Below are 72,089 nucleotides of genomic sequence, written 5' to 3' on the forward strand. Positions count from 1 at the left end.
AGACACGGAGATGACCCAATGACAGAGAAATGGATGAGATCTACATGAACAGCCTGGACATGAGTGGGAGCAATGAATGGCGAGGGCCGAAGGAAAGAGAGCGGGAGATCCAACCTGGATCAAGAAAAGAGAGGGAGAACAAGGAATAGGAGACCATGGTAAATGAAGACCACATGAGAAAAGGAAGAAACAAAGAGCTAAAGAGGCCCACAGAAATCCACAAAGATACCCCCACAAAAGACTGCTGGCAATGGCCGAGAGACAGCCGGGACTGACCTACTCTGGTGATGGGATGGCCAAACACCCTAATAGTTGTGCCAGAAACCCTGTCCTTTATTTCTTTTCTTACCTCTATCCAGATGTATTCCTTCTGTCTCTCTTGTTGTCTTCCTTCTAACTAACTTCATTTTGTCCCTTATAGCTTATCTAACCCAGCGAAACCTTTCAAGCAGTATACAAATTACAATGTGGTTACATTCTACTTTTTAAGTGAATGATGACAATGAATTACACGTATAAAACAACATGTTTTCCACATCCCTTGTATGATTAAGCATTTTATATATTACAGGTAAAAAACAAATTATCCCAAGAACCCACATCCATTCATATCCGAGCAACTTGTTATAGATTAACAAATTGTAAGCAAGCAGGATATTTTTCTCAGGTGGTTCTTTTACTGACAGACTGCACTTAGTGGTTACAAAGAAAGGAACAATAACTTTATGACTTAACTTGAAAGGTAATCTTATAAGGAATCTTAAACAATCACAAATCTAAACTTTGATATATGAAGAAGAATCGGTCATTTCTACTTTAAATCCTCAAGGTGCATACCCATTCCTCATCAGTTTTTATATCAGAAAGCTGAGGGCAGAAAGGGACACAAGGAACCATCATCTTTGATCACTAACCCATCCTAACAAGAAAGGCACATCAGCTGCTTTGTTCTTGTTCCTTGACCTTAAGGAGTCCCTCAGTCTGCCATGTGCCTTTGTAAACTTTAGATGGTTTCTTCAGGTTTTTTGCCTCAAAACTATTAACAAATACATCTTAATTTAACTTTAAGTCATTTTTAAAACTTTGTGTTAGCTATAACACACACCAAAACCTGTGAACACATCTCTCAACATTAAGATTAAAAGAACTTGAGCCAGCTAGGCTTCTGGGACTCAATTGTCTTTCATAATCATTAACCTAAGCCACAATCTATATGGATCCTCAAGAGAAACTAGCTGTATGACATTTCCTTGTTATTTTCTTTCTTCTGCAGCCTCTGCTTTATCAGGAGCAGGGGGCAACATCATATCTTGCTTTTACCTGTATTAGTTTTCTCACTAAACTAACCTCTATCATAATCCCTTATTATATTTATTAAAGACCCTCAATCATCAAAATTCTATTTAAACAAACACTATTACTGTATAAAATCCTTGCTTTGGTTAAGCAGCTTAGAAGAAAATCATCTTCATTACAATTTACAGGTAAAAATGCCCAGTAGAACAGGATTATTTCCAAGAGACACTACATTAAAGGCAGTGGCAATCTCCCCACACCCATTCAGACCATGCCAGATGAAAAAACTGACAGTGACAAACATGTAGAGAAACAACAGTAGCAAGAGACCTTCTGGGGCTGAAGCTCTCAGGGTCTTGCCTATCCAAAATTCACCCATCAGTGCCTTGCGTGCTGGTGGGCCAATCCCCTGAAGTCAATTGCCACCTGCTGCTCCTCTGACATGGCCACCAGCAAAATAGCTTGCCTCAAGTCCATGAACAAGAAGGGGCAGGAAAATATTCTGATCTAGATGGTCTAAGCTCTGGTTTCATGTTCATCCATGACATCACAGCTGCCTGGGGCTTTGAGTACATGCTCTGCTACACCTGGAAATGCAGAACAGCTTCCAGATCCATCTGGCTAGCTTGTTGCACAACACTCATGTTTTGACATCAAGATGAACCCCCTCTGCCAGTATCACACTGCATCTGTCTTGAGCATTCATTAATCAGCATTAGCGTTGTATGACATGATTTCCCTTCCCTAAAAGCTCCCTGAAGAGTGATGGGAACCACCTTGACCAGCTTTTTTTTTTTTCTCTAGAGAATAAACCCAGCTCTGTTATAAAAATAAATTAGCACGTGGGACTGTCTCTTTGAATTGATCTCATGATGTGATTCTGAAAAGAACAAAACCCTATATTCAATCTGGTCACATTTAACATACAGAACATCCCACAGCGGTCATCTAGTATTCCTGGATAAGTGTTATGGATCATTTTTGGAGGCTACTGGCATGCACTATCCATGAATTCCCCTTGTAAAAAGGAACAGAGGTTACAGATAACTTCACTTGCATTATGAGACCATTCTTGCCTTCAGTCACTTTAGAGATAGCCTCAACTGCACTTCCTTCAAGGATACCCACATACAGAGCATCTATACAGGGGCAGGATTTGTGAGATCCTGGCTAGCTCAGCACAGCTCTGGACAAGGCTAAAGAACCATTCTAGCTCCAGGGCTACCAATAGCAGTGACTGACACTATAACTATAACAGTGGGAAGCTTGGCTCCTCACTCTGCCCAGGCCTGCTTTCTCTCCTCTCTTTCCCAGATATTCACCTCCCTAATAAGCTTCCTGCTCAGCACCCTGCGCATAAACTCTGTCTCAGAGACAACATCCTGTTCATGAATTCTATCTCAGAGTCAGCATCCTATTCATGAGCTCTATCTCAGAGGTTACTCTCTGAGGAACATCTGAAACATATTCTAACATTTTTCTGGTTTTGAAACTAATTTGTTCTAATTTACTTTTTGTGCTTTGATTTACTTTTCTGTGCTAAGATAGGAAGTGAAGTAGAGACCACAGAGGAATGCTGCTTAGGGGCTCACTCTTTCTGGATCACTCAATTTGCTTTCTTATACAGTCCAGGAAAACCTACCCAGCATGACACTACTAATGTGGTATGGCCTACAGTGGGTTGGGCCCTCCTGTGACAATTAGTAATTAAGAAAATGTCCCACAGACATTCCCACAGACCAATCTGATGGAATCAATTCCTTAATTGACATTCTCTCTCTCCAGATGTGCCAGATGGACAATTGATGTTTGCTATGACACAATATTAAAAGAGTTGTGAAGGTTGTTCTTCATTCACTTATCTTGTAGAATTAGCAGTCTAGGCATTGTTCCCTTGTTCATTTTAGTACAGTAAAAATAACTTTTCTTTGATTACATAAATAATACATGATTAATGCAAGGTACTCTACCAAAGCAGAAATAAACAAGACTAATATGAACACTATCATTTCAATTGCATTTATTTAGATCCTGGATGGTAATTCTTGTATGCATCCCTTTGTATACACATACACAAAAATATAATACATGAGATAAATGTATGGCTTCTTTATAATAATAAGCCCCATATATATTACGTATACTCTGATATATACTGTGTGGCCTGTTTATTTTGTTTAAGTTTCCCTGACAAGTGGTTTTTATTTTGCAACTCCTGGATATATTGTAGTTAAATAACAGCTTCCCAGTGGGTCCCACTGTCTACTACATTGTACATTGTGTTCATATATAGGTAAGGTATTTCCTGTCCAAAGTGCTTTATATATATCAGAAGGGTTTCAGGCATTTTTCAGGGGTTGGAATATTTGTGCAAACATAATGGAGTAATTTGAGGATGATACTTAAGTTTAAATATAAAACTGGTGCTTAATATACACAGTGTATATATGTGTTCAACGTTATTTCTATGTAGGATTTTTAGTGTATCTACATTTTGGGGCTGCAACTCAATATAAGTATGGGATGTTTTCACTTGTGGAATTATTTCAGCAATGAAAAATTTCAGGTTTTAGAGGTTTGGGAATTTGGATTTTTGGACAAAGGATGCCAGGCCAGTATCTACTTACATATACATATGTAGACACCATTTTTTTCCTCTTTTAGTTTTTCCAAAAGTAGAATTGTTTCTTCTGTGTTGTGGGATATTTGTACACTGTGTGATGATGTATTGCTGTGATTGGTTTAATAAAGTCAATAGCTAGGCAGGAGGTATAGAGGGAACTTCCAGGCAGAGAGAGGAAGTAGGAGGAGGTAATTGAGGCCAGAGAAACACAAAAAGACACAGTGGAAGCAGGATGGGAAGTACATGACAGAACATAGATTAATACAAATAGGTTATTTTAAGTTATAAGAGCTAGTTAAAAACAAGCTTAAGCTATTGGCTAATCTTTTATAATTAATAAGAAGTCTCCATGTCATTGTTTGGGAGCAGGCTGCGGGACAGAAAAAGACTCCTGACACTTCTGTATAGTGTTGTTTTCAATTCCTATACTATGGAACTAGTTCCATGTGAAATAGTACAGATTGAACTTTCTGTATTATATTCCACCAAATACATGCATTGTTGGTTAGCCAAATGTTTGGGTATGTGGAGTTTTCTTCTGGTTTAGTTTGATTGTTCTGGTTTTGATACTTTTGTTTGTTGTTATGTTCCATGCTGGTAATTGAACTGAGTGCCTCACACATGCTAGGGAAGCATCCTACCACTGAGCTACATACCTACTTTGCATTGTTTCTTGATTTTGTTTTTGTTTTTGTTTTAAAATATCCTTGGACTGCTGTTCCTATCTGTGAGGTGAACTTCAAGCATGGCACACAGAACTACTGTGAATTAAGATTCCCCCCAACACTGTGTGTGTGTGTGTGTGTGTGTGTGTGTGTGTGTGTGTGTGTGTGTGTGTATGTGTGTGTGTGAAGAAAGAACTAGAGCTACAGTGAGAGAGATTTCTGACAATTACAATTTTCTAAAGGAATATTTGAATATAACCATTTTCTTATAATGTCTTGAATCCTTTGGCTATACATGATCACTTCTCAGATTGTCAATTTGATGATTATAAACTGTTATCCTATATTAAATTGGATTCCCCTGACACTAGAAAAAATAGTGTTCATTAAAAATACAGACTTGTTGAGCTTGCAGGTTATAATCTCTTCCACACTTTCTACTTTTGACCAAGATATTGCTCATTACTAGTCTTATAATTATTTTAAAATTTAAGTAGGAGGGTTTGTGAGTTGGACAGGAATAGAACTGAGAGGTAGGAGTTGAGGTGGCTGTCCTGTGGGAGTGCTAGTTAAAGGGCTGATCAAGGCAAACAGAAAACATCACTGCTGTGCTACTGCTTGGTCTGATACTTTGCCTGCACTCACTTTATTTTTTTTTCTTTTGACATTTATTTTACTATATTTAGTTTTGAGAATCTCACATACAGTACTGTATCTACATCAGCTCCACACCACATTCTGTCCCGTCCAACTCTTCCTGTGTACTCCCACTTCCTCTCAAATTTCATGACCTTTTTAATTTTTTATTGTTACACACACACACAGAGAGAGAGAGAGAGAGAGAGAGAGAGAGAGAGAGAGAGAGAGAGAGAGAGAGAGAGAGAGAGAGAGAGATAGCCTGCTGTGTACATTTAATGTTGCTCATATGGATATGTGTTTAAGGCTAATCACTTGGAGTTTGGTAACTATTAGGGGCCTTATTCCTGAAGAAGACCGATTCTCCCTTCCATTTCTTAGTAATCATTAATTACCCTGTAGTTGTTCATTTAAGGATGGAATCTTGTGAGATTTCCCACATCTACTTTGGCATATCAACTCATGTTGTCATTGTGCAGGTCTTGTTTAGACAACCATATTTTTACCATGCCATGGATACAGTTCCCTGCCTTGTACAGAAGATGTTATTCTGGTCTTCTGGCTCTTACACTCTTTCCACCCCCATGCCTCCAAGATGTTCCTTGAACCTTAGATGTAGGGCTTGTGCTGTAGAGGTGTGTATCAGTTGGGACTGGGAACCCCACTGTCAGTTTTTCTCTGCATTTTGACTAGTTGTAGACTTCTATAATAGTGTCTGTCTGCTGCAGAATTAAGCTTCTTTGATGAGGGGTAAGAGGTATATAAGTGACTATAAGGCTAGGCATTTAGAATGCAGTTGGGAATTATACTAGATAATGAAAGTGGCAGTGGTAAGATCTCCTTTAGGGTCCATGAACTCACCAGCCATGGGTAGTTGGCTGTATTTACAGTACCAGGCATGAATTTTCTCCTAGTGAGTGGAACTTAAGTTCAATTAGATGGCTGTTGCTTACTTCCAGGATGTGTTTCTATTGCATCATTATGGATATCTTGACATGCTGGTCATTGTTGAAGTTTTGGGCTTTACAGTTTGGTAAGACTATTGATTTCTTTCCTCCCTTGGCAGCTTGCATAGCATCTTCCCATAGTATGAAAGCTAGTCCTCAGGTAAAAGCCTTCCAGGTTAGTTCCTGTGCAATTTTGCCAAGTCCTATATACAAAGTATATGGTATTTTCAGCAATAAGATCATATTTTCAACTTCTGGGAGGAAACAAAGGACAATGCCAATAGCTTATATTGTTTGGGGAGTCTCTCAGACACCTCTGGACAACAACTTGAAGGGAGGTGTCCCATGCCTAAATAGTCTGTTATTCTTGTGGTAAGCATTATCACCCCAAGTGGTATAACTTTTTAAAAATTATTTATATAATTTATATTCTATACATTTTTATGATTATGTATGTATACTCATATTCATGTATATATAATATGCAATATAAACAACAATACAATTGCAAATTTCCCTACGGTTGTTTTAGTTCTGCTTAGTGCTCTTTATCCCTCCTCACTGTCTGTCCCTTAGCATTGCCTTCCCCAATCTCCCTCTCCAGATAAACTCTACACCTTTCTTCCCATTTCTCCCTCTGTAGCACCTGTGTTCTACTAGCCCCCATGCTAGAACACCCCCACCATCATCCTTTTACTCTTTCCTGATTTCTTCAGTAAATCCAGGTTATACACTCACAGCTAAGGATGCTGATTTCAGATACTCAAATAAGACAGTATGTGTGGTGTTTGTCTTTCTGAGTCTGGGTTATCTCAGTAAAGTTCCATCTATTTGCTTGCAAATATCATGACTGTATAGTCTTTACATGTGAATAGAATTCCATTCTGTATATGTAGCACATTTTCATTATCCATTCAGCAGTTGAAGGATATTTAGGTTGTTTCCATTTCCTAGCTATTGTGAATAGAGTGCTGAACAAACATCTGTGGACGGGACTGTTGAGTCGTTTGCCGGTGCCAGGGAATGGTAGAGTTGGGGAGTATGCATGGGTCATACTTTTACCGTTTTGAGAAATTATCTACCTAAAGATATCTTAACATCATAATGGAATTGGTAAATCATCATCCCTATCTTTACTGAGGTTCAGAACATTCAGCTTTTGATCTGTAGCTGGAATTTTGTCAGCTGGATCTTCTTTGCTGCCCTGGCACCTGCCTTGCCAGAACACAATAATTTCTCAAGCATGCATTAACACACACTCCACATAGGCTTCCTGATGCTCATACTCTCTCTACAGGCTTTAGAAGAGTGGATACTGAGGACAGAAAGGGTATAAGGCCCATAGAAGTGGTCTAGCATATCATAGCTGGAGATATGGCAAAGACTCATTTAGTAAAGACATCCTATCGGGATGTCATGATTATAGATCCCCACCATTGCAGGAACTTTTCTTGGGAAGATGTTGAATTGCTGGAGATCTTTAAAGAACAAATGGACATATGTTGATATTTTAAGAATTGTTCTTTGTTTTGTCTTTTTGGCTTTGGAAATGTCATCCTTATGTCTCATGATACCTTGTGATTTCTTATCCAACAAATAACAATAATCATGTAAACTGTAAAAATAATAACAATGTATGTATAATGCCAAAGTCAACCCATTTCTCCCCGTACCAGATTTCACTAATACTAACTATTAACAGAGAAGGTCTTCTATGTGTGGTACACTTTCAAATAATGTGGTTTAATAAGTGTTGTCTCATTTAATTAGGTGTGTCTACAGTGTTCCATGCATTAGTCATAGGAAACAAAAGTTTAAAAGGACATATCTGGCATGTTTGAATAATCCTCTCATTGCCTGCCTGAGATTTTAACCACCATCACCCCTGCACACAGCTTTCTGTATTCTACTGCAGGTCACTATTGGATGATTTTACTAATGGCTGGTTTGAACTTGCCAAATACAGGGAGATGGCAAAGCTTGAGAAAAACTTGCTGTAAGTAAGTAAGTAGGTTGCCTGCAGACGTTATCTTGGGAAACCTCATGTTCTGTTCATCAGTCTCTGCACCATAGGGAAGCTAAGACTGAAACGTGCTTGGCTCTGGCTCCCAGCACTTGCATTAGGAAATGACTTCTGGCTGCTTAGTACAGCTGCTCTTGCTGGGTGCTGCTACATCTAGAGGTCTAAGCTGAGCAAGTCATACCCATCCAGTGGACCTAGTTTCAAAGGTGATTAGGTTTCCACACAGGAAACAGGCTGTAGGGAGAGGTAACTTTTTGTGCATTCCAGTGATCACATTAAAAAGAGAGGGTGCACCACAATTTGCCAAGAACTGCTTTTTCACAGCTCATATATTTCTACACTGCAGTGCAGTTGTCGGCCTTAGTTCTCAGACATTAAGAAGGGAAACTGGGGCTTTTAGTGGAAGTGTGAATAGTATGACTCCTTCATTAGTATGCCTCCCTTCACCGAGGAAGACACAGCACAGCATTTGCTGCTTCTCTTTCCAGGCTGGGCAGACCGATGCCTGTGCATTATTGGACCCACGGACAATGGGGAAACCAGAGAACTCTTAGCTGTGGATTCTTCTGCTTCCTCCAGTGATTTTTGCTTTGATGTTCACTAAGTGGCTTAATTTTTTTTTGAAAGCTGCAAGTCATAAACACACTGTAAAATTCTGATAGCCATCAGAACAAACTGTGTAGCTTCTCTCTTAGTGTGGTAGTTCCATTTAGCTTGTCCCTGCTCCCTTTATATATGATATAAAATATAGAGTGAAAAAACCTCAGGGGGTGTCACTAAAAACCAAAAGCAGTTCATATCTGACTGCAGAGAAGCTGTATTCCTAAGCAAGTTATCAGAAGAGTCATGGGTGGTGCAGATCCTCTAATTCAGGCGTGGTCTGACTGTCTACCCCACCTCACTACAGGTGTCTATCTCCCCATTCACTAAAGGAGCATCTACAAGGACTGACCTGTTCTGGAACACTCAAACAATAATTTTCCTGGGTGTCAACCAATGTATAGGCTAAGTTCCAGTATGTTTCTTAAACTCTGATTCTCTGTAAAAATTTCCATAGTTATATATATATATATATAAAACTTCGTTAATGAAACCTGAAATTTACAAGGAAGATCCTCTGTTATCCAGTACCTCACACTTTCCAAACACTTCCCAAATACAAGGAGATGCTTGTAGACCTTCTTTGATACGAATGAGTAACTACTCCTCTCCACCATTAATGCTACTAAGTAGCATTTCAGCTCTGGCAAATGACCCACACTTCCTTGAATGTTGGAATATAAGACCTATCAGATTGTGGGGAGGAATGAAGGAGATGATGGCAGGCTTTCAGGAAGACAGAAATCGTTTATAATGTCTTTATACATGTTTACAATGTGGTACCAATATAAAGTGTCATTTTAGCTATTATCAGTCCTGATGTATTTAAGAGTGCAAGTACAGATGAGTTTCCCAATGACATTTTTTTTCAGAGCTACGGCTGAGTGGTTTTCAGCACTTGTGGAGATATCTGAACATACAGCTAGAATTCTCTGCCAATTCACGTTAAGAGTTTTTAATTAAGAGAAACCATGATACAAATGCACATGTGTGCCTCAAACTGTAAGTGTATGTGCAGCATATAGACATTAAATTCCTAGCCAGTCACAATTGAAAAATCCCATTTGCCTTGTACCAAATGCTTGTTTCAATTATTCCCTCCTCAAAAGTCCATGCAAGTTTTTAAGAATGCTTTTGGCTTCCACTGCCAACTTGTGAGCATTTTCAGCAACACTATAAAGCAGGCTGAATCGTGGAAGCAGACAGAAGTTAATTATCTTTTAGCGCTGGGGCTCCAAAAAAAGATTACTTCTCCTCCTGAGCCCATTTCAACCTGATAAGCACACCTGTGCCTCCATTCAGTCGGCAGTCACTTCACTTCCCACCTCCCTTGGAAATGTTGACAGCTATTGCTCAAATAGTTTGCTCTTTCCCCAAGATTTGCTTTCAATTTTCCAGAGAGGGAAAAATTGCTCCATTCTTTGAATTTTTGTGATTATTTTCCAACCTTTTGCATTGCATATTCTGCCTCAATGGAGAATCACTTTCTGTCCCCAGTCAGTCTTAAGTGGAATTCCCACTTCTCTTTGTTGTAGTCATCTTGCAGAATGTGCATTATCAACATACCAAGTTGGACCCAGAGCTGGGAGAATTTGTTTCAGCTTTCTAAAATACCTGGGTTACTCCCTAAAAGATTTTGAAGTATCTGAATCATGAGGTGTGTGATCTATACAACCAGAAATGCTTCCTAAGAGAAATTACCATACCATAATTTTATTTTTCCCAGAGACACAAAGCTGAGAAATAATGTAATTTTGTACAGTATAATGCAAAGAATAGAGCATTACTCACATAAAACATCACATTGCTTAGTGGCTGACAAGAATTACTAGGGAACTTCCTGAAGCAGCAATCTACATGAGCAATAACTACAGGATCTCTTGCTCTCTCTTTCTCTATCTCACCAGATGGCCAATATATACTATTTCTGCTACAGAGGCAAATACAGAAACATAGAAGAAACTCATTTAATACAACACTTCACAGGCTCTCAGACTCAGTATGCATATGAACCACAGAAAGAGCTTGTTAAAAATTCAGATCACCACACCCTAGTCCCAGAGATGCTGAGTGGGAGCAAGTTTAATGAGCACCCCATGGAATCTGAAGCAGTTTGCTAATAGGCTATGCCTTAACCAACATTATTTCTGCATTTCATGTAAAAAATAGAAATCCAGAAGTGCATAAATTGGTGTGCCTGATGTAAATTATTTGCTTATCAAATTTGGATCCAAGATTGGGAATAATAATAATTGGTAATGATCTATCAGATATAACACGAACATTAAAAAAACAGAGCCAGATATTGGGGTGAAAGCTGAAAGATTAGAGAAGCAGAGCCTGACCTCTATGTCTAAACTAGTTGGTGGCTCTGTCCTCCAATCCCCAGGCAGGTTTATTAGGGTACACAATATATCACTACAATCAGGTGTTTAAAGAACAACTAGAAATAAAATCCTGCCTTCCATAAAAAGAAAAGTACTACTGCTCACCATGTTGCAGCTTTCCTCATTATGTATCTTTAAAATATTTATTTATTGAATATAAGTTAGACATCTTTATAATGCTTACTGCGCAGCTAATATGATTGAGACACCAAGTGAAGACACTAATGAAACATTCAGTAGGTGTGGGGGGCATTTCTCTCTTATAGCTTAAAGTTCTATCCCACTCATCATTTATAGAAATGAGGAATAATCTACGATAACAAGAGTAAAGACAGTATCTGGTTAAAGAAAGAATGTCTCCTGCAACAAGAATTAGAAGAGACATTTCAAATAATCATTTTCTTTCTTTGTTTTCTCCATGAATGTATATAATGTGCCAAACTCCATCTAGGCATTGAGGACAGAGTAAATGCCATAAAATATAAGGTGTCTGGCTTCTTGGAGAGTAATTTCTAGTGAGGGAAGAAACAGCAAGTGCAGAGGCTGGAGACAGATCAGAGTCTCACACTGTGTAGCGTGTTTGGCTCTAAGAATGGAGAAGTAGATTTAGTTTTTATTCTTCAAGTTCACTGAAAGAGGATGATGGGTACAATGAGGAAAACAAGTTGAGAGACTACTGCCACAGTTAAAGATGTTTCATCCTCAAGGAATAAGGGAAGCCATTATTCTGGAACGTGTGTGTTTAGAATGTAGACATGGGTGTACATAGACATCATCTGTTGCCATTTTAAGTAGATTGGACTCTGTGTTCAAATTTTTGGATCCAGAAGTCAGAACAACTTCTCAGTCTAGCACTCAATGCCATACCCGTCATGTTACATACTCCATGCTACATTTATGTGGCCTTTTTGTACCAGACAAACAGGACTTCCTGTTCTTCTTAAATTACCTTTTGTACCTCTATGATCCTCTAACACTAATTTTCTACCCTTCCATCTCAGCATGTTCCTTATTATACTCTATTTAAATTAGAAATCTTTTACATATGTTTCTTCCTTCAGGGTTCAATCAAATGCAATGTTCTCCTGTTTGGAACTATATATATAGTTATGCCCAACATCACTGATGCTTATTGTTGTTTCCATCTATAGAAAAACAGATTCTTGCTCCTTTTGATAAGCATGGTGCCTTGCACAGATCCTCAGAACACAGTGAGAAAAGTTCTGTGATCTGAGCTGATGAACTCAAATCCTTTCCTTGTGTTCACCCATTAGCCATGCACAGGATGTACAACTTGCAGCACTACATGGAAGCCTGCAGTCTCATTGCCCACAACCTCATTCTTGTTCTGCCTTATTCTTTGAAAGCTTTCCAGTCTCTCATCTCCTGAGAAAATCCTTCTACATCTTTTACAACTCAGTTAAGGATCAATGTCTTTATCAACGATGTTCATGGTACTCATCCCAGGTGCTTCTCTTCATGCAGAACTCAGAGATCCCTCTAAGATGGCCTTTTCCACATTGTATAAACTTCAAGTATTACACTCTGTATACATTATTACAAAATTTACACCTGCCAGCACATAACTAGTATGCTGAAATAAGCAAGTATAAAGGTTGCATATTGCCAATGACAAAGAGGGCATAGAGTAGATGCAACTGATAAGAAATGACAAATTATTAAAGGGCAGAAATATTTTAGTTATTGAACAGAGATAGTTAGGTCACAACATGGCTAGATTAATACTTCCATAGTGGTGATGCTTACCAGTTTCAAATGCCTGCCGATGTGCAGCAGTAAACATCATATCTGCTCACCATGTGAATGTGCCTCAATCTTAAATATGCCCATATGCACAGACTTAATATATTTGAAAGGGCTTTTAACAAAGAGAAAGGGAATTCAAAAGCTGTAAAAGCAGATAGAACTGGGAAATAGCTCCAGGACTATAATTAATTTCTCCAAAGGGAAACAAAGATGCTATATAAAGTAACAGTCATAGAATTTCAAAAAAGAGCTCTTCAAAACTAAAACCATGTGAGAACAGGAACACATGCACACAGTGGGAGATACAGTTAAGAGGATCTTGGAAAATGGAACAAAATGACAGAAGTGGTGCATCAGTTTTTGTTTTTTTTTTAACAACAAGAAAATTAAAGCCAGAGATTGTGGCACCTGTCTACTATCCCAGTTCTTGAGAGGTAGAGACAAAAGGATCATATATTCAAGGCCAATAAGTTCATGGCTAGCCTGGACTGGCTCCATAAAAGAATGTTGGAGAAAGAGGAGAGAGAGAGAGAGAGAGAGAGAGAGAGAGAGAGAGAGAGAGAGAGAGAGAGAGAGAGAGAAAGGGAAAGGAAAAGACAGAGACAGAGACAGATTGTGGGGTTAGAGGCAAGGCTCAAATTAATTAAATAATTAAATACTCAGGGCAAGAAATGAAAAACTGTAAGGTTTTTTTTACTATCAAATAAATACTCTCACAACCTGTATTTTTAGAAGAAAGGTACCTATTAAAGGTCAAATTCACAGACTGAAAAACCCCTACTATGGTACATAATTGTCAAACTTCTGAATTTAAAGATAAGAACATTTTATAAAACAAATCCCAGAAAATAAAAATATATGGATTATTTTAAAAGTTAAAACAACAAGTACACGATCAGATCCCTCAGAAATAGCACCGAACACTGAAAAACACTTCAGAATCCTTGAGAATATGGATTTTAGCCTGAGATTCCATATCCATGGAAACTAGGTGGGTGCTTAAAGATAAGGAAGTGTTCAGGTATGACAAGTCAAAAGGCCAATAAAGAATATGACAGCCCCACACCAGACCTTCAAATACTTGAAGATCCAGCTCCAGAGAAGGAGAGACTGGGAAATGAAAATGGAGGAAGAGACACAGAGTCTGAGTGGGGTGAGGAAATTCCTGTAGAATGGTGGTAAAAGGAAACCTAGAACGAAACTATGCCAGATTTGGAAGAAAAAAAAAATGAACGACTTAAGTGGGGTAAGTAGAAGAACTAGTAAATTACGGGTTATGTTTGGTCATTATAATAATAAATTTCCAACTCTGTCAGAGATTATGGGGGAAACGGGAATAAGTTCATAAAAATAATCACCAAAATGATTATTATTTTAAGAAGCAGGTTAAAACAGAGCTTCTCCTCTCTTTCTGTTCCCCAGACCCAGAACCTCAGCCTAGTCCCTGGCGCCTGGTATATGCAGCAGATATACCAGCTGCAGCTTCCCCCCAACCCCCGCCCACATCTCCTGTGGATCCCACAGACCATCCCCTCTTAAACTTCTATTAGTTATTGTATCCCAGCCCCAAACTCCAGCAGACACCCCCTGCTCAACCCACAGGCTACACGTGCCAGAATACCAGGTAGGCTGCCCACAGACCTTCTCCTCCTCTTTCTTCCCCCAGACCAAGCCACCACTGTTATCCCTGCAAGGGAACACCAGCTGCAGCCTTCCCTTACCCCTGCCCACATCCCCTGTGGAGTCCGCAAACCATCCCCTCCTAAGCTTGCTCCTTCCACTCATTGTTTTGTCCCAGACCCCACCTCTAGCAGGCATCCACTGCTAACCCAAGGGCTGGCTGCTCCTCCCAGGGCAACAAGTAGGCTGAAGGCAGACCCACACCTCTCCTACTGCTCCTGAGATACAGTCTCTCCAGTCTCATCCCCAGCTCTATAACAGAAAACCTGCTGTGGTCTCCCTTTCCTCTCTGGCTCTGATTTCCAATAGATTACAAAGACCTTTGCCTCCAACCTTCCGTCCCCAACTCATCCCAGTATCCCGGCATCCAACACCAGCAGGCATTCCTTCTCTGTGAACATACCAAATAAACAAGACTGGAAAACAGGCAACACACAGATACCACACTCTCTGAAAATCCAGAAAGGAAACTGAAACCAAGAAATTAATCACCCACCCAACAAAGACAAATCCAGAAATCAGCTCCTAGACCTATAATCATTCCAAACCCAGATGCTGAGACACCAGTGTAAAAGCACATTCAAGCAGCCAGGACAATATGTCTCCACTAGAGCCCAGGTAGCCCAACACAGCATGCCCTGAATATTCCAACATAGCTGAAGCACAGAAAAAGAACAGCCTTAAAACAGCCTTTATGAATATGATAGGGGCCCTTAAAGATTAAATTAATAAATTCCTTAAAGAAATCCAGAAAAACACAAATAAGAAGTGTGAGGTAATAAATAAATTTTTTTGGGACCTGACATTGGAAATAGAATCAATAATGAAAATCCAAATGGAGGGAATTCTGGAAATGAAAAATTTAGGGATTTGAACAGGATTACAGAGTCAGGCTTCACGAAGAGAATAGAAGAGATGAAAAAGAGACTCTCAGGTTTGAATACAATAGAAGAAATGATTGCATCAGTCAAAGAAAATGTTAAATCTAAAAAACTCCTGACACAAAACATCCAGGAAATATGGGACACTATGAAAAGACCAAACCTAAGGATAATAGGCATAAAGGAAGGAAAAGAAACCCAGCTCAAAGGTCTAGAAGATTTTTTCAAGAAAATCACAGAAGAAAAATGCCTTAAACTAAGGAAGGCAAGAGTACAAGAAGCATATAGAACACCAAAGAGATTAGACTGGCAAAGAAAGTTTCCTCATCACATAATAAACAAAATATTGAACATAGAGAACAAAGAAAAATTAAAAGCTGCAAGGAAAAAAGACCAAGTAACATATAAAAGCATACCTATTAAAATTACACCTGACTTCTTAGTAGAGACTCTAAAAGCCAGAAGGGCCTAGACAGATGTGTTGCAGACTCTGAGAGACCATAGATGCCAGCTCAGACTACTATACCCAACCAAACTTTAATTACCATAGATGGAGAAAATAACATATTCCATGATAAAGTGAAAATTAAACAATATCTATGTACAGATCCAGTTCTACAGAAGGTGCTAGAAGAAAAACTCCAACCTAAGGAGGTTAACTACACCCGTGAAAACACAGGAAATAAATAATCACACACAAGAAAATCCAAAGAAGGGACACACACACACACACACACACACACACACACACACACACACACTACCACCACAAACAACAAAATAACGTGAGTCAGCAATTATTGGTCATTGATATCTCTCAATATCAATGGTCTCAATACACCAATAAAAAGACACAGACTAACAGAATGGTTATGAAAACAGCATCCATCCTTCTGCTGCACCCAAGAAACACACCTCAACATCAAGGATAGACATTACCTCAGGACAACTGAGTGGAATAAGATATTTCAAGAAACTAAACCTAAGAAATAAGCTAGTGTGGCCATTTTAATATCTAACAAAATAGACTTGAAACTAAAACTAATAAAAAGAAATAGGGAAGGACACTATATACTCATCAAAGGAATAATCCACTAGGATCACATTTCCTAACATCTATGCACCAAAGATAAGGGCATCCAAGCTTAAAAATAAAAAAGAAAAGAAAAGAAAACACTACTACATCTTAAATCACATATTGATCCTCACACATAGTGGGAGGCTTAAATAATCAACTCTCACTGATGGACAGGTCAACCAGACAAAAACCAAACTGAGATGCTTCAAAAACAGACATTATAAACCAAATGAACCTAACAGATTATTAATGTAACATTTCACCCAAACACAAAAGAATACACCTTCTACTCTGTATCTTATGAAATTTTCTCCAAAACAGACCACATACTCAGACAAAGCAAGTCTCAACATACAGGAAAATTAAATTAACTCCTTGTATCCTAAATAGCTCCCTGTATCTTATCAGACCACCACAGACTAAAGCTAGATAGCAACAACAACAAAAACAATAAAAAGCCTACAAAGTCTGAACAACTCTCTACTGAATGAAAAAGAGAGAAATATGAAGGAAATTAAATACTTTCTAGAATTCAGTGAAAATGAAAACACAACATACCCAAACTTGTGGAACATAATGAAAGTGGTGCTAGGAGGCAAGTTCATAGAACTGAGTCCCTACATAAAAGAAAACAGCAAAACCTTATACTAGCAATTTAACAACACACCAAAAAGCTCTAGAAGAAGAAGAAGGAGGAGGAGGAGGAGGAGGAGGAGGAGGAGGAGGAGGAGGAGGAGAAGGAGAAGAAGGAGGAGGAGGAGGAGGAGGAGGAGGAGGAGGAGGAGGAGGAGAAGAAGAAGAAGAAGAAGAAGAAGAAGAAGAAGAAGAAGAAGAAGAAGAAGAAGAAGAAGAAGAAGAAGAAGAAGGACTCACACCCAAGAGGAGTAGGCTGCAAGAAATAATCAAACTCAGGGCTGAAATCAATAAAACAGCAACAAAGAGAACAATAAAAAGAATCAATAAAAACAAAGAGTTGGTTCTTGAGAAAAGCAAGAAGATAGATAAACACTTAGCCAAATTAACTAAAAAGCAGAGAGTGAATATCCAAATTAACAAAATCAGAAATGAAAAGGAGGATGTAACAACATACACTGAGGAAATCCAGAGGATCATTAGGTCAAACTTCAAAATCCTGTACTCCACAAAATTGGAAAATTTAAAAAAAATGAACAATTTTTGATAGGTATCACATTCCAAAATTAAATCAAGACCAGATAAACAACTTAAAAAAACCTATAACCCCTAAGGAAATAGAAGCAGTCATTAAAAGTCTCTCAACAGCAACAACAACAACACCTATGGCCAGATGGTTTCAGTGCACTATTCTACCAAACTTTCAGAGAAGAGCTAATACCAATACTTCTCGAATTGTTCCACACAATGGAAACAGAAAGAACATTGCCAAGTTCATTTTATGAAGCCACAGTTACGCTGATACTGAAATGACATAAAGACTCAACAAAGAAAGAGAATTATAGACCTATTTCTCTTAAGAACATAGATGCAAAAATACTCAATAAAATACAGGGAAACAGAATCAAAGAATACATCAGAAAGATCATCCACCATGATCAAGTAGATCAGAGATGCAGAGATGTTTCATCATATGAAAATCTAGCAATGTAATTCACCATATAAACAAACTGAAGGACAAAAACACTACAATATCATCTCATTAGATGTAGAAAAGGAGTGTAACAAAATCAAACACCCAATCATGATAAAAGTCTTGGAAAGATCAGGGATACAAGGAATATATCTAAACATAATAAAAGCAATTTAGAGCAACCTGATAGCCAACATTGAATTATGTAGAGAGAAACTCAAAGCAGTAATTCCTCTAAAATTGGGACAAAGACAATACTGCCCACTCTCTCCATATCTATTCAATATAGTACTTGTAATTATAGCTAGAGCAATAAGATAACTAAAGGAGATCAAGGAGATACAAATTGATGTCACTGCCTGGAGGGCCAGCCTCCAGCAGCACCCAAGGTATGCAAAAAAAATCCATGAATGTGCAAGGACTAGACTTTATCTATCTGAGGAGTAAGGAAGAAAAGAAACACACTTTCTTATGGTAACTTTCTCTTTGAAAAATCTTGACCAAAAAAAAAAATTGATGCCAGGTGGTGGCGGCACATGCCTTTAATCCCAGCACTCTGGAGGCAGAGCCAGACAGATCTCTGTGAGTTCGAGGTCAGCCTGATCTACAGAACAAGATCCAGGACAGGTGCCAAAACTATACAGAGAAACTCTGTCTCGAAAAAAAGAAAGAAAGAAAGAAAGAAAGAAAGAGAGAGAGAGAGAAAAGAAAGAGAGAAAGTGAGAGAGAAAGAAAGAAAGAAGAAAAGAAAGAAAGAAAGAAAGAAAGAAAGAAAGAAAGAAAGAAAGAAAGAAAGAAAGAAAGAAAGAAAGAAAGAAAGAAAGAAAAAATCTCTGTTTCCACACAACTACATCTCTCCCCTTCACAGCCCTCTTACACAACTCTCTCTACACAGCTCTCTCACAGAAAAAACTCTGGACAAATACATGAGTTACATTTTGAGGGTCACATAACATTTCTTGAGTAAACAATTATAAACTGAACCATTCTGATAACATATGAGAAATCACACGGTTTCTCTCAGACTTGGGATGTCACATTAACTGGCCAGTGAGTGACCATGGCAATGATTGGCTGTCAGCTAAGTTCCCTGATGTGCAGTCTGTAAAGCAAAGTCAGGATGCATGTAGACTAAGCACCCAGTATTTCTTGAGGGAGAGTGACACTGGAATTCAGGACCTAAACAATAAACAGTTAGTTGGCTGAACGTTGAGTCCTGCATCATAGGCGCTGAGAGTCCATTGCTGAGAGGATCTGTACAAGGAGTTATGTCTACTAAAGTTGCTTTTTGCCTGAATTTAATTCAACAAACAGACACTTGGGAACTTGTTCTTGTGCATTTCATTTGCAAGACAATAGTTTACTTTGAATTTGCTGAGGTCTTAAATCAGCTAAATGTGTAAAAGGCTGTCTTTGTATCTGTGAATACTGTTATTTTCCTATGTCAGTCTGAGCTATGAAAAATATCCTAGTGTTTTTTTTATTTATCAAAACTATTCACCTTAAGAAGAGATCATCTTTCTGACCATCCACAGATATATGTGACCAAAAAGTACAAAATATACCACCAATGGGCTGTGGAAAGAACCCCATAGCTGTTCTTTTTAGGAAGGAATTGTGGCAGCACAGAGAACATTACAGACAGAAACAAATGGTATGCACAGCCAGTAACCCCACAATTTTTGATTAGTGGGGCTCCCCATGAAAGAATTATTCATCTGGTGGGTCAACATGTTAAATATTAGTTGTCATCTGCTGTATATTCTTAGTGGCCTCTGACAAATTGAAAAGGAAAAAGTCAGAGTTTAGCTATTTTGAGATATTATGATAGTATACAAAAGTGACCCCAAATTCTGCTAGAGAACTCCTACAGCTGATAAATACCTTTAGTGAAGTGATGGATGCAAAATTAACTTAAAAGAAATCAGTAGCCCTTCTTACACAGAGAAAGAAATCAGAGAAACAACAGCATTCACAACAGCCACAAATAATATAAAATATCTTGATGTAACTCTGATCAAGCAAGTCAAAGACCTGTATGACAAGAACTTCAAGTCTTTGAAGAAAGAAATTGAAGAAGATATCAGAAGATAGTAAGATTTCCCATGCTCATTGATTGGTAAGATTAACATAGTCAAATGGCCATCCTACCAAAAGCAATCTACAGCTTCAATGTAATCCTCATCAAAATTCCAACACAATTCTTACAGACTTTGAAAGGACAATTAACTTCATATGGAAAAACAAAAAACAAACAAACAAACAAACAAAAACAAGATAGCTAAAACAATCCTGAACAAGAAAATAACTGCTGGATTGTTGTAGGGTCCTGTGAGGTTCCCTTGGGGGAGGAGGTGAGTAGGCACAGAGGCACAGAGTCAAAGAAACAGACCCTGGGCATCAGGCTGAAAACAGCAAGCTCGTTTTATTTTATTCAAGAAGAAGCAAGCCTTAAATACCCTCCACCTGCCCCGAGGGAAGATCTTATGAATATGCATGTGCTGATGTGGCATGATTGCCTCTCATTGACCCAAGCCATCTCAGATCATGCCTCAGCTGCTGTTGCCAAGACCCCTAGGCAGACCCAGGTTGGCTCTCAGGAAGTATCTTATGTGCATGCTCTCATTACTGGTTTGGGCCAGCTGGCCATCAGGCCTGTTAGAGCTGAGTCATCCCACACTGGATGTCCAACCATTCCAGACTGCAAGTTGTACTAGAGCTATAGAAATAAAAACCACATTACATTGGCATAAAAACCGATGTTGATCAATGGAATTGTACCGAAGACCCAGTCATAAAACCACGCATATATGGACACCTGATTTTTGATAAAGAAGTCATTAATACACACTATAAAAAAGACATCTTTAATAAATGGTAGTAGGCAAATGATATCTGCATGAAGAAGAATGCAAATAAATCCATATTTATCACCCTGCACAAAACTCAAGTCCCAATGGATCAAAGACCTCAATGTAAAACCAGATACACTAAACCTGATGGAAGAGAAAGTAAGGAATAGCCTTGAACACATTCGCACAGAAGATAAATTTCTGAACAAAACACTTATACTGAAGCAGAACAATTGATAAATGGGACCTCATGAAACTTAAAATTCTCTGTAAGACAAAGGACACTATCAATCAGACAAAGTAGCAGACTTAGAATGGGAAAAGATTTTTACCAACTAAACACCTGACAGAGGACTAATACCCAAAATACATAAAAACTTAAGAAACTAGAAAAATATATAAAGAACTCAGTAAACTAGATATCAAAAAACCAAATGATCAATTAAAAAACAGGGTACGGATCTAAACAGAGAATCCTACATAGAGGAATTTCCAATGGCTTAGAAACATTTAAAGAAATGTTCAACACCCTTAACCATCAGGGAAATGCAAATCAAAACTACTTTGAGATTCTATCTTACACTTGTTAGAATTGCTAAGATCAATAACACAGGTTATAGCTCATGCTGGCAAATATGTGGAGCAAGAGGAATACTCTGCCATTGCTGGTGGGAGTGCAAACTTTGGCAGCCACTATGGAAATCAATATGGTGGGCATATACCAAAAGGATGATCTATTTTACCAAAAGGACACTTGCTCAAACATGTTCATTGCAGTTTTATTCATAATAGCCAGAAACTGGAAACAACCTAGATATTCTTCAACAAAAGAATGGATAAAGAAAATGTGGTACATTTACACAATGGAGTATTGATCAGCTGTTAAAAAAAATGACATCATGAAATTTGCAGGCAAATTGGATGGAACTAGAAAAAAATCATCCTGAGTGAGGTAACCCAGATCTACAAAAATAAATGTGGTATGTATTCCCTTACAAGGGGATGTTAGCCATTAGTAAATGATAACCAAGCTACAATCTGTCGACCCAAAGAGGTTAGGTAAACAGCAGGGGTCTATCAGGGACACATGAATCTCTCTGGGAGGTGGAGATAGAATAGCTTTTACAGGCAGACTGGGGGCAGGTAGGAACAGGAATAGGTAGATCAGGTTGCATGGATAGAGGAAGAGAGAGGGAGGAGGGATGGCTAAAATTGGGGAGACATTTATGGTGATATGGAAACTTAGTGCAGTTTCCTGAAATCTGTGAAGGTGATTCTAATGAGGATTCCTAGTAATGGGGGATATGGAGTCTCAACTGGCCATCTCTTGTAGCCAAGCAAGGATTCCAGTGGTGGCACTTGGTTACATTCAATTGAGTTTTTAGCCAGTGAGGTCCCATGGAAATTCCTAAACAACTCTAGTTGTTGTTAAAACAAAAGTTTGCTCTCTGCAAGCTGACAGCTGGGGTGCCCATTACTGAGGACAACATTCACACAACTCATTGAATATGAAGAATCTGAACTGAGGCTATGTGGATCCTTCACCCCTATGTTCTGGTGTCTTTGGTGTAGGAAGGCATCCTGCAGACTACCCAGAGAGAAATGTACACACCAACCCAGCCACAAAACTTTTGCCCTACAATTTGTCCTGCCTGTAAAATACGCTAGGGCAATGGTGGCATAGACCTTGTGGAAGTAGCTAACCAACAAATTATTTGACTTAAGGCCCACTAACAAGAATGAACATATGCCTGACACTGCTTGTGTAAGCAAGAAACAGAGACTAGATAGAACAGAGACCTAGGGAAAACCAAACACTGTTGGTCTAAAAAAAATCAATAAAATGACTTCTAATGATATTCTGCTATACTAATAGATCAGTGACTCATCCAGGCACCATCAGAGAGACTTCCTCATACAGCAGACGGATACAAAAGCAGTGATCCACAGCCAGACATTATGCAGAGACAGTCTAAATCAGAGGTCTCCATAAAATTATTCCTCTTACAGATTATAGAACCCCATGGAAGAGGAGGCAGAAATATTGTAAGAGCCAGAGGGGAGGGAGACACCAGGAGAACCCTGAACTGCAAGGCACATATGAGCTCACAGAAACTGAAGCAGCAAAGCACAGGGCCTATGAGGGTCTGTACCAGGTCCTCCACATATATATTATAGCTATTAGATTAGTAATAATATGGGACTTCTGACTGTCCCTGACTCTTGTGCTTGCTCTTAGGACTCTTCCTTCTGTTGGCCTGTTCTGTCCAACTTCAATATGATAGTGTTTGCTTCATCTTATTATATTTTATTTTGAAAAAAAAAGAAAAGAAGAGGAAGGAAGAGGAGGCTAAAACAGTGACGGGGTCCCAATGCATTAAGGTAGTTCAGTTGAAAACTGTCTTTTCATAATTTATTGATACATCAATTAGTATGGATTTCACTAAGAATTCTAGTGTAATCACAATGTACAAATGGGAAGAGGAGAGATGTATAGCAGGTCTTCATAGATGGAGGATAAACATGAGATCTATATACATCAAGACAGAAGCCATAAATTTTCATAAAAGATAGGGAATTGCAACAGGTCTTTCTTGTCAGACTTTCTTTTGTGACCATCAGCTCCCCAATAATGACACTGGGATTCATTATTAATTACAATAGCTTGGCCTTTAGCTGAGGCTTGTTCCCAACTAGATCTTATAACTTAATCAGTTTCTACCTCTCTTTCTTTCTGTACATCTGAATTCCTCAGTGGTTCCCTAGGGTATCCTATGAGTCTAACCCCGAGTTCCTCTTTGCCCAGAAGTCCCAATTAACCCCTCCTGCCTACCTATTGGTTGGTCAGCTTTTTATTAAACCAATGACAAGGACACATCATTCATTCATTCATTCATTCATTCATTCATTCATTCAATAGCCACCATTTTTCAGATCTATAACATTGCTCCTAAGAACAAGAGGAAAGGGGTAAGGGAGAGTCAGCAAAGTCTGGTACATTCAGTTGAGGTAGGAACAAGCCCCTCCCTTGCTGCATCAAGGCTGAGGAAGGTGTTCCACCATAGGGAATGGGCTCCAGAAAGCCAGCTCATGCACCTGGCATAGATCCTGATTCCACTGCTAGGAGTCCCTCAAACAGACCAACCTACACAACTGTCTCCTGTATGCAGAGGGCCTAGTCCAGTCCCATGTAGGCTCCACAGCTATCCGTCTAAATTTTGTGCATCTCTACAAGCTTGGTTCAGTTGTCTCTGTAGATTTCCCCATCATGATCTTGACCCCCACCCTACCTTGTTCATATAATCCCACTTCCCTCTCTTCGACAGGACTCCCTGAACTCAGCCTGGTGCTTGGGTGTGGATCTCTGCATCTGCTTCCATCAGTTACTAGATGACAGGGTATTCACTAATCTGATTACCGGGGTAGGACAGTTCAGGCACCCTCTCCATGATTACCCTTTCAAAGGAGGGGATGGGGGGAAGAAGGGGTTGAGCAGGAGGTGGGATGAGAGAGGGATCTGTGTTTGGTATGTAAAATGAATTTAAAAATTTCCTAAAATAAAATAAGAAAAAAAACACATATTTTAAATGTTAAAAAAAATAAAAGGAAAACAAGGATTTTAACTGGAGTAATGCTAACTATATGGTCCTAAAAGAGCAAAGAACCAAATATCTCTGTCATGTTATTTGTGAAATTACTTGAGTTCATCATAAGACAGTGGGGTACTTGGGTCTTGTTCAATTCTAGTAACTCTTGTGAAAAAAAAAAATTAATTCAATGGTGAAACTTGATTCCAACCATCAAGTAATACTCTGCTTGAAAGAAACGGCTGACAAAGTGTTTTCAAAGGAGGCAGATTTGGGACTTTGGGAATGCTCAGCAGTTGAGATCACTTGCTTTCTTGCAGAAGACCTGGATTCAATTCTAAGCACATGCACCTTGTGGCTCACAAACACCTGTAACTCCAGCTCCAGGGAGTCTGATATTCTCTTCAGGCCTCTAGGGGTTTTTGCATGTACATGTGGAATATAGATACATGAGAGAGAGAGAGAGAGAGAGAGAGAGAGAGAGAGAGAGAGAGAGAGAGAGAGAGAGAGAGAGAGAGAGAGGATCTGTGTGTATGTGTCCCAGTGGACATTTATGTCAAAGAACTCTCTAGAATCTGCCAAAGGGGTCGTGAGAGAATGGAGCAAGAAACTTTTCCCTCATACAGAAGAGATTCTTATGGGAATAAATTGGAATAAAATAACAAAACAAAATAAAGGACTGTTCCATCATGGAGAAAAATATCTCAAGTAGGAGTCCTGTGAAAGTCATGTCTGGCATAGATAAGATGCATAATCCAGTCGTCAGGTAAGAAGGCAGAACAAAGCATTACTGAAATCTCAAAATTCTTACACGTTTCCCCAATTAAAACAAACCAAACAAAAATTTAAAAATTTAATAAAAATGAGATTGTGCAAGGTCTTGTTGTATCAAGGTCTTCAGAACTGTCACTCACTCAATAGTCTTTGTGTATAATCTAAACTACCTATGATACAGACTAGAGGTCTTGAATGGGTTCATTTTCTCTGTCAGTGAAAGAATTAAAAGAGGAAAAATCTTGGGCACTCCAGGTAACAGTGAAGAGATCTCAAACACCACAAACAGGAGCCAGTAGGGTCTGTGATTCAAGAGAGGCTTTTGTTGGTGCTGAGGAAATACACACCTGCAGCAGACACACAGGAAAAGACCCTGAAGCAAACAGGACAGTTGAAAGTCCAGTCTCAGGGGCCAACCAGAAGGAGAAAAAAAATAGTCTAAAAGGCTTTTGTTTTAAGCCCCCAGGCTTTTTTCTCAGGTCAGGAGGGTGAGGAAGAAGCTGGCCATCTTGAAAGTTCAGTACCCTTATCATGGTCCCTTCCCCTATCTGTCTGCCTACCAGTGATATCTAGATCCTAGTCCCTCACCTGGGTTAAAACACACACACACACACACACACACACACACACACACACACACACACACACACACACACACACACACCTTACTGTCTAGAATGTCCACAAAAACAAATACCTTGTTAGAATATTTGTAATTCTAGTATGGTCTTCATGTTAGACATTAAAACTAGGATAAGCTATAATTACAAAAATATGGTCTTAGCACCATTTATTCTTCATCTATGTAAGTCTAGCCTCCAGGCATCTACTTAGATATTCATTCTTACTTTAAGTCTTAAGAAATAAGAGAAAAAAATTACACTTTCAAAAATTATTGCATTTACTCATTAAAAGGCACAGACTCTCTGGCCAATGAATTATCTCTCTGGCCAATGAATTATCTACAAAATAAGTCTTTTTGGCAAAAGTCGATTTCAAGGTCTATTTTGTGATTTTTCTCATTTGTTTGATTACAAGCTAGTGTTTATTACCGATTTGGGATTGTTTGTGATAGGGAGCATGTTCTCCTCAAGTGTCCCAGGACCTTTGTTGAGCAGCACGGATTTGTAGGACTGTGGGGAATACGTAGGCACCAGTATGTCAGCATGACTCTGAGTCAGTCCTAAAATCACATAAGACTCCTGCTGGTTCCCTGGTTCAATCCCTGTGTTCTCACGAATTCTTTGTACATAAGAAGTTAGCACTCAGAGTGTCATTTCCTTTCTCTCCACTGTCTTTCATTGTCTATATTAATGTCCTAAGGCTTACTTCACAAAACATAGATAACTTTGGGCTAGCTCAGGCTGTACAAAGTCTTTCCTCAGATCCCATCTCTACTCTCCACAGTCATATAATTAGCATTTCTCAAGAGCTAGTCCAAATCAGGACCCACCAAAATCAATCTGATCAATTAATATGAGTCATGATATTAATGACTAACAATGGAGTCAGTCTAACACCAAGTACTTCCAAGAGCCCCCAAATAAGCCTATTCTGCCACCTACCATTCTCTTCATCACAGTGAAATCCACTATAGCATGAATAGAGGTTCATACAAATGTTTCCTTCCATCTTATGCCCTTCATAGACACCTATAACTGACAGACTATACTTTCTTAAAATGATAAAACCTCAGTCCATTGTAGAACAAAACTAAAGTATTCTAAATCTATTTGCATTAATTATTTATTGCTATGTTACATACTGCTCTAAAATGTATCATCTTACAACTGTGGACTAAAAATAAAGGCATGGCTTGACTCTGTGTCTCTAGTTGAAGCTCAACTGGGAAGAGTCTACTCAAGCTCATTTATGTGATAGTTAGCCAGCCAGGTTTTCATTTGATATTGGTCAAAGACATGAGGTCCCTGTCTTATGAATCCTTTTATAGGGGAACTTTCAATACTGTTCTTAACATCTTCTAGAACTAATAAAAGGAAACAGGAAATTTTAAATGAATCTCACAATTGATATTCCATTATTTTTCCATTTTTTATTCCCTAACAGTATGTCACTAAGTTTAATTTTCATTGTGTGTGTATGGGGCATTATACAATAATAAGTACTGTAAGAGGTTCAGACTGACAGTTTACCATTTACTATCCACCAGACAGAACACACAACATGGAACTCCCTCTTCCCACTAGGGAAATTATTTGGCAGGCTAAATAATTCCAACTGAAGGTCAGAAAGCTAGATTTAGTAAATAATTAAACATCTAACATAATAGCCTGTCTTGAATCGATTGTTTTTAAGGGACTCATATGTTTAGCTTCTCTTAAAAATGGACTACATAACTCTGAAAAATGTCAGCTCTTTTAAGAGTACCAGCAAATCACTAGGTCAATAATTACATTTTCTCTTATAAATTATATTTTTTAACCAAAACAAAACTGATAGTAACTATATAGAAAGTCAGTAGAACCTAGGAAAGCATAACAAAAATAAAATGTACTTACAATTCTACAGCTCACAGATAATTACTGCTAACAGGTTAGTCATTTATTTTTAAAATTAGTTTATATGTGTATTTATAGTCTAGATGACTTATTTTACATTTAGTTATGAAAACTTAAAAATTTATACAGGCAAATTAAGACTGGGAAAGCCATTTATAAAGCCAACATGGAGATTGTATATTTACTTGAAATATATATGTGTGTGTGTGTGTGTGTGTGTGTGTGTGTGTGTGTGTGTGTGTTGTGTAAATATACATATATAAGTAAATATATATAAGTAAATAGACTATATAGTAGACTAAAAAGAAAGTACTGTAAATCTATAAAAAACATTTAGGACTTGATAGTGTAATGTTGGCCCATAATAGCATTGTATTCCTTGTCAAAACTCTGCAACTGCTATAACAATAGTTTAGCAGAAACTTAATGCCCAAGAGAGGAAAATGGTATATTTTCTTTACCTAACTTGTTTGAATAATTATGACAGTAGTTATGAGCTTTAAAACAAATAAAAGATATCAACCACCTTTCTTCAGTTTGCTCTCTTTATATCTATGTTTAGAATTTTAGCTAATTTCTTTCAGGTGCATACATACAATTTGAACATGCCTTCAACTAGTGCCAGTTACCAACTATTGCCAGAGAAACTACTTACCTATTCACCCATCGAAAAATACAGCTTCCCTAGACAACAACACCAAGAAGGAATGAGGATATCCTGTCCTTATAGTAATACTCCTTGTTATTTCTGAATCCTTGAATTTCATCGTCTTGTACATAAATCCAATTAAAGAACTAAAAAAAGAAAGACAGACCACCTCTCTAGAGGGTTTTGAGAAGGCAGCATTTCATTGATGTGAGGTTTCAAACAATTGTGGCATCAACTAATATAACCCATATTTGGATCGCTAAGCAGAGGAGACAAAAGCAGAAATGGGAAGTTCAAATTAACAATTAAAACCCAGAAGCTTTTGTTGTGTATTCTAAAGAACCTGGAGTCATGTAAGCCTATTCATAGGCAGAGACAAGCATTTGCTGATTTTCTGGGGTATAACTGGGCCCCCAAATAACGATTTCCTTGCACAGCTAATGAAAGCTGATAGGTTCAAGCATTTCCTGGACAGAGGGTGATTGTGATTTGTTCTCTGTCTATGCAATATTGATTGACTTTCATGCGGTTTCAATATCTGGCAGCTCACCACAGGACCACGGAGACACAGCTCCTTCAGAATATATTCACAGCTGTGCTGCCAAATTTGATAGAGTAGGAACCAATAAAACTTGACCTGAATCTTTCTCCTAGTCACACAAAACATGGTCTATGTGTCACTAAGTTAGGCTTCTGTAACAAAAGTCTTCCAAAAATGAGTCACCCCAATGAGGTAGATGATATTTAGTTGTGTACAGATGACTCCCTTAAAAAGCAAAAACTTTAGGAAAATTGACTTGTCTGTATTTTAACTTTACTTAATATTTTTACAGAGTTAAACAATAAACCAGTAAGATTTTAATTTTGTATGGGTTTGGAGAAATGATAAATAACTTTCTACTGTTATTTCTTGTAACAAGTGTTAATCATAGAATTTAAGACATGTTCATCCTAGCTAGATGGGCTGTACATCTTACTGTACTTCTTAAAGTGCTTTTATGACTTCTAAGGCCCAGGTCACCAAAGCATAGCTAAATCATTAGACACTATTTTTTTTTTATTCTTTACTCTTTGGGGGCAGGCCACCCAGCTCCCAAATAAATACACAGAAATTTATTCTTACTTAAGAATGCCCAGCCTTAGCTTGGCTTATTTTTAGCCAGCTTTTCTTAAATTATCCCATCTACCTTTTGCCTCTGGACTTTTACCTTTCTTTATTCTATATCCCTTTCTTTCCTTCTTACTCCATAGCTGGCTGTGTGCCTGGGTGGCTGGCCCCTGGCATCCTCTCTCCTTCTCCTTTTCTCACTTTTCCCTCTTGCTCCCTCTTCCTTCTCTTATTTATTCTCTGTGCCTGCCAACCCTGCTATTTCTCTCTCCTGCCTAGCTACTGCCTGCTCAGCTCTTTATTAGACCAATCAGTTGTTTTAGACAGGCAAAGTAACACAGCTTCACAGAATTAGACAAATGTAACATAAAAGAACACAATATATCTTTGCATCATTAAACAAATATTCCTCCTGCAGAGGCAAGCAGATCTCTGCGAGTTCAAGGCCAGCCTGGACTACAGAGTGAGTTCCAGGAAAGGCACAAAGCTATACAGAGAAACCCTGTCTCAAAAAAACCAAAAAACAAAACAAAAACAAAAACAAAAAATGAAAAAAAAAACAAAAGACAAAAACAAAACAAACAAACAGAAAAACAAATATTCCTCAGCATAAAAGACTGTGACACATCTTTACTAATATGCCACAACACTAGCGAATCACTATGGAAGCACTAATTTTGCATTGGAACTTCAATAAGGAACTTCAGTCAGAATTGACCTAGTGTCAATTAAACATATCCTCCATCACCCTTCCCCTCTCTGGAATGGATCATGATAGATGAGATCTTTATGAAGAAAGAAAGTAGTAACTTTGACAGAGATAATAAAGCCATCAGTCCATGTGGTCCTAAGTAAGTGATGTAGTAAGTTCAAAATATAGTAACAATAGTTTTTGTGGATGGCCTAGGGGCAGGTGAGGATGGGAGCTGGGAGGATGGGGGAGGATGGAAGGAGGGAGTGTAGAGAGAGACAGCTGGAATTGGGGAGCATAAAAATATAAATCAACTAAACTATGAGGATATGTGTTCTGTCAGTGAAAATAATTACTCTGGAACATTTAGATTAAAAACAGACCTGGAGATGGAAAGATGGCTTAGAGGTTAAAAGTACTTGCTGCTCTTGCAGAGGACCTGGGTTCCATTCCCAGCATCCAAAGAACAGATCATATCTACCTGTAACTCCAATTCTAGAGTATCTAGCACTATCTTTTGGGCCACACAGGCTTCTGCTGCCAAGTTGCACACATAACCCCATGAAGGCATACACACATCCAGATAAAAACAATGAGTGAATAACAAATCTAAAAAACAAAATAAATTAAAAAAACACTCACTTGAAACCACTACAGCCTTGATATCAAAACCACGCCAAAACTTAACATCAAAAAAAATAAAATCATACACCAATATCCCTTAGGAACCATCGATACAAACATTGTCAATAAAATACTTGCAGATACAATTCAAGAACACATGAAAAGATTATCTACTATGATCAAGTTGGGTTCAACATACATAAATGGATAAACATAATCCACCAAATAAATAGGACAAAATACAGAACCACATTATTGTCTCATTAGATGCAGAAAAAGCCTGTGACAAAATTCAACATCCTTTCATGATAAAAGTCCTTGAGAGACTAGGGATACAAGGGACATATCTCAACATTAAAAAAAAAGACAATTTACAGCATGCCCATCATATATATCAGCTAAACTGAGAGACACTTAAACCATATATACTAAAATCAAGAACAAGACAAGGAAAACCACTCTCTTAATACATGTTTAATATAGTACTTGAAGTCTTAGCCAGCCAGAGAATAAGACAACCAAAGAAGATGAAAAAGAGACAAATATGAAAAGAAGTCAAAATATCCTTATTTGCATATGATATGATTATGTACATAAAAGACCATAAAGACTCCACCAGGAAACTTCTACAGCTCATAAACACTTTCAGAAAAGTAGCAGCACATCAAATTAACACTCAAAAAACCAATAGCCTTCTTATATGCAAATCACAAACACACTAAAAAAGAAATCAGGGAAGTAATACCTTTTATAATATCCTCAAAGAATATTTATTGGAATAACTCTACCCAAACACTCACTTGAGGTTTTGAGGTAAAAACAAAACAAACAAGCAAACTAACAAAACCAAAAAAAACCAACCCCAATCTAACCAAACAAACAAACAAATGACATAACTTGGTCCTTTCCAAAACAGATCCAGTCACAGTTCTCTATCTCAATTTACACATATAAAACAGTGTCTATAGTGGCATCAAAGGCTGGTTTTTGCCATACTATTTGTTGAAATGGACTTTATTACCTACCTATGGGCTAAAACAAATATTTATCTTTGTCAAGATTAATAAAAGGACTTTAGGGATGTTTGAGATACTAATTTTCCAATTTAGAAAAGAAAATACCATACCAGCTATTTCAAATGATATTACTAATGCTAAGTGTAATGAGTTTTTATAAACATTAGTAGGCTAATCAAATTATCCTGGTAGAAGTGGGAGGGGATAGAAAAAGAAAGGTAATTAAATGTTGTGAACATCTCTTCTGTCAAATATTAGGGAAAGACCTTAAGACACTGGCTTCCATTCTGTCATTATGATACTGTCAAGATGTAGAACTATGCTTTCAGTTTTACATGGGGAGGAACTGAGGCTTTTGGAAGCTAAATAATTTTTCCTAAAATACACACCTAATGAATATTATCTTTGAAATTCCCATTCTTACTGTTGGATTTTAAAGCTCTTATGCAGTTCAGTACATCTCCCTGATCCTCTCTTCTGTATCACATGTTCTTCTTGTTTAAGTTGTAAACATCTAGCTAGTTAAAGGGAAATGGAATTAATTCTATCCCTACAAAGTACAGAGAGCTATAAGGTTAAAGCCTATGGGAGGAAAACTACTCTCTATTACGGATTAGAAGAAGTGATGCACAAATGTATCATTAAAATGATCACTTTTTCTTTAGATCACCTATCAAACTGAATGTCTTCCAGAAAACGATAATTACATGTACACGTAAAAACTAATTGTCTAAATCTTGTGTCTGTCTATAAGTAAAAACATAGATTATAACAAATTATGGCATGCTTTGATGTCCTCCACATGTTTCTAACAGTGCTTAGCCATGTTTCTACTGGTCAAGAGAATACTGACCTCAAATAATTTGAGAGAGCAAGACAGAAAAGTATCAGATTTCAATCCAAATTTGAGCTTTCAATTCTAGGAAATCAATAGTCTTAGTAGTCTCCTAGAGAAAATTGACCAGGGGTAAGAAAATTCTCCTCTAAAGGACCAAACAGGAAGTGTGTAAGTCTTCATGTGGACCGAATGGTTTCTATGGAAACTATTCTGCCTCAGCAGTGTAGAGAACCCATGAATGATACATTAAACAAAGAGGATGGCCGTACAATAACAAAGCTTCACATATAAGGTATAGAAGATGGGTACACTTAGGCACATGCTGTAGTTTTTAACCTCTTGCTTCGGTTATGGTTTTCGCCTGCAGTGGGAATGGGTTAAACTTGTTTATAAGAACATAGGCCATGGAAAAGGAGGAAGACCACAGCATAGCAGTGATGCAAAGCAAGAGGAAGGCTGGTTTTCAGAGAAGCTCAAAGGAACTATGTAAACCTTACCTGGACTAGAAAGAAGCTGATACACTGAATCCTGGATATTTTTCATTTGCATGAACAGAATCTTTTTTTAAATGAAGTCTTGCCAGATTCTAATATATAAACCAGATTAATTGCTATAACTAATGAAAGCTGGAATGGGGGCCATTTACAAGACTGGTTCTAGGACAAATAAAATTCCACATTTCTTCTCAATACATTAGGCTTCCCAACAGGCAGGCTACAAATCATTATTGTACATAGATATGAAGACTCTTTTTGGTGTTCTATCATTATGGAACTAATCACCTGTTTCCTGCTCTTAAAGTGTAGTTAGTTACACACAACTACCAAACATTCTTATGTTAACACGTGATCATCTACAGATGGTACCTTCAAAGAAAACATGTCAGCTCACTGGCTTGACATAGCATGCTGTCACTGCTTTTATCTTTTCAGCAAATTGATTGTTTAGATTTGCTCAGCTCCTAAGAGTATTTGCTTAAAATATTTTAAATAACACACTTTAATAGGCCTTGTTTTAGGATCCATGTGAACCAATTAAATTTCAGATGTAAAGGGGATGGAGAGATGGCTCCAAGGTTAAAAGCAAGTATGAATCTTAAGTAGGCCCTGGTTCCATTCCTAGAACCCATCAGACAGCTCATAACCACCTACAATTCCAATTCCACATGATATGGCACCCTCTTCTGGCCTCCAGGTGCACCCACTTGGTGCACATAGACTCATGCAGGCACACATATACAAAAAAGTTAATCATTCAGCAAATAAATAATTTCAAAAATTTTATATGTTACTAGGTTTGAATCTTATCTTTTATCTATTTGGCTACTATAACAAAATACCATGCACTGGATGCTTTAAACAAGAAAAACATGTTTCCTATAGTTCTGGATGTTACAAGATCAAAACACCAACAAAATTGCTCTCTAGTAAGGGTCTTTATCTGGCTTGTGTGATTGTATATTATCAAAGATAGCTCTTCCATGTCTCTTCTTGGACATTATTTCTATCAGGATAGTTCTTGCTTGTCATTTAAGCCTTATTATCTCTCAAAGACCTCATTTCTAAACACCATTACATTATGGGTTAGGACATTAACATATGTATGGTAGGGGGAAATTTTATCAACAACCAGCCCTAAGTTAAAGAGAAAAGTCCACAAGGATGACTCCACCATAGACTACTGGCAATAGTTGAGAGGGTGCCTGAGCTGGCATACTCTGGTGATTGTATGGCTGAGCACCCTAACTGTCATCATAGAACCCTCATCCAGTGACTGATGAAAGCAGATGCAGAGATCCATGGCTGGGTCTCAGGCGGAACTCCAGGAGTCCAATTGATGAGAGAGAGGAGGAATTCTATGAATCAAACTAGTGGAAACGCATGAACTGTGGACCAATAGTTGAGGAGCCCCCATGGTACTGGACTAGGCCCTCTGGATAATTGAGACAGTTGTTTAGCTTGAAGTGTATAGGGAGGCCCCAGGCAGTGGGATCGGGACCTGTCCCTAATGCATGAGCCGGCTTCTTGGAACCTAGTGCCTATGGTGAGACACTTAGCATAGCCTTGGTGCAGGGAGGAGGGGCTCGGATCTGCCTCAGCTGAATGTTCCAGGCTTTGCTGACTCCCCATGGGAGACCTTGCCTTGGAGGAGGTGGGAATGGGGGGTGACTTGGAGGGGAAGCCTGGGGGTGGGAGGAGGGAGGACAGGGGAATCTGTGGTTGGTATGTAAAAGGAATAGAAAAATCTCTTAATAAAAAATTATTTAAAAAAAGAAAAAAGTCTGGGAGGGAGAGATAACTTTAAGAGTTAGAATTAAAATTGGAGGATGAAAATGCTTCTATGCTTAGAACAGAAAAATTAATGGAAAACCAAATATTTGAAGAAAGTTAGCATAATTTTAATTGATAAATCATAATTGTTTACATTTATTGGGTATTGTGTGGTGTTTTTGAAATAATGTAGAAAGATGAAAATGAATACATTAATTAACTTGATTTAATATTCTTGTTATTTATCAATGAAATATAGAAAGACTTAGTTCAGGGTTGTTTCCGCCATATTGTGCAGATCTGAGTCCTGTTTTTAATGCTCTGCTTCAAGCAACAAGTGTCTTGATGACAAAGGTGTTCACAGACATTGCCCTTGTGTAGTACTCAAAACTGAGTTTCTTCTATGAGACTGCTGAATACACTGAAGGTTTGATGTGAGGGAACACTGCCTGGAGTGTAATTGAGTTTGGGTTTTCAACAGAGGTGGAAATTGTCCTGGTGATAAGTTTTCATATTTGGCGAGAGCTTTATTCCAGTTTCCAGCATAATGCTGAGTACCAAAAAAGACATTCAGTAGAGGCTTTCCAGAGTGTCATCATGGGGAAGCATTATCCAATTTGAGACATAGGAAAACACCCGAGGGGGTGGTTATAGCAATTATCTCTTGGGAGTAGAATAAGTTCTAGTTTTCCAAATAGAGATGAACTATTTTTAACTACATTTTTTTCAGACAGCTATGACATTTTCTGTTGCAGTTCCTTTGATTTTTTTCACTTCCTGAGCACCAACAATAATGTTTCTTCTCTTGTAGTTCACAATAATGCTGCCTAGCCACTGCAGTTTTTCCAGGAGACCACATGGTCTTGCATTTCTTCCATCCTATCACCCACTTGATGATTCCATGTTTCCTGTTAAGGGTCAATGTGATGCCGCCATGTGTCACTTCTTCTAGGTGAGCTGCCATACTTAACTCTCTGTTTCAGTGTACAGAGTTATGTTTAAAGCAAGCCTTGATTCTTTGCAGAGACTTCCTAGAGGTGAGTGTTGAAGACTAATTAAACATGTAACATCCCTATCATTGGTTTTCTCATATGCCCAAATCACTCTTTAAGAAGTAGGCAGGTAACAAATCAGGCTTGGAAATTACATTTAGGTTTTAACATTACTAAAGACAGCAGCTTGCTAAAACACCAGTCACCATGAGTGAACTAAAGTCATTTACAGAATAATGATTATAAATCTTCTATTTAAGATTGTATGTGTCCCCGTACTTCTCTGCACTGCTAATCCTTTTTGTGCGGCCTTTTCTGTGTTGAACATAGAAACATGAATCTAAAGGAGGGTATTTTGAATGAACTGCTACAGCTGTCTGCCAAATGCCTACTGTGTGCCAAGGTATTAGACAAGTTACATGGTTTATTCATTCCTCACAACTCCAAAATGGTGTATTTTAGATATGAAATCATATCTGAAACCTGTAGAGGCAGCTGTGTTTTGAAATTCAGAATCATTTGGTTTGTAAAAGAAAGCATATTCTGATAATCTGTAGCCAAATGGAATCTAATACAGAATTTGGGAGATTTGGAGGAAAAGAAAGTCCTCCACCTCTCTGTATATGTGTCTCTGTGTGTGTTTGTGTGTTGTATGTACAGAGTTGTGTCACTGTATACTAGTGTATATAGTACATATTTGTGTCACTGTGTACTAGTGTATACATGTATACACACATGCGTGTGGAGACCAGAGCTCAACATTAGGCATTTTTCTCTCTCCCTCTACAGTTTATCAGCAGTGGGAATCCAGATTCAGGTCTTCAAGTTTGTGCAGCAGGCACTTTACTGACTGAGCCATCATACTAGCCTATGAAATAATATTTTTAGTTAATCATATGAATCATTACACAGAGAGATTTTTAAAGACTTACCAGAGTAGATTTACATTAGGTTTTAACAACTAATCCTACGAGATACTTGAAAACAGGCAAAGCAACACACAAGACTGTTTTTTAGAGGTTTTATTTTGGAGTTTGTACTTACGAACTACAAATTATAAATGTTTATTTTAAAAGTTAATTAAAAAGAGATGGACACCATGGTCAAATTTTTATAATTAGAATAGAACAGATTAGATTGGAACCCAGGGTCATCTACTTTCAAAGTCCATAGTCTAATAGAGAAATAGAATAAGGCATATGGAAAAATGACCTCAGAGAAGGAAAAGCAGAAAAGATAAATAGACAGGTGAGGGTAACAATGTGATATAAAAGGACAGAAGCGTGAGTTGAGTGCAGAAGGATCTCTCTAGTAGATACTCTATTGTCTCCAAAGTAGGCAGAGTGACAATGAAGAAGGTCTTCTGAATATCAGCTGACGCTCTATGTGCTCACATGGAATAGATTGGACCACGTGGGTTCTGGATAGTCTGCAGTATGAAGCTGAGGGAATGACACAAATTGTTCATTCTACCCATGTGACCTTCAATCTCAATAGATCCTGGCTGTTCATTCTATGTGAGCAACAGCTACTACATGCTAAGCATTAAGGACAAAGTCACGAGGAAGTTGGGAGCATATCTGCACCTTAGGTTCTAACATTTATTTAGTAGTTGTGTGATGTTAAGCAATTGCTTAACCAATGTATAATGCAGTTGTTTCACTAAAATATAGGATGGATCTACTTCATAGATACTAAATGGATGAAAATTAAAAGATATAGTAACTGTGAAAATAAACAGAACCTAACAAATCCCAAACCATGTATTAATGTTAGTGACTGAAATTGTGGGAATTTAGTTTTTGAAACCACTGTCTTCTCCAAGCAAAGTAAAAATGTCCATCTTCTGTGAGTTTTTACAACTAACACATCAAACCACAAGGCACTGATTCCTGATCAGATAACTGCCACCCAGAAAGCAGTCCTGGTGAGTTTGCTCTATTTTTGGCCCCAGTCCTAAATTGTACTATCTTGAGTGAGTCATTTAATAGCATCTGCTTCTCCCTCTGTGAGTTGACTTTTGCTCTTTAACTCTAGGGTACTGGAGGAGGCTTTGGTGCTAAATGAAGGTGAAATAATTGCTCTAGTTAATGGGCTTCTCCAAAACTAGAGAGTTCACTTGAACTCATTGATTGAAAATTGCAAAAGAAGGAAGGCAAGTGCTCCTTTGCATGCTCACCCTGAACGAGTGGCTCTGTGGATGACCATTGTGTGCAGATAGATTCTGAATAAGCATGGCTTTTCTGTCTTGCATTGATTTCACTCTTTCAAGAGTACTGTATTCATTAGACTACCTAGTGTTTTCTCCTATGTCACAAAATTGAGGCTTGCTTAAAAGAAGTGATGTATTTCTATTGCTTTTACAGCAGATAAATCATCTAAAGGATTGTGGTTCAGCTCAAGGATCATCAATCAATGATGTTTTATTGGTAACGTGTTTCAGTGAAAGTTTCAGTGAAAACCAACTAGATGTTTTGGCTCCTTGAAATAAGACGAAAGAAAAGGTTTAAGAACAAGGATACCCTTGCTATGGATTGAATAGACCTCATTGGCTGAAGAATCTGAACATTGGTCTCCAGCAGGAGGTAGGTTTTAAGTCTGGTTTAACTGGAGAAAGTGTATCATGGTGGGCAGGCCTTGAAATCTGATAGCCAGGCCCACTTCCTAACTTCTTCCTGATTCCTGCCTGTGGATGATCAGTTCTGTGATGCTCCTACCTCTGTCCTCACCCTGCCAGGATGGACTCATTTTTCAATATCAGCCAAAATATATCTGCCTTACATGAAATTGCTTCTTTTCAACATTTATTTCCAGCAGTGAGAAAAGAAGTACTGGAGCATTCAATGACTTCACTGCACATTTCAGGTAGCATCTGATAAAAATAAATGCAAATACAAGTGTTGACATCGACTTTTGGTGAGGACCAGAGATGTCACACTGAAACATCAAGTGGAGATTTTCTGTCTCTATTATGACAACTGGGAGTGAAGACTTTGGGTCATATGACAATGAACTATCTCCTGTATGGGGCATCACTGCTGAGGCTTTAGAATGGTCACAAAGGTAAAGAAAATCATTTTCCTTTGTTTGGAAATCTAAGGTCAGTAAGTGAAACTTGATAAAGTAACCTCTCATCTCATCCTCAGAGAGAGAGAGAGAGAGAGAGAGAGAGAGAGAGAGAGAGAGAGAGAGAGAGAGACTCAATCTGATTCATCCTCCAATCCCTGTCCAGTTTTCCTTAATGACTTTGGGCTTTCAAACCTGCCATGAACTCCCTATCAGTCTGTACTACATTGTTCCTGTGGCTCGGGGCCTTTTGTCTCTCTTTACAAGTTAACTGATACTTCTTGCCTCAGATTATTTGTCACTCTCCTGGAACAATTCTTCTGACATCCTACATCTAAGCATCCCTCTCTTATGTTTATGCAACACTTGTGCACCTGCTTGACACATCTTCTCTGTCTGTCTATTGTAGACAAATGTCTAAGCAGTCTTATTAAATAAGAAACACAGAGCCAAATACAGCGGTAATAGCTGAAGAGTTCAGAGAAATGGTGAATAGCCACAACTAGCCTTAGCTTATCACCTTGCTGTCACTTCCCCAGAGAGAGCTTCTTCCTGTCTAACCTGTGCTTTTATTGACTTCCTGTTCTGCCTTCTCATTGGCTCTAAGCCCAGCCACATCACTTCCTCATCACTGCCTGTCTATACAGACCTCAAGGTCTCTATGGTTGGTACTGGGATTAAAGGCTCGTGTCACCATGCTTGGCTGTATCCTTGACCACACAGAGACTTTGCCTGACATGTGATCAGATTAAGGTTGTGTGCTACCACCACCTGACTTCTGTTTATGGCTCACTATGACCTCTGATCTCCAGGTAAACTTTATTTATTAACATACAAATAAAATATCACATTTCAGCACAAGTAAAATATCACCACAGTCTATTCTACTTGATAACAAGCAAATTGAAGACAGGGCTTTTAAATATTTATGTTTATTTTAAGATCCTGGAAATGTGAACCATGTACTTAGAAAGTATGTGTAGAATGGCAGCCAGATGAATGATGTGGTCATTTGCATTAAATGTATCAATGGATTCTTGATTTTTCCAGCAGTTCATTGCACCAATGCCAACATCATCACCATCATAGAAACTTTGTGCACAAACTCTGGAATAAATGATCAGTGATTTACAGCTGTCCTGAGAGTTGTTGGTTCCTGGACACCATGAGGTTCGAACATCAGCTGTAGTTATAATTTCTGTGGCAGAACATGTTTGGCAGGCAGCTCACTGGTTGTTTTGTTGATGATTGTGAACAGAATGAAAATGGAAATCTCATTAAGCCTGAAAGTATTTTTCTAGCTGGAGAACACAGACATCGGATTTTAAGAAATCCAAATCAAAGGAAATTGTAAACTGTAAATATGTCAGTAAAAACGGTCTTTAAATGAATCATGATTCAAAGAACTGACTGATGTTTCTCACAAATCAGAGACTAGTTGCCCAGAAACCACCCTGTACGGGAGTTGCATAATATGATGACCCATTTAATCCTAATCTCAAGAGGTAGACAGACAGGCTGAAGTTCAGCTTGGATTAGCTCTAAACTGTGAATAAACCTCATTCTCTTCAGGCTGTCAAAAGAACACATCTCTGGGTATAGAGATCCCTTTGGTGTCTATAAGATGTGGGTTTCACTGCTTCTTCTGCCCCAGGCCTTTCTCATTGCATCAGCTGATATATAAATGATGTGGGCATTCTCAGGTTGGACAAGCAGGAAGATCAGAATATGCAAGCTTCTGTAAGTCTTGAGGCTCATCCACATATTCACCTCTCACTTTTCCCCCCTGCTTATAAATAAAAACAGAGCAGTGAACTGTAAAGCTGATATTTTATTAACATTTTAAATTTAACCCATATGAGAAAATAATATTTTATTATAAAATATGCAAACTTACTTGGCCTCTCTGCAAGACTCTTCCTAAACCAGAAGGTTGGTTTCTGTGGTGAATGACTGTCTTGGTAGATGGCCCTAAAATTATTCCCTGTGAAATATTTGCTGATTAAAGAGGCTAAATGAAATTTTGAAATATGTAGTTTCTCTTAAGATGACTATGGATAGTCCACTGATGGTGGCTAATACGTGTAATCCTAAACCTAATGGGAGAAGTCAAGGGATTCTCGTATGGTGTACATAGTGACTCTCAAAAACATAAAAGAAAAAACAGGCATGAAAGCCATGGTATTGTAACAGGCTCCCATACCTTAGCACAACTGATGACATGATGGACAGGCCTCGGAATCCAGCATGTAGGCAGTACCACCTACCAAAACAAGAGCAAAGACCCAATCCATTGAAGTCCATAGTCCTGGGAAAAAAATCTCTAAATGTACTAATCTTACTTTTTAACTTCTGTAGTTCAAATTCTGTCTAACTGTTCTTGCTAACTGAGATGTGTCAACCCAAAAAGTTGTTTTTGTGCTTAAAATCCCACCCTAAGAAAGGCTTAGGACTGCATTCAGATCCTAACATCCAGTGTAGTCACTGGCTGGTTAGTGAAGACATTTTATTGGCTTGAAAAAAGTGAATAAAGTGTGCAAAAGCATATCAACAAATCTATATGTAAAATGAACAAATTAATAAATGAGTGGAATGAAGTACATAAGAATTACTATATGCAAGATATTCAATTTATTTGCCTTTTATACACTGATTAAATGTATACTTTTTTTTTTTTTTTTGGTTTTTCAAGACAGGGTTTCTCTGTGTAGCTTTGCACCTTTCCTGGAGCTCACTTGGTAGCCCAGGCTGGCCTCGAACTCACAGAGATCCGTCTGCCTCTGCCTCCCGAGTGCTGGGATTAAAGGCGTGCGCCACCAACGCCCGGTTTAAATGTATACTTTTATGAGATATGTGTCATAATATGATCCCAAATTTTTGCATAAGGCAACTAAAAAATAAAAAGTTAAAGTAACTTGCTTGTAAGACAAATATCCAAGACATGCCAAATGCTGTGCTTAAAGCAGAATTACTGAAAAGACTGTTGTTTTACAAGGAGAAATCAAAGAATCAATACATCTGTCATAGATAACTTTCACCACTGGCAATAGTAAAATTATAAACCAAACAAAATATCAAACTGTCATTCACCAAGTTAGCTATAATTCAAAACAATTAGTGTAAACAGTTTACACTATGTTTGATACAGAAAATTGCTATTTTCCAATACAATTTTTAGTTATTTATTACTGTTGAATGGCAGAAATTTGCTTTGGAAAAGTGATGCTATTGGTTAAATACCTATCAGTATCATTTCACTGAATAATGATCAGCTTTTAAATGTTTACTCCTATCCTATGTTATCTTTCACTAATTACTGAAAAGTAATTTGGTATCCATTTAAACATCAAATCATTGAACCTAAAATAAAAAAATCAGTATGGGTAAGAACACAGTGAAACTGACAGTTTCAGAAGCTGCTGATGGAATTATTAACTTATGGAACTAAACTGAGCACAACAAACTTATATCCCTTGAAGGACTCTGAGAAACACACCCCAGAGAAATAATGAGAACCTCAGGCTCATGGTCATTAAACAATGTTCTTGAAAACACTATTTAGTAGTGAAGAAAATTAGAAATAATATGAAGTCCAAAATTAGGGACTGCTGTGTGGCTATTAAAGAATATCTAAAGTATTAATAATGACATGGAAATCTCAGCATACATGAAGGAAAATTAGTATAATATACAACTCTATGGAATGACTCTTGTACTCAATTATCTATCCCACTATGAAAACATGTGAGTTTTCCAGAGACAGACAGGTATACACACACACACACACACACACACATTCACTCTCAAAGAGAAAAAGAGAGAGAATCTATGAACTATATAAACCAGTAGCAGTACATTGGTTAGATGGTTGAATAATAATTTATGTGCTTTGTTCTTAACCTCTTCATTTGTAGTTTTAGTGATGATTTATTTTTCTTAATGAAAAAGTCTAAAGAAATAACCAAAACATAGGTTAGTTCCAATACTTCTCCTTAAACCTAAATTAGGTGACCTGAAAGCTAATATAGCAATGAGCTGTGCTCAGCTGTTAATGTTATTGGATGGCTCAGTATGACCACTAGTGACAGTCAGCATTTTTATGTTAAATAAATGGTATGTTAAACATCTTCAAATGTCATTAGGAGCATTTTAGTCTGAACCAAAATTTTATTGTAACAGCACTGTGTAGCTCACAAAGCCCTTTCCTCTTGATCCTGGGACAAAATTATTAAAGTAGACGAATCTTAACACTTGGACTCAAGCTGCAGAATTTGATGCATAAGGGTGTGTTGGTTCATATGTTCCATCTCAAATGGATCTAGCAGGGTAGGTTACCTGCCAGGATCTCATGGTGAGCCAGTGATGAAGATATGACCCAGATCCAGGACCAAGTTCCTTTGAACCTAAATCTGGCATACTTTCCATTAATCAGAATCATTATATGGTCATCCTGTGAGGGCACAGCAGGGAGAACAAGCATTTCCATTTTCCTGAGCCTCTGCTTAAAGGAAATGCAAGAACACAGCATGGAGCACACAGGCTTCAAGTAGACTAGACCTGGAAGTGAATCCATAGCGTGCATTTGCTGCATGACCTCTTAGTAAGGTTATTACATTGTCTAAGCCTTACCTTCTTGTCTAAAAAACATGAATAGAAATGTTGACATCTCTAATGATGTTACAACAATTAAATAAAACAAGATATGCACTGTGTATGAGGTGATGCGTGGACTTGCTCACAGCAACTGTCACTCAGTCTCCTCTATCCCCACCCACTCTAGCTCTGCTCCTCCACTGATACATGGTTGTAGCTTTGCTTGAAGCCTGCCTGTCTTCTCCTTTTACTAAAAAATTAACTTAAATACTACCTTGAAAAGAAGTAAAGTTGGGAACAATGGGCAGAAATCTTTTAAAATACCACTTTCTCTAGATCGCTATACATTTACAGAAAAGAACATTTGAGTTAATATAAGTCATCAAATCTTCTTGGATGCTAAAAATAAGAGGCTACATGGGTAATGAAGATTCCTCTGTATGCTCAGCTTTGAGAATATTCACTGAGTAAAATGCAATTTTTGCTGCATGTGACCCAGACCTTCTTAAATCTTTTATTTTTCCTGAGTTTCTTTTTAAACACAGAAAGTCTGCCTTGAAGATATGCAATAGAAATCAAATGCATATGCATTTTTATCTTGTCACTCAGAGCGCTTTATCCTAAGTCTAAAAGCTTTTGGCTAAAGTGCAAAAACACTAGAGACCCATTTTGAATAGCAAGAGAAATTGAATGGATTTCAGCTCATCTGTGGTTCCAGGGGCTGGCACAACCATTTCTTTTTAAATTGATTTTTCCAATGCATGCAAAGTCATCAAGCTTATAGATTTTAACCTTTCCAACAACATATTAACAAAACTTCCTAAAGAAGGAATCTTTTGAAACACTTTAAGTCATCTGGATTCTTGTTCTGGAAGCGCAGCATCTGGCAACAATGACATCGAACAGGATGAGGGTTCCTAGGGAAGCTGTGGGTGTTAGGCTGATTCTCAACTGTCTTTATGAATAGAAAAGGAGAAAGAACAAGGGGAGACCTCATCTGAGGGGGTGCTCTGTCACAAAACCCTTGCCAGCAAGTTCTAGCTCTTTCAGATTTCTGCCCTCTGTCCACGTTTGCCAATCTCAGTCAGAAGCCTACCATGGGATGCTGATCCATATCTCAAAGAAGCAATTTTTTTAATATATGGGTAGCATATGATCAGGGAGACTCTCATAAGCTCAGCTGGACAGAGCCATCATGTGATTATTTTTTAAAGCATAAATATTCTAAATTGTAAGATTAAATGGGATGAAGTAATTATAATTTTATCATCCCCGGTTATTTTTTCCTCATTTGAGTCACTTATGATCAGATAACGCATCATACTTTTATTCATTTTGTGACTATCTTTGCAAATTTGGTCTGCATGTTAAACCATAAAGAAAAAAAAAAGTCAGTTGTTTTTCATGAGCTCTCATAATACTAAATCAGTTGTATTCCAGAAAAATATCTTTTTATGACATAAAAAATGGTATTTTTCTTGCCCTTTTACAACTCGTTTTTCATAACTTAGATCACTGCATATTAAATATTTTATACAAAAGGATATAAAATATATACTACTGTCTTATTCCAACTTGTTCTAATATCACAGACTGAGACTGGATGATTTCTAAGAAAGAAATGTATTAGCTCAGAGTTCTGGAGACTAGAAGTGCAATAGCAACGTAAGAGAACCTGGTGACAATCTCCTGCTGCAGCAGAGGAGTCAGTGGGCAAGAGAATGAAAGAGCAAAAGGGGATTGTACTCTGTACTGGTATCCATCCTCAGTAGGCACATGACCTTCATGGGCTGATGGCCTCCTACAAATTATGTCTTCCAATACTGTTATAGATGCCAATGAGGTTTCAACATTAGTTTTAAAAGGGACTTTGAGATCATAGTGAACATACGCACATGGGTTTTATAATGCATTCCCTGTTCATGTGTCTGTATTGTCTGAAGGCAGAAACGTTGTTTCTTGTACCTTCTGTATCTACACCAGTACCCGCTACACAACAGGCATTCAATTAACATCTGACAAATGAATCCGTAAACCCTCAGGAATTTGACTTTGTTTTTCTTTTTCTATTACTGGTGGTATCCTACATAATGAGGACATTACAGACTTGAAGAAGTCCCATGCTTGCCCCACATCAGTTAGTAGTAGAGACAGAAATAGGCCAGATAACCTCCCTATGTGATGATCCAAGAATGCCCTGTTTACCATAGCTGCCAGTCTCCCATCACCCATCCCCTCTAATGCTGAGGGAGGGGTGCTCTGAGATTCCGTCTTACATCTGTCAGAAAGGCTAAGATCACAAAAACACACATGACAGCTAATGCTGGGGAGGATGTGGAACAAGTGGAACACTCCTCTGTTGCTGGTGGCAGTGCAAACTGTCTTTATGCTATCCTACTCCTAGGCGTATTCCCAAAGGATGCTCTACTATACCACAAGGACACCTGCTCAACTGTGTTCATAGGAGCTTTTTTCATAATAGCTGGAAACTGAAAAAAAAAATAGATGTCCATCAACCAAAGAATGGATGAAGAAAAGGTCGTACAATGGAGTATTAATCAGCTATTAAAATGCAATGACATGAGGAAATTTGAAGGCAAATGAATGAAAAGATCATCCTGAGTTAGGTAACCCAGACCCAGAAACACAAACATGGTACATCCTCACTTATAAATGGACATTAACCATAAAGCAAAGGATAGCCATGCTGCAATTCACAGACCTAAAGAAGCTAACAAGCAAGGCTCAAGAGGTTACACATGGATCTCACTGTGAAGGGGAAATAGAATAGACATCACAGGTAGTTGCAGGGATAGGTCTGGATGGGGGTGGACATGGGAACATGAGGGATCAGGTTCAGTGGAGGGTGGAGGAGGTATTATTAGAAAAGACAACTGGAATCAGGAGTATTTGGGGGGAGAGCTAGAAACCCAGTGTAATGGAAATTCCCAGGGATCTAGGATGGTGACCCTAGTGAAGATTCCTAGCAACAGGAGATAGAGAGCCTGAACCAGCAATCTCCTATAACCAGGCAAAACTCCCATTAGAGGGACTGTGACCCCAACCCAGCCACATAACCTTTGACCTACAATTTGCCCTGCCTACAAGATATGCTGGGGTCAAGATGGAGCAGAATTTATGGTAGTGGCCAACCAATGACTGGTCCAGTTTGAGATCTGTGAAAGGGAGCCCACCCCTGACACTGCCTGGACCAGGACCCAGAAGTTGGCTTTCCAAAGAGCTAGAATAGAACCAAACATGACTGTAAAAAAAAAGTCAATGAAATGATTTCTAATGATATTCTGCTATACTCATAGATTGTTGCCTACCCCAGTTGACATCGGAGAGGCTTTACTCAGCAACTTATAGAAACAGATGCAAAGACCACAGTCAAATATTAGGTAGACCTTGGGGAATCATGTGGAAGACAGGGAGAAAGGATTATGGGAGCCAGATGAATCAAGAACACCACAAGAAAACCCACAGAATCAACTCACCTAGTCTCATAAGGGCATACAGAGTCTGAACCACCAACAAGAGAGCTTGCATGTGTCTGACCTAAGCCCTCTGCACATATGTTACAGTTGTATAGCTTGATCTTCTTGTGAGGATCTTAACAGTGGGATCATGCTCTATTTCTGACTCTGTTACCTGCTTTTGGGACCCTTTCCTCCTACTGGGTTTCCTTGTCCAGCTTAATAGGAGAGGAGGTGCCTAGTCTTACTGTAACTTGTTATGCCATGGCTGGGTGATATACACGGGAGGCCTGCCTTTTTCTGAAGAGAAAGGAGGAGGAGTGGATAGGGCATGCAGAATGGGAGAGGGGAGGTTAGGGGAAGGGACTGGGAGGAGAGAAGAAGGGAGGGGAAATGTGCTCAGGCTGGGGGAAAATTAATTAATTTAAAAAATCTGCCTCTTCCTTGATTGGTCATAGCCTTCTAATTCTTAAGTCTATTCTTCATTAGTATATTATATATTATAATACCAATACTTTCTTTTTATAATTTAAAGAGATTGAATAAGTGTAAAACATTTCACCCATTAGTGTACAGCCATAATTAATGCCCTCCAACACAATCAGTAAAGAACTCCATGAGATAGACTGTTTGCTTTATTCTTGTGGGGCTGACAATGCCCAGTTCTTCTTGCCCTGGAAAAATACTTGATCATAATTTAGCAGGAATAAGACACTGAGTCAAAGAGACAGCCACATTTACACACACACTCATCAGATGTCATCTCCGGCCCCTGGGTCCTAGAGATAACTTTATATCTCTGAGTGATGTAGCTCTGTATGCTGTGAATATGTTGCTCTGATTGGTTGATAAATAAAATGCTGATTGGCCAGTTAGCCAGGCAGGAAGTATACACAGGATTAGCAGACAAGGAGAATTCTGGGAAGATGAAGGCTGAGTCAGGAGACGTCAGCCCACCATCCAGGGAGCAACATGTAATGGCACACAGGTAAATCCAAGGAACATGTGGCAACATATAGATTGACAGAAATGGGCTGAGTTTAAGTGTAAGAGCTAGTCAGTAGTAAGCCTGAACTAATGGCTGAGCAGTTTTAATTAATATAAGCCTCTGTGTGTTTACCTGGGTCTGAGTGGCTGTGGATCAGGTGGGACACAGGAAAACTCCAACTACAGATTTTATTGAGTGATTATTAGCAAAACAATGATAGTAGCTCTATTTTAAAATAATATTCTTTCTAAACCATGGTTTCCCATTACTAAAGAGTTTACAGACATTACAAGCAAGGAAGATCAGCACAGTCCCCAGCTTACTTCTACTATGGATAAATAATTTTCAGATAGAATAGGGCAATTTGAAGTTGTTTTAAGGACTTGCATCCTGGCATGTATTTTCCCACTTAACTAGAATTGAAATTTTAAATAGGCTCTAAAGTCTAACAGAAGGTGGCTTACTTAATTTCTTTAACAATATCAAATATCTCAAATAGCAGTAAATCCATTCTTAATGCTTAAACGAGAACATAAAATGAAAGTATTGCCAGAAGTGTAGTCATCAGCAAAAACACATTTTAAGGAAAAATGCAAAATTTGTAAAATTAGAAATTTTATGAGCTTATAAATGAACCAAAGCAGAGTCCTAGAATTGCTGATGTGTTAAATGATTTATGGGTCTTCGCAACATAATTTTGTGATCTTTGGCTTGGTAATAGTAAACTGCATTATAAATGCAAAATAGTTTGTAGAATTATTTTATAGATAGCTCTTAGAATAACATACATTTTCTTGATGCATTTGCTCATGGAATCCCTCTTCTCTCTCTTTCACTGGACTCCTGAAGCTTGGCCTGTTGTTTGGCTGTGAATCTCTCTATCTGCTTCCATCAGTCACTGGAGAAAAGCTCTGTGATGGCAGTTAGGATATTCACCGATCTGGTCACTGGGATAAGCCAGTTCAGTTCAGGCACCCTCTCCACTATTTCTAGTACATTTTCTGTATATTTAACAATGGATAATTTCCAAGATATTTTTCACATTGTTTTCTAAATTTCTGTAAAAATGAGCTAGATATAGATTTTTGCCCCAAGATCATCCAGGAGGAAAGAGACATAAAATAGTTAAAAGTTGCAAGGGAATGTAGTGGGGAGTGAAAGAGTCAGGCTATTAACCTCAACTCATGACTGCTGACCCTGGGCACCATAATCACACTTCAAATATACAGTTTCCAAATTTACAGAGGTTGTAACATTAAGAAGATTGTGTGTTTTGCACACTATGATGTTTAACAATAAAATCATTTGTTTCACAAACACAGTCTTTTTCAAAAGTCCAGCTACACTTAGATGGCTAAGCTATATGGCAGATAGTTCTAATGTTACCAACTATTCAATCCTCTGCATCTTTAACTCCTAAAATTAAGCGTTTCCTTATTTCCTTATTGTTTCAGTCAGTATAAAGACCCTATTTAGCCTGGACATGCTTCATATAATACATTGTATAATTTGGAAGCATTGTTAAATAAATTGGTTTTTGGGATGACTACAATGTAAGCAATCATCAACAATTTCTATATAAATATTAAATCTTTGTCTTCTGGCTTGCTTCTTTTCTAGTTTTAATCAGACATTGGAAGTCATTGTTTTCAAGATTGGTTAGTAAATTTTTGCATTTTAATGCATCTAATCATAATGTAATAATAGATTTTAATCCACTTAAAGTATCTGTGTGTACTCAGTCATTATATCACTCCACAATTAAATAAGCCCTTGATTATAAATAGGCCCTTTCCCTAAATCTAAATAATGAGCAGGTACTTCAGAATCTCCAACTTTCAAGAATTCTATTGAAAATACTGCTTAAATAAACTTTCTTTGATACTATTTTTCTACACTATCTATAGCTATTAGCACTACATTAATTTTCCTTGGCATACATATAGACACACTCACATACCAACAGAATCACATCATTACATTTGTAAAAGATCACACAATGTTTAGTCCTGGGTTTTTTAATTAGTACTACCAAAAAGCATCAGCCAATTAAAATATAAAATTTATTCTCTGCTCTTGTTTGAATATGACTCATCTCCTCTAAAACTCAATCTGAGGCTTGGTCTCCCCATGGAATTGCTTGGAGGTGGTTCGTTTGGTGAGGCCATCAAAAAGAACTAATACTTTATTTGAATATCTCACTGGCTCTGGAGGCAATAGGTTATTTTGAAAGACTGAGCCTGTCTCCTCTTCAGTTTCCTTCTTCTCCTGTTGCCAGGTAACCATTCCCCAATCATTATCACTTTTTCCACTTCATTTTTTTTCACCATCATTCCTCTAGAACTGTGAGCTAAATAACCATCTTTGTTTCATATACTTTCATATACTACTAAGCATCAAATATCCTGTTATAGCAATATATAATGAACTAAAGTATACTCTTAGCTGCCCTCTGTGTGTTTCCTTGAATTCTCTCTTGTTTCTCTCTCTTTACCTTTTCCCAATGTGAAACTGGACCCAGATAGATGTGGCTTAGATATTCATGTGACAAGCCCACTTGATTTATTTCTGAGTGTTCAGGTATTCTCAAGACATCATTAATGTTTTTTTTTTTAATCCTTTGATATCTATTTACCCTGCCAGGACCAAAATCTCTTTTCCAAAGTCTGTCACATGAATGTCTTCCCAAGAAAAAAAGCAAGAAGTTCAGTGAGTGAATCAGTATAGTAAATGAAGAATGACAGCTTGTCAAATTTTCTTTCCTTTTCTTGTTTTTGTTTGTTTGTTTGTTTGTTTTTAGGAATGCTCAGCAGTATTATTTTATTTGAGTCCAGATTCAGTCAAGTTGATAACCAATATTAATTTTATAATTGCTGTTTGGAATATAAATTTGTAGATTCACTTCAAAAGACAGTTTAGCATTTTCTTAGAACACTACATGTACTGTTAGCACAATATCCAGCAGTTACATTTCTCCCTAAAGTCTGTCAACCAACTTTATTTATACTGTGCATCCAAACCCTACATACAACTTTTAAGGCATCTATATTAATAAGTGCGAAAGCCTGAAATTGATCAAGATGTTACTAGTAGCTAAATAAATAAATTATTATATACTAAAACGATGCCAGAGAGGTCAAGAATACCACAAGAAATCCCACAGAATCAATTAATCTGGCTCATAGGGGCTCACGGAGACTGAATTGACAATGAGGGAGCTTTCATGGGACTGCCTAGACACTCTGCATATGTTAGAGTTGTGTAGCTTGATCTTCTTATGGGACTCCTAATAGAGGGAGCAGGAGCTGTCTCTAACTCCTTTGCCTGCTTTTTGGACCCTTTCCCTCATACAGGGTTGCCTTAGTAGGAGAGGAAGTGCCTAGTCTTGCTGCACCTTGATATACCATGGCTGGTTGATATCCATAGGAGGCCCACCCTCTTCTGGAGGAGAGGATGGCAGCAGGCAGAGGGGAGATGGGGGTAGGACTGGGAGGAGAGGAGGGGAAACTGCAGTTGTGATGTGCCTTTGTTAGGATTTCTATTGCTGCGATGAAACACTATGACCAAAAGGCAAGTTGGGGAGGAAAGGGTTTGTTTGGCTTACACTTCAGCATTGCTGTTCATCATGGAAGGAGGTCAGGACAGGAACTCAAACAGGGCACAATTCTGGGGGCAGGAGCTGACTCAGAGGCCATGGAGGGGAGCTGCTTGACTTGCTTCCCATGGCTTGCTCTCAGCCCACCTTCTTAAAGAAGGCAAGACCAGAAGCCCAGGTATGGCACCACCCACCATAGGCTGGCCCTTCCACATTGACCACAAATGAAAAAATGCCTTACAGGTGGATCTCATGGGGCGTTTCCTCATCGGGGCGTTTTCTCAACTGAGGCTCCATCCTCTGATGACTAGCTTGTGTTAAGTTAACACACAAAACCAGCCAGGACAGGATGATGATGATAATAAATAATAATAATAATAATAATAATAGATATAGTCTGTTAAAATGACAATAGGTATATGGTTTGTAATATTAACTCAGATTTAGTTACTAATATTTTAGGTTGAATTAATTTATCAGCCCACAGAAGCATAAAAGCTTCAATGCAGTACCATCTTCAGCCAGTCCCACAGAAGGGAAAAGGGCAGAGGTGGAGGCAATCAGAATAACATAAAAGAAAATTAAATGACAGGGATAAGGTTGCTACTTCCTGAAAGATGGAATAGTTATACATTTATGCTCCTTCAACTAAGTATGACTGAAGAGTGAGGGTTTTCTATACATAAGCAAGAATATGCAAAATGAGGCACGGGGAAGACAAACAGGCTGGGGACCTGTGCAACAGCATGGCTTGGAACTGCTTGGCTGTTTCTCTTGATTCCTAATGTTCCTTTGAATTCTTCAATTGCTGTCTCTACATTTTAGGATTCAGTCACTTCCTCCTGTCTTTGCTGGAGTATCCCAATGAATCCACTTTTCTACGCATTCTGAGGCTCCCCCAATCTTGGCTGTGCATGTTCCTGCTCCAAATCTCTGATTCTTCTTGGAAAATGTGTTACAGGAAGACTCCAAAGAATGCATGCCTTCTCTTGATCCCACAAAGCTTAAGAACTGAGAACTTGAGCACAGTGTTCTGAAATGCTACAGTTTATAGATACACACAAACATCAAAAACTAATCCAACAAGTTGTATATATTTATGATGAATTATCTAAATATAGTTATGATTATAAGAAAATATATTTATATTCATATATTATATATGAACCTAAAATATATTTATGATGATGAACCAGTTCTGTGTTACGGAGGTAGTGGCAGCATGAATCTGTATCTGTAAATAAATAGCACAGTAAAATAAAGCATATATATTCTAATCATTTCAAATTCCTGGGTTTATACTGCCCTATAATTGTGTGAGATGGAACTACTGAAAAAAATGCATAGAGGATACATAAATCCTCTCTTCACTACTTTTAAAGTTCTCTATGAAACTATTTTAAAATTAGGTGTTAATAAAAGAAATTCAATCCAAGGTTATGTATTCAACTCTGTGGAGTTCACCTGCCTCTTTGGAACACATGAACAGTCACAAATGGGGCAGGAGAGGTGGCTCTGCTGTTCAGAGACTACACTGCTTCTCTAGAGCACAGCAGTCCCAGGACTCATACTGGGAGGCTCACAACCACTTGCAACTTCAACTTCAGGTAATCAATGCCCTCACTGGCATCTGCTGGCACTTGGATACACATAGTGTGCACGCGCACGCACCCACACCCACCCACCCACACATACATACATACACACACATACATACACACACACATACATACACACACACATACATACATACACACATACATACATACACACACACATACATATACACACATACATACACACACATACATACATACACATACATACACACACATACATACATACACACACATACATACACACACATACATACACATACATACACACACATACATACATACACACACATACATACATACACACACACACACATACTTGAAAATTGCTGTGAACAACAGAACAGAATTAATGTTGTGAATGCTCTTCTGGAAATTTTCAGTGTGCTTTCTCCTTTCCTCCCCACAGGAGTGCTTGACTGCAAGAGGCCACACAGTAAGAAGCATATTTTCACACCAGTCATTAAGTTTGTTCTGAAGTTGAAGATAAAATAAATAATGAGTGCAAAGACTTGAAGATCTGTTAAACAGAGTTTGAAGATTTTTTCAGAAGAGATAGAGAGTAAATATTTTAAGCTTTATGGGCTGTACGGTGTGCTTTGACCACTACTGAATGCTGGCATTGTCGAAAAGCAGCTACACCAATAGGCATAGCCATCAACATCACCGTGCCTCCAGCTACTTACAAAACACATACATGCAGGTTGAGCCTGCAGGTGGTTGTTTGCTGACCTCTGGTATCAAGCCCCCTGCTACACAAAGCCTTAATTTTGTATTTAGATCATTTACCTCACAGAGATAATGCAGATGAAGACATAATGGATTTAGGAGCCATCTTCCAGCTTTATCACTAACTGTGCCCTCTGTGAAGTGTAAAAGAAGATAAACAGCAAAACTCTCTTCCAAAGCTTGAAATGTCTAAATCTCATATCGATTGGGCAGATAATTCATATGGAGCGTCTTCTCTCAGACTGCGAAGTCTAAAACAGATTTTTAACTCTGCAAACCATTAAAGCTCACCCTTGGAAGGTGGACATGGGTCCTTAAACCAACAACTGTGAATGTGGCTTTTTTATCAAACAGAAATGAGTTGATATCAAAAAGAAAAGCTTACTGAAATAACCATAATGATACAGCAAGTTTTCTTTCATGTTTCATATTTTATATCCAATCTCATCTGAAAAGTGTGCATGGACTTTAGGACATCATTCTTTTGAGATGAATTATCTTATCATTTCATTGAGATATATATTTTATTAGAATGACATGCATGACACTTAATCTTGGTTGTCAACTTTAAGGGATTTAGAGTCGCCATAGAAACAAATCTCTGGGCAAGTCTGCAAGCAAATCTCTCAATTGAGTTTGTTGATGCAGGAAGAACTGCCCTAAATATAGGCAGTACCATTCCACAAGCTAGGATCAGGGACTTGATAAAAAAAAGCGGGGGCGGGGGGGAGAACCAATTTGAATATAAGCATTCATCTCTCTCTCTCTGGTTCATGACTGGGGATGTGGCTCAGTCAAGCATCTTACACTCATGCCATCATGATGGACCATGTCCCCTCAAACTGTGAGACAGAATGAGCCCTTCATCCCCTAAATTGCTTCCTCTAGGTTAATTGGTCACAACAATAAGGGAAGTAGCTGAGACAGAACAACTACTTAAAAGACACAACACGATCCCACTTAACACAAGGTGCTTTTGGGGAAAGGGAGTTCAAATGCATTAATGGCAATGAGTATGCAAATTTGGAAAATCAAATGAGCCATCATCAACCATAGATTGCACTGATACCAGTGACTGTTATAGTGCATGGAGACAAAGGAGCCAATAAAATCATAAATTATAAATACAGTTGAATTTTAATATATATTTAGTAAAGCTGATTATAGCTAAACTTTTGGAATTCTTTTTTTCTTAAAGATAATAGAATTAAAATATAAAAGAATGAGCACTGAGTCACTGAGAGGGTTCAGAAAATAATGAACGTTAAGCAAATGATTAAGAAAATGTGTATGTGACATAATAGTTTTAATTCAAAGACGATTTCCAGTTTTGTAGGCTTGTAATGTCAAACTGAAACATCTACTTCTCGAATATATTAGCTGAAGCAATTTTAAAATGTTCTTTGTAGGCAGGATATAGTAGCGAAGGCACAACAGATGCTGAGACATGAATGAGAAAAATAGAAAGACCTTTTAATAGAGCATGAAGACATGTTTATAGATTTCCCCACAGATGAAGAAACCAGCAGGCCCAGAGCCCTGACTCACCTACAGCTGCTTTCGGCAGAGCGGATACAGACAACTATGGTTCTTGCTGCTTATCCTGGGGTCCCTTCCAATTCGCCACTTTGAGCCTACACAGAAAAAGTAACACAAGAGCATGCAGAAAAGTAGGATGCAGACAAGATGTAAGTCCTCTATCCTGAGGAAAGTCAGGATTTTCTTTGAAACACGTACAGAAATAGTCAGGATATGCCTAAGGAAAAAACAAAGAGAAAACTAGGGAAGGGAAGAGGAGGAAGGGGAAGGGAGGGGAGGGGAAGAGAGGGGAGGGGAGGAGTCAAATACAGGTCTTCCTAGTCAGAAAGAATGCCTGCCATTGACTGTTTGATTGTTTTAATAGTTTTTTTTTAGAATTTTATACATGAGCTCTGCATCCTTGTCACTCCTACCCCTCCCTCCTCCTTTACACTCATTCCTCTCCCCTCTCAAATTCATAATCTCTATGTAAAATATTTTTATTTGCATATATATACACATATATATGCACACACATATGTATAACCTAAGAGTCCATTGGATTAGCACATATATGCATGTGTTCAGGGGTGACCACTTGGTATTAGAAAACCTATGTGGGAGTTCATCCTTGAATGCAACAGATTTGCTCTTTCTCAGCAGCCACTGACTGTGAGCCTGGGTTGGGGAGCAGCTAACTGGTGAATCACCCACCTTGCTGCACAAACATGAGGACCAGAGTTCCCAAGCCCAGACAGAAGCCATATAAAAACTAGGTGGACGTGGTGCCCCTGTAATCACAGTACAAGGGAAACAAAGACAGACAATCCATAGAGCAAGCTGTCTAGCTAAGCTAGCTGAAGCAGTGAGCTCAGGCTTCAGCTGTCAGTCAAGAAGCTTCCTGAAGGGTGTGGTGTTTATAGGAGACTAAGGGATGTGAGATCCCAAAATGCAGAGAAGCGGGATGTTCCAAGTGAGGAAGTGTTTCTCTGCTTCTGCCTCTCCAATTCTCTGTAGAATTGTGGGCACTGGTACATCTGCTTGGATCTTACGACACCATAACCAAACCTCTCTCAATCCTCTGTGCAGGTTTAGCATCTTCTCAAAGCTTGGTGTTGCTCTTCCTAGTCCTCCCATCTATTAGGTGAAGATGCAAAGTGTTTACAGCATTAAACTTTTAAGCAAGGAAGATAAACAACAGCTGAAGACAAATTGGTCCTCTTTTCAGAATAGAAAGCACAAGTGATTTTTTTCTTTATTTTCTTATTTTCCTTTATTATTTTCTTTTTAGTTCTTTTGTTACTAAAAAAAAATGATGAAATATGTTCTCATCATGTTTCCCACTACCCAATTCTTCATACATGGCCTGAGTGCCATGGGCCTGAGTGCAGGAGTCTGAGATGGTCTGTACTTGACTGTGCTGGGGGATGGTCTGTATATCAAATTGCTCTGATTGGTCAATAAATAAAACCTGATTGGCCCATGGCTAGGCAGGAAGTATAGGCAGGACTAACAGAGAGGAGAAATAAAAGAACAGAAAGGCAGGAGAGACAGCCAGCCACCGCCAGGACAAGCCGCATGTGAAGATGCCCGGTAAGCCATGAGCCACGTGGCAAAGCATAGATTTATAGAAATGGGTTAGTTTAAGCTGTAAGAACAGTTAGCAAGAAGCCTGCCACAGCCATACAGTTTATAAAGCAATATAAGTCTCTGTGTTTACTTGGTTGGGTCTGAGCGGCTGTGGGACTGGCAGGTGACAAAGATTTGTCCTGACTGTGGGCCAGGCAGGAAAACTCTAGCTACATCCTTATCCCAAATTCTTATCATAAATAGAATATGTACCAAGTTTTGGTACAAAATATATATGTACCAAGCAAAGAAGTTATCTTAAAGAAAAATAGTTATCATCCTAGCGGTGGTGGCACTGGGAGACAGAGCCAGGCAGATCTCTGAGTTCGAGGCCAGCCTGGTCTACAGAGTGAGATCCAGGACAGGCACCAAAACTACACAGAGAAATTGTCTCAGGAAAAAAAAAAAGTTATCAACTGGGACAACTGGAAATAAGGTAATGATGCTACAGAACGTCCTAAGGATAAGCATTCATTCTCAGAAGCTAGCATTGGCTTTACAGTTACTTTACTCCAACTATGTAGACACATACAGCTAATTAAATCTTGTGGCACTCTAAATGAATCCTGATGAACATAAAAGATCATAAGGTAGTTAGCTACTTACTTGAATTCCTTGGTATATGACCTAGCTCTTCAGTTAAAATAATACATTTTTAAACCTCACAACATGCTTTCTGGATAGCTTTTTTTGCAAATACAAAATACAATAATCAAAAGTAAATAGTTTGACTCTCAGAATGATTTATAATGAATTTTTTTCAGATACAGGGGAATGAATTTAGATTCATTGAAGTGAAAATTCCCAATTATATTGTTTCCCTGTTTAATTAAACAGATGCTAGATAGTTTCCAGAGTAGCATTTCAGAGACCTCTCTTATGTAGAATTACTTTCAGTTGTTAAACGTTATGCTCTTCTAAATGAAAACACTAATATAATCCTGACTGAGCATCTATCAGGTACAAAGCACAATTACACTTGGACTCCCTTCAGAAATCACTGAATAATCCTCAGACACTTCTTATATGTCACTGAGGTTTGGCTTCTTATGGAAAATAATTTCTCCATGTTCGGAGAGTTATGCAGGTGTTGTTATCAGCAATGGGGTACTGCTGTCAATGTGCAGAGAACAATCCTTTGTTGTGGCAGCAGCCTGGGTTGTTTGGGGATTTCCATGGAACTTTCTTGGCCAATAACTCAATTGAAAACAACCCAGTCCCACCACTGGATGCCTTGCTTAGCTCTAAGAGATGGGCAGTTGAGACTCAGTATCCCCCATTACTAGGAGTCCTCATTAGGGTCACCTTCACAGATTCCAGAAAGTTTCCACTGCACTGGGTTTCCATACCATCCCCCAAATACCCACTAATTCCAGCGGTGTTTCCCCACACTCACTCCCTCTACCCCATCTTCCCCCCAACCTGATCCTTTCCACTCCCATAAAATCTATTCTATTCCCCTTCCCAGAGAGATCCTTGCATCCACCCTGAACTCTTCCTCTTTACCTAACCTCTGTGTGTCTATAGACTGTAGCTTGGTTATTATTTACTTAACAGCTAATATTCTCACTTCCAAGTGAATACATACCATATTTATCTTTCTGAGTTTGGGTTACCTCACTCTGAGTGATTTTTTTTTTCTGGTTCTGACCATTTACCTGAAAATTTCAAGATGTCATTTTTTTTAACAGTTAAGTAATATGAATGTACGACATTTTCTTTATCCGTTCTTCTGTTGAGGGACATCTACATTGTTTCAAATTTCTAGCTATTAGAAATAAAGCTGCAATAAACATGGTTAAGCAAGTGTCCTTGTGGTAGGATGTAGCATCCTTTGGGTGTATGTCCAAGAGTGGTACAGCTGGATCTTGAGGCAGATTGATTCCCAAGTTTCTGAGTTACTGCCGTATTGATTTCCAAAGTGGCTGTACACTCATCAGCAATGGAAGAGTGTTTCCCTTGCTCCACATCCTTACTAGCATGAGCTGTCACATGTGTTATTGATCTTAGATACACTGACAGGTATAAGATGAAATCTGGCTACTGAAAGATAAATGTGGACACCAATGAACCACACAACCTTTGACCTAAAATCTGTTCTGCCTGCAAAATATGCTAGGGCAATGGTGGCATGGAACTTGGAATAGCCAACCCATGTTTGATTTGACTTAAAGCCTGATCCATGATAGGGAATCCATGCCTGACACTACTTAGGTAACTAAAAACAAGAGACTAAGTAGCCTGGAGACCTAGTATGAACAAAATACTACTGGTCTTAGAAAAAATTAATAAAATGACTCCTAATGATATTCTGCTATACTTGTAGATCAGTACCTTATCCACTGATAATCAGCGAGGCTTCCTCCCACAGCAGATGGGAACAGATGCAGAGACCCACAACCAGACATTATGAAGAGATGGTCAAAATTGGAGGTCTCCATCAAATCCCTCTCCTCAAAGCTCATGGAATACAGTGGAAAAGGAGGCAGAAAGATGGTAAGAGTCAGAAGGAATGAAGGATACCAGGTGAACCAGGCCCTCTGAATCACCTAAGCAAGGCTCATATGAGTTCACAGAGACTGAAGAGCAAACACAGGGCCTACATGGGTCTCCACCAGGTCCTCTGACTAAGTATTATTGTTTTTAACTTAGTATTTTTATAGTACTCCTGACTGTGAGGAGTTGGTCTCTGACACTTATCCCTGCTCTTGAGACTCTTTTCTTCCTGAAGGGTTGCTGTGTTTTATCTTACTGTATTTTGATTTTGTTAAGTTTGGTAGTTATCTCTTAGAAGCCTGTTCTTTATTAATGAGAGACAGAAAGGGAATGGATCCAGAAAGGAAGGAAGATAGGGAGGAGTTGGGAGGAGTTGAGGGAGGGAAAACTATAATCAGGATACAGTGTATGAGCAAAGTTTCCATTTTTAATAAATGGGAAAAAAAGAAGGAAAAACAATTTCTTAGGAGACTCCTAAAAGCTTATCAAATATAATCTGGGCAGTGGTGGTGCACAACTTTAATCTTCGCATTTGGGAGTTAGAGGCAGGCAGATCTGAAACCCTGTCTCGAAAAACAAAAGACAAACAAACAAAAAGTTTATCAAGTGTGCCTTTGTCAAAGTTGCTTTCTTTAAACATCTTATCTCAGAGTAACACAATACCTTATCTCTTCATTCCTCTGGATAAATGCCTTTTTCTACATTCCAAATGCATAAAACATCACTGTTCAAAATTTTTACCTAATATTAAGATCTCCCAGAAACAAGACTATCTCACCCACACCCAATCATGTAAACTCTTCTGTGTTGGCAAATTCAAAGCTCATAGAGTTAGTGGCTCATTTATGAGCACCAGAATCGTAGTGCCTTAGGAAGTTGTTTTGTGTGTTTTTTTGTTTGTTTTTAATATCTTGTAGGTACCTAAACTGTAGACTGTCTAAACCAGAATTCTCCATCCTTAATGAAAATCCATCTTCCCTTTATATTTTTGGTTTCTTCAATTGGGCATCTGATTTCTCAAACAGGAACTTATCCTAAAATCCTTTTCTTTTATCTTTCCCATTGGCTTCTTTAAATCCTACTACCAAATTTGTCTGGAATAGTTCTTCCATTTCCATTACCAATTCCTTTGCCTCATCATCATATCTCAACTGAATGACTCATATAACAGTTTTACAAGCATTGCTTTTCTTCAAGTCATACCCCCTTCCACATTAGATAATGTTTATTATATGAGGATTGTATGAGGATCAGACCATTCAGATCTGATCACCAATATTTTTAGAAGTATGTAATGGCTCCCATTACTGTAGGTTATGGCCCAAACTTCTTTGCATAGCTTACAAGTCACTTTTTAAATCTAGTTTATTGTTTGATATCCAATCTTAACTTTGCTCTCATACTTACCTATACACTTTATTTTCAAATTCTTTAAAAAACTTTTTACTTATTCACTCATATCCTGATATCCATTAAATCCTGACCTCCTATTTTTCATTCCTCAGACTCATAATAAAATGAAAATATGAGTGAACTATTTGAAAAAAAAGAATTATTTTTACTTCAGCAGCTTTCTAAAACTACTTCTCATTATTCCAGAAACCTAAATAGCCTTAGAAACTGGGTGTTTAAATTCTACTTTTCTGTTAGATTCCTCAAGTGTAGTTTTATGACATTTCCTTTAGAAACAAATTGGGGCCAAATGGGAAGGATGAATGTGGGGCAGATGGTCTTATCATGATCATTTCCCAAGTAAATTTAAGTTTCAATGGGGTTTCTCTGCCAAATGACAAAATAAATGCATGCTAGTATCGCCAAGTTGTTTTAGGTCAGTTATTAGGTAGACCAGTTGTCTTGATTTTATACTATTAAGAAAATATGAATCAAGTAAAGAAAATGATATGAAGCAAATCTATAGTCTCCTGTGAGGGGAAGAACTGGCCCATGGTTGGTCTCATATCAGCTTCTGTTATTGAATTCTTCTTTTTCATTCTTTACACTGGAGATTTGCCCCTGGCAGTTACCATTTCAGCTATGAGAGACACTAAAATACAGAATGTCAGGGAATAGATACCAAATATGCAAAGGCTTCCAAAAGTAAATATTGGAAGTACAAATGAAATAAAGAAAATGAGCCCTATTCCTTTTGTCTTATCAAAGTCCATACTATATAAGTTACTGCTGTGTTTATCTTTTTGACTTCCTAATCTGTGTTACTTCTAGGTCATCATATGTAGACTTATTCTGCTCATATTATTATCGAGACTTTGGAAGCATGTAGACTCAAGCTTCTTACAGTGATTCCTGGTGGCTTTGTCTAAAGAGATACCTAAGGGACTCTGCTTGGGAGAGCAAAGTCCAGCTTTGTACTGCTGCAGGCTGCAGAAATATGAAGTAGAAATTTGGCTGACGATGACAAAGCTATACCTGGAAGAAGCCAAGGGCCTTTCCAGAGGATAAAGCCAAGGCTTAAGGAGTCTTGGTGATACTGGCTTTTGAATATTAGCCATTTCCTGCTATGAATTTCTCATGTGCTATTATAACTTTTCCATTCCTAGGAACAGTGTGTTTGATCATTTATTGGGCACAATTTCCCCTGTATATAAGTATTTGTATAACTTTCTCCAACTGTGCTAACAACAGAGTCAAGATCCCTAATTTCAGGTCATTCTGTAATTATCATCATTAGCAACATTTGGCCAGGACCTTCTCCAGATGAAAGTATCTCAGATTCTTTCCAGACTTTCTAAGAACAGACTTAAGCATCCAGACTATCTATTGGAGAAGGCCTGGTGGATGTGCTAATTAAGCTTAATCTTCTTTCTTCCAAATACTGTCTCTGCTCTAGATCAATTAACTCAGAACCAAAGGATTTTGCTTACCAGGTACATCTAGCTGTGACTCAGGTTGCTAGCCATCCAGTGTACTCCCCTACTCTGCCAGAAAATGGCAACAGCCTAGATAACTTGGACAGATAAGGGGCCAAAGGAAAATGAGGCAGTTTTACTTTCACTCATCACTGATAGACTCCTAACACTTTACCCAACCACTTCTTTTTTTTTATTTTTTGTTTTAGTAAATTTATTTTACAACATCATTTAGTTCAACATAATAGCCACAAATTCCCCTGTTCTCCCACTCTCGCCCCCTCCCCCTCCCCCCACCCCACCCCCCATTCCCACCTCCTCCAGATCAAGGTCTCCCCCGAGGACTGGGATCGACCTGGTAGACTCAGTCCAGCCAGGTCCAGTCCCCCCCTCCCAGACCGAGCCAAGCATCCCTGCATAGGTCCCAGGATTCAAACAGCCAACTCATGCAACGAGCCCAGGACCCGGCACCAACACACAGCTGCCTCCCAAACAGATCAAGCCAAATGACTGTCTCACCCGTTCAGGGGGCCTGATCCAGTTGGGGGCCCCTCAGCCTTTGGTTCATAGATCCTGTGCTTCCATTCATTTGGTTATTTGTCCCTGTGCTTTATCTAACCTTGGCTTCAACAATTCTCGCTCATATAAACCCTCTTCTTTCTCACTAATTAGACTCCAAGTGCTCCGCCAGGGGCCCAGCCGTGGATGTCTGCATCCAGATTCCTCAGACCTTCCTTGGATGGGATTTATGGCACAACTAACAGGGTGTCTGGCCATCCCATCACCAGAGTAGGTCAGTTCCTGCCGTCTCTCGACCATTGCCAGCAGTCTTTTGTGGGGGTATCTTTGTGGATCTCCGTGGGCCTCCCTAGTTCTCTGCTTCCACAAGAGCACTTGCTCAGCTATGTTCATATCAGCATTGTTTGTAATAGCCAAAACCTGGAAACAACCTAGATGCCCTTCAACTGAAGAATGGATAAATAAATTGTGGCACATAGACACAATGGAATACTACTCAGCAGAGAAAAACAATGACATCATACGGTTTGCAGACAAATGGATCGATCTAGAAAAAAATCATCCTGAGTGAGGTGACCCAGACTCAGAAAGACAAATATGGTATGTACTCACTCATAGGAAGATGCTAGATGTGGAACAAGGATGACTGGACTGCTACTCACATCACCAGTGAGGCTACCTGGAAAACGAGACCCCAAAAAAAGACACGGAGAAATGGATGAGATCTACATGAACAGCCTGGTCATGAGTGGGAACAATGCAGGGCAACATTCGAGGGAAAGAGAGTGGGAGATCCTAGCTGGATCAAGAAAAGAGAGGGAGAACAAGGAATAGGAGACCATGGTAAATGAAGACCACATGAGAAGGGGAGGAAGTACCCAACCACTTCTAAGAATATAGTTTGAACACATAAAATCCCTTTGCTTAGATATTAACCGAATTTGGCCCTCAGTTGATTTTCCCCATTAGTCACTTCCCTTTGGGGTTGTAAATGATATCTGACAATTATTGCTCTTTGTGGAGACCTTATCACCCCTCCCTTTGACCCAGAAGGAATTCAAGCCTGGTAACCTTGCCTTAGCAGAGCATTGTTATTGCATGGGTATATAACTGTAAACCTCAGAGACTTGATGAAGACTAGATTGAGAACTGGAAGAATGAGATGGAAGATGGGGAAGAACTAGAGGAGGAAGAACCAGATGAAGGAGGTCTAGATGGGAAAGAATAAGATGGGAAGAACCAAGGAGATGGAAAAGAACTGGAGAGAGTTAAATGGATAAAGAGAGGAACTAAGGACAAAGAGGAACTAAGATGGGGAAGAATGAAGATGGATAAGAACGAAGATGGGGCAGAACTAGATGAAGGAATTAAAATAACAGATAGAGGAAACAGCAGAAAAATGTAGAGAGAATCAGACAAGAAAGGAGCAAGGCGCAAGAGCAGAAAAGAAGCTGTGTAGACAGAGAACTGACTCAGAAGAATAAAATGAATGGACTGGAGTTTCATGTACATAGATTTATTTGAGAATCCCTCAGATTAATTCTTGCCACTGGTAGCATCTCTTCTTGAACCCTGGGAAAAGGCTATTAGAGGCTGGACCCCAATAGTCTTTAATATTCTATCATGTCAACTAAGGAAACAATCTTTTAGAATCATTTTCATTTATTTCTTCAATAATGGAGTTTTATGTAAATTTTCATGCAATGGAGATAAAATAGATCATTCAAAATGTTTAAGATAATTTATTAGTACTCGGTTGATTAACAAATGAAGAACCTGAGCCTGAGGAAAGCTGAGTAATTCTCCAAGCTGGTGTCAGACGACAAGAACTTGATTTAGTCTTCTACTGTCCACTCCAATGGAGATGTATACCTGAACATGAATTTACAGTCTAATTACTTGAATTTGAAACCTGCCTCACACAACTTAATAGTCTTTTAGGGCCATTATTCTTCACTTCCTGCTTCATTTTTATATTAAAAATATGTTCTACTGAGGCATAACTTATCACCATTACAATAGAATAAAGATCAGTGAGTTTTGAAAATTAGTAGTCTCCAATAATTTCTACTCCTTTAATCATGATGTGATGTATTTTCATCATTGATGTAGTTTTTTTAACATTCCCTAGTTTACTTTATTTGTACTTTTAGAAAGTGGCTTTATATATAAATTGTATAAATTTATGGGATCTAAAGTAACATTATAACTTTAGTACAGTGAAGAAGATTTAAACCAAAATAACATATCTATCACCTCAAATATTTAGCATTTTTCATGATGAGAACATTTAAAATTTATTGAATTATATAAAATATATAATATTGAACTATTAGCTATAATATTATATCATGTACTTGATTTTTAATTTTTTTATTTTAATATTTTTTCTAATTATTGAGATTATAAGATACCATTTCCCCTTTCTTTTTCCTCTCTCCAAATCCTTCTGAACACCTCTCCTTGCTCCCTTTCAAATTCCTGAGCTCTTCCTTCATTAATTGTAATCACTTGTATACATTCCTAAGTACAACCTGATTAGTCTGTATACTGTTACTTTTTTATACATTTTTCAGGGTAGAGTATTTGATATTGGGTAGCCAATTGGTGTGCTGTACCATGGGGAAGACTATTTCTCCCACTCTCAGCATTCTTCAGATGACTGTAGTTCTTTATTAGGGTTGAGGCCTGATAGGCTTTTCTCCACCCACTTTGGCATATCCATTGGTGTCATTTTTGTTCAGCTCACATTTGGGTAGCCATATTGGTGAGACAGAAAGTCTATGGGCGCAGCTTCTGCTGTTATTAGAAGACACATTCTCACAGCAATTAATCATATTCCCCTATTCTAAAATTTGGTACATTTTGACCATCATCTATCTATTCTCTCTACTTCCCACCCACTCATAACTGCCATGTTGTACTTTTCTTCTGTGAGTTCAATTGTTTTCAATTTCACATGTATAAAACTGCCTTTTCAGGCTGGGCTTTGTTCTCAGAGCTCCGTTGTACAAGCATCACATGACTCACTTTGAGTGCAAATGGAGGAGCATATGACTCTACATCTTGCTGTGCATGTAACCAACACCATTTCTCTGGCACCACCCATGTCACCCAGACTGATAAATAATTTATTCCCCAAAGTTAAGTGTTCACAACCCTATAAGCCCATTTAAGTATCCTGCACCCCTACAAGTGGTCATACTAAAATTATATCAGGAAAGCAGGCCTGAGACTGTATCAAATATGCTAGACCAGGTCCATCCTCATCTGGACCCTGTGAAGAGGACACCTAAAACTACAATGGCAATGACCACCACCAGTCTGTGGTCTGACCACTCAATGTGTGCATCAAGGGCCTGATGGGCAGTGAACTCCCAATGGCTCCAGAGGTTTCAGCTAAGCTCTATCCCTGGGGCCAAAGTGGCCTACTTAAATTCCATCCATCCATCTTCCTGGTCATCCATTATTGTCTTTTTAAAAATCACAATCTTTGAATTTTACAACAAAGATTCAGGAGCCAGATGCTGGGGTGAAAGCCTGCTGGCTCAGAGAGCAAAGAAAGCACCCAGCTGGCTTTCCTTCTCCACCAACATCCCAGAAGCCTCCCACCTTCCCTACACCATCTGAAAAAAAAAAAAAAAAAAAAAAAAAAAAAACCTCCACAAACTGCATGTCCCTCCCTTCTTCCTTCCTGTGTGTCCCTCTATCCATCCTCCTGACTCCCTCTTACTCTCTATGATTTTTTTAAAAAATAATCCTATGTCACTTCCTGTCAACTGGTTGCTTGCTTCCCCCTCTTGACCTATAGTACACTTTATTTGACTATGTTTACAATATTCAAGCAGAAAGCTCTTGGATTAAATGTGTGTGCTAGGACTGAGTCACATCACAACTAGAAACAGGTCGGGTTTTTTTTGTTGTTTGTTTTGTTTTTTTTCAGTAAATAACACAATGCAATCTCAGGGTTCACAGTGAGATCACATATCCTGCAACAATCTACCCTGCTCCTGCACTTCCACAGCTCCCTGGTAATTTAGTTTGACCAGAGGCTCAGTACAACTCTGTCCCTGCAGTTTAGCTCTGCATCACTGCCTCCCACAGACACCCTCTTTGTATCTCTATCAACATCCTGCCTGGTCCTATACATCTTTAGAATTCTTAGAACTCTTCTATGGCTTCTGGAAACCTTTTCAGCCACTCTATGATATACTCATAGATATATTTATTTTGTGATGTATAGTGTGGCAAACTGAAGCCTACAAAACTGACGTAGATTGTGAGTTTATTGTTATTCAACAAATTATGACATTGAGGAAAGACAAAAATATATCTGTCCATGCTTCTGACATAGTGCTTTCATGACAGCATATTCTACTGTTAGATGTTAGAAATGACATCTCTTCCTCTCTAAGGATATATAGTATTCTATTGTATATAGGTATCATATTCTCCTTACTAATTCTTTGATAGACTTATAAGCTGATTCCATATCTTGACTATTTGAAATAATGCTGTACTACCTTCTGGGGTCCATGCTTCTAACACAGAATCCTGTGTGGATAACAATTCATAATCAAATGTTAACAAAATATATATGGCTCTCAAATGTTTTGTTCCCATCTGTAGATCACTTTTTCACTCCTGTAGTCCTTGCCTTCATTATTTCACTATATCCCAATTTTAAATAAAATCTCTTTCACTTCCAAGAACTCTCATAATTACCGTGGACACATCCTTATAGTTTGTGGTAATCTATGTCATGATCACCAACTTTATGACATCATCAAAGGCTCTTTTGTCATGTAAACTTATACATACACACACACAAACACAGAGAGAGAGAGAGACAGAGACACAGAGAGACAGAGATACCGAGAGAGGTTAGAAAAAAACCATTCTGTGTGTCATAGATGAGAAAGTTAAACAGCACAGCGGATATCTGGAAGACTAAGGAATTGTGTATCTTGTATGTGAGTTCCCTAAGGCAACCAAATCTTTGAAGATACTAAGATATTAGGTTAGCTAAAGTAAAGCAGAGGAACTTGACCTGCCTGAGGTTTTGGATTGGGATACTTCTCCTCTAACATTCCAGTGTTTGATTAGACTAGGCATGTAGGACATAAAGCAAAGAGGCAAGGTGGTATTTTCCTGAATTCCTGCTGTGTAAGAATCCAAGATAATTTTACATAATTTCTCATAGTGAAACAAAATTATAAATGTTCATCTGAATTCAAGCAGGCTGTTTTCTGCATGCTTTAAATACCTGGCTGTGGGCAATGACCCAGTTTTTATCTCCCTCTGTTGACTGCCTCAAATTAAACTCTATAGCAGCCAATAACAACAGGAGTCACACCAACAGGTGTTTCATCCTACACTCCTATTTCATGTCTCCTTTTTAGCCATTACACCTGGTCGGCTTGGAGATTCTCCAGGGATGGCATATGTTAGTGCCGTCTCCTTTGAAATCCAGGTCTATGGTTGCTGATCTGCAAATATGGAAGAAAACCCACATTGTATATGTATCTGTTGTCTCATGGTTTCACTGCCATATGTCAAATCAAGCTCCATTCACAGGTGGCAGTTAGAAGAAATCAAGGCATGGTCAATACAAAGAGTCATTTTTTTTCTTCTAAAAATTTTTTTTATTCATTTTACATACCAACCACAGATACCCCTCTCTTCTCTCCTCCTGCCCCCCAGGCTTTACCCCTAACCCACCCCCCATTTCCTTCTCTGAAAAGGTAAGCAAGACAAGACAAAAAGTCCTTCTTTTGTAGTGCCTAGAGAGTAAGACATGCTAGCTTTGTTTTTCATGAGTATTATGCTGCAAATACATAGGGAAGCTTTTAAAACTGTTTGTTGGGTGCTTCTGAGCCCACATCTCAGTCACTATTACCAAGATCTGTGCATTTACTTTAGGCATCAGTGAGAAGCATGTTGGGCAACAGGCCATCCTTATTAGAGACACTGAGGGAAGGGAGAGCAAGCTATATGAGCAGAGAAAAACAACAGAGAAAAATGGAATGAAGTAATCATGTACCCAAAGGTATGAGAGGATGGGTGTGGAGTACAACAACCACGTGGTGAAGGCAAATGCCTAAATAAAAGAAGGAAACAGTTTACCTTTCTGTTTTTTTCTGCCTAGCAACTATGTGAAAGAGTGCTTGATGTGTAACAGTCTAAAGCACATGGAAGCTATTACTTTACTGAGCTTTAGTTTATGAGCTATAATATGCCTAAGTGATAAAAGGATAAAGCACTGTAATACATTCTTAGAAAAGAGACACAAATTGCTATATATAAAATCTCACTGTAATGAATCAGTATCTGGTGATAAACCCTGTATCAATATGGCTACTACAACCAAGTAGAAAAGATATTAGGTTATAAAGGGTTAATTTGCTTTTGTAAAAATCTCTTAGATAACATGTATATTGCCTTATATTGTTGTAACATATTATCACAAAATTAGTGGCTTGCTGCAAATGTATTATGCTATAGCAGTACACTCAGTAGCCTGAGGTGAACCTTAAGAGCTAATACCCCAGTGCCGACTGTCAAGTATGCATTCCACCCGTGAGATTTAGGGGAGGATGGCTTCTGGATCCTTTCCACTTTCTGCAGGCCATCTGTCATGCTTGACTCCTTCCTCCATCCTCAAAGCTCATCACTGCCACCTCTGCTTGGTTGTTACATTTTTTTTCTGACTTAGACCCTCTTCTCTCCTTCTTCTAAGGACCCAGTGATTATATTGAGCTGACTCAATAATACAATATAATCATCCACCTCAATATCCTTTGCATAATCACATATGCTGAAACCTTTATACCAGATGAGGCTACATGTTTACAAGTTCTAGGGATTAGGATGTGGACAACTTTGGGAGACATTATTATGTCTACTACAGGCATATTTGTCAATGAAGACTTTTGAGTTTACATTTGGCCTAAGAAGATAAGAAGGTAATATAAATGAATGAAATAGACCACAGATTGGAAACAGTAGAGGGAAGGTAAATTAGAAAATGAACAGTATGCCCAAGCATTGCTGATTTTGAAAACCGTATATAATTACTGTGTGGGTGAAAAAAAAGATGCCTCCGGTTCTTGCCTGACTATTTACAGTCTTTGTCTCAAACAAATCTCTGTCTCTTCTGTTATAATAAAGAGAACTTCCTGTCCAAATAGCCACATGCACGTTGTAACCAATTACGCTGGCATAAATATTCCAAAGGCTAAAGTTCAAGAATGCAGTAAGAAGAATGATAGAACTCTGCATTAACTGGGAGATCTGCTCAGGGCTAATTGGAAGAAATTGGCCAGAAAGGAAGTTGACTATTACAGGGAAATACAGACTATATTTTAAAAAGATGGTAACTCTGTTCCCAGCAGCTCGGAAAGAGTTCTCTGTCTTAGATGCAGATGAGAGCTAGCTAAGTAGTTTGCAATGACTGAGGACCCATAGATTTGGATGTAGGAAACATGACTTTAAGTACAGTTTCTAAGAATGCAACAAAGAGAGCGCTAATGTCCTGTTTTCTTTCCTAGAAGTCTTCTGCCAATCACTGGGGCTTGGCGTGTATTATGCGAGAGAGAAAGAATTGAAGTATAACTTGAGTATATATGGAGTGTGTGGCATAGTAAGAATTGAATTCAATGTTGCTTATAGAGTCCCAGGTTAACAGACACTCTGCTATCAGCAGTACAGAGCATTTAGCCATTTCACAAAGATTTAGATTAAAGTCTGTGAAGAAATTTTTCCATGAATCCAGTGTCCATATCAATATTTGCAATCTTTAGTAGCCACTTAGTAGTAGTAGTAGTAGTAGTAGTATATTTATGTGGGGTGTGTGTGTGTGTGTGTGTGTGTGTGTGTGTGTGTGTGTGTGTGATGCACTTTTGGAGTGAGTTAGAGAAAGAAAAGCAGAAATACAGGGCAACTGCTCTATTGAATGGTCTGAATTCAATCAGAATAGAATATATATTAACATTTTCTGTTCCATGCTACTGTCAATTATTTTTGTCAGTCCCCCTTTCCCCAAGGATATCTCAAAAGCATGCAATAGCTTTACACATCACTCTCAAACTTACGTGAACAGTCCCCTTTGATACAAAATGCCTTAGTTCAGACTAGTAGCAAAGTCTTAATCCCTTGGAGAAATCAATCCCTCTTGCATCGTGGTCTAGTTTTAGGCTTGGGGACATGCAGCAGAGAAAGGAAGTTTGTGCAGGCCCTGAACTTGGCTGTCTCCCTCCTTTCTACTCTCTATCCTGCCTCTGTTTTTTCCCATAGTTCCACAGTAGGGGAGAAAGACAAGTTAAGAATTTGTACTTAAATGATACGGTGATTCTGTGTTGGTGGTCATGGAGGACTCCCGTGAGCCCTTGATCTTCTTCTCCCTTCCCCTGTTTCTTGGGGAACTTAAATATAATATTTAGAAAACTCATGCCCATGATCTCTCTGTTTTCCTGTCATCAGCAAGGTCACCTCTGCATGATTCTCCCCTCATTTCTGGCACAAACTTGCATTTACTAATGTGAAATCTTTATTCTTCACCAACAGAGAGAGCCTTCTGAGAATTACACTGGGGAACTCTTTCTCTTAAGTCTTCTCAACTTCTGTGATTTGGCTGTTTTATTCATTGTCTATCCATATCTATTGCCCTCAATATTCCCACTCAGAGTACATGTTCATAATTTTGGTTTATAAATAAGAAAAAATGTAATTGGAGTGCAGGAAAATAATGTATTTCCCCCTCCTCTTGAAATTTCTTTTTGAGGTATTTCTGTGAACAGGGCAGTGTGCATAATTAGGTGATATCTTGTCATGGCATGATGTCTGTATTGCCATGTTAAGCCATGTTGTGCCAACTGCAGCATTTATTC

The 72,089-nt window shown here is 38.4% G+C and overlaps 1 long non-coding RNA gene across 2 annotated transcripts; it reads left to right on the forward strand.

Annotated features, from left to right (window-relative positions):
- Positions 1 to 13,930: 13,930 nt before the first annotated feature.
- LOC121823472 (uncharacterized) lies at positions 13,931 to 54,498 on the forward strand. 2 transcript variants are annotated; one of them, XR_013048259.1, is made up of 5 exons: positions 13,931 to 14,190; positions 35,929 to 36,069; positions 38,476 to 38,694; positions 38,975 to 39,172; positions 53,853 to 54,498. It is a non-coding gene; the product is annotated as an uncharacterized LOC121823472 (long non-coding RNA). The 2 variants fall into 2 exon arrangements; XR_013048260.1 differs by lacking the exon at positions 53,853 to 54,498 and adding an exon at positions 40,226 to 40,566.
- Positions 54,499 to 72,089: the final 17,591 nt, after the last annotated feature.

This window comes from Peromyscus maniculatus, chromosome 1 (assembly GCF_049852395.1).
Source record: "Peromyscus maniculatus bairdii isolate BWxNUB_F1_BW_parent chromosome 1, HU_Pman_BW_mat_3.1, whole genome shotgun sequence".
Lineage (NCBI taxonomy): Eukaryota > Metazoa > Chordata > Mammalia > Rodentia > Cricetidae > Peromyscus > Peromyscus maniculatus.